Source organism: Nicotiana tomentosiformis, chromosome 8 (genome assembly GCF_000390325.3).
Source record: "Nicotiana tomentosiformis chromosome 8, ASM39032v3, whole genome shotgun sequence".
Lineage (NCBI taxonomy): Eukaryota > Viridiplantae > Streptophyta > Magnoliopsida > Solanales > Solanaceae > Nicotiana > Nicotiana tomentosiformis.
The window spans coordinates 100,751,741-100,823,829 of record NC_090819.1 but is presented as its reverse complement, the minus strand read 5'-3'; the positions used below and the strand labels follow the sequence as shown (position 1 = coordinate 100,823,829).

Below are 72,089 nucleotides of genomic sequence, written 5' to 3'. Positions count from 1 at the left end.
GACGATCTTTGGGAGCTCATTAGGAACCACCCACTTCATCCCCGTACAGTTAGATGCCTTCAGCAGACGGGGTTTTACCGGATTATAGAGATTGACCAGTTGTTGTTCGACTGGGCCCTGATCATAGCTATGATTGAGCGGTGGTGACCGGAGACGCACATATTTTATTTACCTATCGGAGAGGCTACCATCAAGCTAGAGGACGTGGAGGTTCTATTAGGGTTACACGTTGATGGTATGGCTGTCAGCTACCCGCATGCTCTTAGGGACTATACGGGAGAGGACTATCCACATATGTTGCAGAGGCTCACCGGTTTCCAACCTGCGGAGCCGACTGCTTTGAGTGGTGCCAGTCGATTGCAGTTGTCGCCTGTTAGGCAGCATCTAGTGGTGCTGCAATCGGAGATTACTGATCACTCACCGCCAGAGGCTATCGACAAGCAGACGAGGTTGTTGTTGTTGATGATATTTGGTGGTATTCTGTTCCCGAATACTTCGGGAAACCTAGTTAGCTTGCGATTTCTGCATCATATGGAGCAGCTAGATGAGTTACCTGATTACAGCTGGAGTGGAGCTGTTCTAGCCTACCTTTATAGGCAGCTATGTCGGTCGTCCATGGGCACCGTGAGAGACGTTGTCGGTTTTATACCGCTGCTGCAGGTGATAACATAATTAATTATTTTCATGATTATAACTAAGATAGTAAAAATGACTTAAATTTTACGTCCATAATCAATATTAGTTTTGGGCCTAGGAGTGGTTCCTGCATATCCAGCCACCTCTTCCACCGATAGCTCTAGATGTACCACCTTCATCGCTTCTACCACTAGCTAGGAGGTGGGTAGATAGGCGAGGCCATGCCCGCGAGGTCGAGGCTCGACATCATCTCCCTTATTACAGGGATCTGTTGGATTTACTTAAAGATGCTCAGGTATATATATAACTAAGTTTGTTTGATAATGCTTGATCTGTCTTACGTTTACTCATGATTCTTGTGTTTAATAAATAGGTTATATATAGGCCATACAACAACGAGCTCGTAGCTGGATCGCCAGATTATTGCTACCGCGATTGAGCTATATGGATGTCTTCAGTTCTCACTTATATGTCTCAATATAGTCGAGCATCATGCTATCAAGCGAGTCCTTCGACGGTTTGGTCGACTCCAGCTTATGCCTATTCTGCCCACTTGGCATTCCACACATTACCAGCGGGATGATCGCTGCAAGGTCGACCAGACATACTTGGACTGGCTAGAGGCCCACATGACCGTTTGGACCGATAGAGGATTGGGACCAGATGTATGGCCTGATTTCTCCATAAACTCCACATGATCGTTTGGACGGGGAGCATGAGTACATGGGTTGGTATAGTTGTGATGACCCAAAAGGTCATTTTTAAATTTAATAAATAATTCTGTGTTCTAAGACCTCAAAAAATACTATTTATCATTCCTCAACTTGCGTGCGCAGTCCGTATAATTTTTCGGAAAGTTTTTATATGAAAAATGGATTAAAATATGAAATAGAGCCTTAAAACTCAAATGGGTTGACATTGGTCAATATTTTGAGTAAACGGACTCGGATCAATGTTTTGATAGCTCTGGTAGGTCAGTATCGTGATTTGGGACTCGGGCGTATGCCCGAAATTTAATTTGGGGGTCCCTAGCTCAAGTTATGGCCATTTAACGGAAACTAGAAATTTAAAGGCTAAAGATTTCCAAAGTTGACCACGGATTTGACTTTTTGATATCGGGATCGGAATCCGATTCCAAAAATTAAAATAGCTCTGTTATGTCATTTATGACTTGTCTGCCAAATTTGAAGTCATTCCGAATTTATTTAACATGTTTCGGCACAAGTTTTGTAAATGGAAAAGTTTGAAACTCTTAAGTCTGGATCATGGTGTGAATTATAATTTTGATGTTAGTTGATGTGATTTGAGATCCGGAGTAGGTCCGTATTATGTTACCGGACTGATTGGTATAGGTGAACGGGATCCCGAGTGGCTCGGTGAGATTCAGGGTGAGTTTTAAGCGAATCCGGACATTTTGGTACTCTAATGTTGTTCTGGAACTTTTGAAAAAGTGCGGACCGCACAATTTTGAGTGCGGCCGCACTTCAGAGGAAAAGTGCAGACCGCAGAGGATAAGTGCGGACCGCACAATTTTGTGTGTGGCCGCACTTCAGAGGAAATGTGCGGACCGCACAATTTTGTGTGCGGCCGCACTTCAAGGGTTCTGCAGGTTCGATGGTCCAATTTCGGAGGCTTATATCTTTTAATCCACAACGAATTTGGAGATGCTTCAAAAATGAAAGTTGTAGCCCATTGAATCTAGTTTTCAGAAAGATATAGCATAAATCATTTGGACATTTATACAGAATGTTATGGCTAAATTACTGAAGCCTGGTAGTGCAGCCACTATTGAAGTGCGGCCGCACAATTTTGATCGCGGCCGCAGAACCCGGGATGTGCGGCCACACAAAAATATGTGCGGTCCGCACAATGAGGGGTCAGATTGTGTATTATAAAACTGAGGATTTGGGTATTATTTCACATTTGGACTTTGAGAGCTCAGTTTGTGACGATGTTTCGTGGGTTTTTCAAGAAATTCATTGGGGTAAGTGTTCCTTATCCTTTATTGGTTATATTTCATGATTTCATACTCATTTACATCATGAATCCGTGAATTTATGGAAGAAAAATCAGATTTTTATAAAATCTTCCAAAAATATAAAATTAAGATTTGAAAGTCAATCCGATGTCGGAATTCGATAATTGTTATATGGTTGAACTCGTATCGGAATGGGTGTTTGGATTTCGTAAGTTTTTCCGAGATTCGAGACGTGAGTCCCACTGTTGAATTTTGAGATAAATTTCGGATTTTAATCCGGAAAATTTTTAATTTCATACGAAATTAATTCCTACGATTGGTATTGAGTATATTAAATTGTTTATGACTAGATTTGAGGATTTCGGACACGAATTCACGAGGAAAAGGTTTATTGGAATCTTGAATTTGGTTGCAAGCGAGGTAAGTGTCGTGGTTAACCTTGACTTGAGAGAATAGAACCCTTAAATTATTTGTTATGTGAAATGCATGTGAACGACGTATAGGCGAGGTGACGAGTGTCTATACGTCGTCAAATTAATTATTTGCATAATTATTTGAAAAATTATAAATCATCTTAAATCATAAATTAATTATTATATTAATTGTTCTCTAGTGTTCTTTGCTCAATATCATGCCTTGAATCTGTGCTATAATTGCTACATGCTTATTTGATTTATGTGACTTATTTGCCACTTGACATTTAGCATACTAATTATTAAAATGCCTATTACATTCTTAATTTCCACAATTAATTGTTACTTGTCATCACTTATTTATAATAAATTATAATTATTGTATGCTTGTTGTCTTATAATTTCATATTAATGGTTGCATTTATTGGAGTAATCTTGTTATAAGAATTGATAAATGAATATATTGGAGGAACGGGTTGCACGCCGCAACGGAAATAAATATGAGTATATTGGAGGAATGGGTTGCACGCCGCAACAGAATTGATTGAAATGAATACATTGGAGGAGCGGGTTGTACGCCGCAACAGAATTAATTGGAATGAATATATTGGAGGAGCGGGTTGCACGCCGCAACAGAATTGATTTAAAAGATATATTGGGATCGGGTTACACGCCGTAACAGAAGTGAATATGAATATATTGTGGGATCAGGTTGCACATCGCAACGGAAATTGATTGAAATAATAATTGGTTATGACTGCCGAGTTGACTTCAACTGTTAAAATGAGTTACCTGATTTATTTCTATTATTGTTGTTATTATTATTAATGCGTACAGGTTAATGTAAGTGACCTGCCTTAGCCTCGTCACTACTTCGTCGAGGTTAGGCTCGGCACTTACCAATACATGGGGTCAGTTGTACTGATATTATACTCTGTACTTCTTATGCAGATTTTGGAGTTGGTCCCAGCCGCGTACTGTAGAGTTGCCCGGATACAGCTGCCAGTGGAGACTTGAGGTATAACTGCACAACGTTCGCAGTTCTGAAGTCCCCTTCTATCTTATCTCAGCTGTGTATTATATTTCAAACAGCTTGAATTTTATTCAGACCTTTATTTGTATTATTGTAGAAGCTCGTGCACTTGTGACACCAATTCTAGGATGGTATTTAGACATCGCTATTATTATGGATTATTCACTACATTTCAGACATTACTTCCGCATTTGTTTCTTTGTTATTAATTGGTTTAAAATTGTTTTAAAATGGATAAAATTATTCTAACGTTGGCTTGCCTAGCAAGTGAAATGTTAGGTGCCATCACGGTCCCGAAGGTGGAAATTTTGGGTCGTGACAGTTGGTATCAGAGCACTAGGTTACTTAGGTCTCACGAGTCACGAGCAACTTAGTAGAGTCTGAAGGATCGCTGCGGAGACATCTGTACTTATCTTTCAGAGGCTATAAAGTTTAGGAACAATATCACTTCTTTCTTATTCTGTCGTGCGATTTTATTCTATCATCGATGATTGAACCATTCTATTCTTATTCTCCCACAGATGGCGAGAACACGTAATACATCTACTGACGGACAAGGACCGGAGCCCCCAGTGGCAACTATGGCCAGGGGTAGAGGTCGAGGCCGAGGTCGTGCTAGAGGCCGAGGCAGAGGTAAAGCTCAGTCTAGAGCTCGAGCAGTAGCACCTATTGTAGAACCTCAGGTGGATCTTCAGGAGGAGGTTCCATTTCAGACTGTACTAGTTGGACTAGTCCAGGTCCCGGAAGGATTCATAGCTACTCTAGTGCATTAGGACGCTCTAGTTCGTTTGGTGAGTCTTATGGAGGGCGTGGCCCAGAATGGTACATTTCCAGTGGCACCATCCGTCTCACAGGTTGGGGAAGGAGCACAAACTCCCACTACTCCCACTACTCTTGCTCTGGAGCAGATGGCTCCCCAGAATCAGGCTCCAGCAGCCCCGCCAGTTGGGGTAGTTCAGCCAGTTGTTGCAGCACAGGCCGATGATAGGCCCGCCATATCTTCTGAGGCCTTATTGAGACTGGATAAGTTTACTAAGCTCTTTCCAATTCACTTCAGTGGTACACCTTCTGAGGACCCACAGGATTATCTTAACCGCTGCCATGAGGTGCTGCGGAACATGGGTATAGTTGAGACCAATGCGGTCGATTTTGTTGTATTTCAGATGACGGGTTCCGTCAAGAGGTGGTGGAGAGATTATACATTGACCAGACCAGTTGGATCACCTGCATTGACCTGGGAGTAGTTCTCACGACTATTTTTAGAGAAGTTTCTCCCTATCACATTGAGAGAGGATTACCGTAAGCAATTTGAGCATCTACAGCAGGGCAGTATGACTGTAACTCAGTATGAATCCCGTTTTGTGGATTTAGCCCGTCATGCTCTCCTTTTACTACCTACCGAGGGAGAGAGAGAGAGGAGGAGGTTTATTAAGGGACTCACTCACCCTATCAGGATTCAGATGGCCAAGGAGACCGGAAATGAGATTTCCTTTCAGGTAGCTGCTAATGTCGCGAGGAGGATCGAGATGGTCCTTGTACAGGAGAAAGGACAGAGGTCTGATAAGAGGCCTCGTCAGTTTGGTGGTTTCAGTTGTGCCTCATCTGGAGGCAGGGGTAATTTTGGTAGGGGTCATCCTCCCAAATCGTTTTATTCAGCACTTCAGGCATCTCCCGGTGCTTCAGGGAGTCACGGTCCTATTATGCCTTACTCTGGGCAGCCAGCATTTAGTGCACATTCAGCTCCTATCAGTGCACCACCACTCCAGAATCACTACAGCGGTTATCCGGCCTGTTCGTGTCAGCTTCAGCTTCAACAGCCACGGCAGCAGGATGGGTGTTATGAGTGTGGGAACATTGGTCACATCAGGAGGTATTACCCTAGGTTATCGAGTAACAGATCTCGACAGAATTCTCGTGCCATCATACCAGCACTGGTTGCTTCACTGCCTGCTCAGCCAGCCAGAGGTAGGGGTCAGGCAGCTAGAGGTGGAGGTCAGGCCATTAGAGGTGGAGGTCAGGCCGTTAAAGGTGGAGGCCAGCCAGTTAGAGGCCGTCCCAGAGACGCAGTTCAGAGTAGTGGGGCCCAACCCTGATTTTATGCTTTTCCAACTAAGACTAAGGCCGAGTCATCTGATCCTGTGATCACAGGTATTATTCCAGTTTGCCATAGAGATGCTTCAGTTCTATTTGATCCATGATCTACGTATTCCTACGTGTCCTCCTATTTTGCTTCATATTTGGTTGTGTCTCGTGATTCTCTGAGTGTTTTTGTATGTGTATCTACCCCGGTGGGAGACTCTGTTGTAGTAGACGATGTCTATCGGTCATGTGTGGTTACTATTGGTAGTCTTGAGACTAGTGTGGATCTTCTACTTCTTGATATGGTAGATTTTGATGTCATCTTGGGTATGGATTGGATATCACCTTATCATGCTATATTGGATTGTCATGCCAAGACGGTGACCCTAGCCATGCCGGGGTTACCTCGGTTAGAGTGGAAAAGAACTCCTGGTCATTCTACCAGTAGGGTTATTTCTTATATGAAGACTCGGCGTATGGTCGAGAAAGGGTGTCTAGCCTATTTGGCTTATATTCGCGATCCCAGTACGGATGTTCCTTCTATGGACTCAGTACCAATTGTTTGTGAATTTCCAGAAGTATTTCCTGCAGATTTACCGTGGATGCCACTCGACAGAGATATTGACTTCTGTATTGATTTAGCTCAGGGCACTCAGCCCATTTCTATCCCACCATACTGTATGGCCCCGCCGGAGTTGAAAGAATTGAAGGAGCAGTTACAAGACTTGCTTGATCAGGGATTCATTAGACCCAGTGTCTTGCTCTGGGTGTACCAGTATTATTTGTAAAGAAAAAAGATGGTTCTATGCGGATGTGTATAGATTATCGGTAGTTGAATAAGGCCACTATCAAAAACAAATATCTGTTGCCAATAATTGATGACTTATTCGATCAGCTTCAGGGTGCCAAGGTATTTTCGAAGATCGATTTGAGGTCTGGTTACCATCAGTTGAAGATTAGGGCATCTGATGTCCCTAAGATAGATTTTTGGACTCGGTATGGGCATTAAGAATTCCTAGTGATGTCATTTGGGCTGACAAATGCTCCAGCAGCATTTATGGATTTGATGGATCGGGTGTTCAAGCCCTATTTGGATTCTTTTATGGTTGTATTCATTGATGATATTTTGATTTACTCCAGCATTCGAGAGGAGCATGAGCAGCATCTTCGGATTGTGCTTCAGACTTTGAAGAATAATCAGTTATATGCTAAATTTTCAAAATGTGAATTTTGGTTAGGCTCGGTTGCCTTTTTGGGTCACGTTGTATCGGCAGAAGGCATAAAAGTAGATCCTAAGAAGATTGCGGTTGTTCATAATTGGCCTAGACCTACTTCAAATATAGAGATCCGGAGTTTCCTGGGTTTGGCAGGTTATTATCGTCGGTTCGTGGAAGGGTTTTCATCTATAGCAAGCCCACTGACCAGACTGACCCAAAAAGGTGTTCCATTCGGATGGTCAGATGAGTGTGTGTTGAGCTTTCAGAAGCTCAAGACTGCTTTGACTACGATACCAGTGTTGGTATTACCCACAGGTTCAGGATCTTATACGGTATATTGTGATACATCTCACATTGGGATTGGTGCAGTATTGATGCAAGATGGCAGGGTGATTGCATATGCGTCACGCCAATTGAAAGTTCATGAGAAGAATTATCCTGTTCATGACTTGGAATTGGCAGCCATTATGCGTTGAAGATTTGGAGGCATTACCTTTACGGTGTCTCGTGTGAGGTATGTACTGATCATCGTAGCTTACAATATCCGTTCAAACAAAAGGATCTCAATTTGAGGCAGAGAAGATGGTTGGAGTTGTTGAAGGACTATGATATCACTATTTTGTATCACCCCTAAAAGGCCAATGTGGTGGATGATGCTTTGAGTAAAAAAGATGTGAGTATGGGCAGTCTTGCATATATTCTGGTTGGTGAGAGGCTGTTAGCTGCAGATGTTCATACTTTGGCTAATCAGTTCGTAAGGTTAGATATTTTAGAACCCAGTCGAGTTCTAGCTTGCACAGTCGCTCGGTCTTCTTTATATGAGCGCATCAGAGAGCGACAGTATCATGATCCTTATTTACTTGTCCTTAAGGACACGGTGCAGCACGGTGATGCCAAACAGGTTGTTGTGGGGGAAGATGGAGTTCTGCAAATACAGGGTCGTATTTGTGTGCCTAATGTGGATGAGCTCCATGATTTAATTCTAAAAGAGGCCCACAGTTCCAGGTATTCTATTTATTCAGGTACCGCCAAAATGTATCAAGATTTGCGGCAACATTATTGGTGGAGGAGAATGAAGAATAATATAGTTGCATATGTAGCTCGGTGTCTAAATTGTCAGCAAGTTAAGTACGAGCATCAAAGACCTGGTGGTTTGCTTTAGAAAATAGAAATTCCTAAATGGAAGTGGGAGCATATCGCTATGGATTTTGTTGTTGGGCTCCCACTGACTCAGAGAAAATTCATCGCAGTTTGGATCATTGTGGACAGGTTGACCAAGTCGGTACATTTCATTCCAGTGGCAGTTACCTATTCTTCAAAGCGGTTAGCTGAAATTTACATTCGTGAGATTGTCCGCCTTCACGGTGTGCCCGTGTCTATCATTTCTGATCGAGGTACGCAGTTCACTTCGCACTTCTGGAGGGCTGTACATCGTGAGTTAGGCACGCGGGTTGAGTTGAGTACATCATTTCATCTACAGATAGACGGACAGACAAAACGCACTATTTAGATATTGGAAGATATGCTTCGCGCTTGTGTTATAGACTTTGGAGGTTCTTGGGATCAATTCTTGCCACTTGTGGAGTTTGTCTATAATAATACCTACCAGTCGAGCATTCAGATGGCTCCATATGAGGCATTATACGGAAGACGGTGTCATTCGCAAGTTGGTTGGTTTGAACCGGGAGAGGCTCGATTGTTGGGTACCGATTTGGTACAGGATGCCTTGGATAAGGTCAAAATAATTCAGGATCGACTTTACACAGCTCAGTCGAGGCAAAAGAGTTATGCCGACCGTAAAGTTCGTGACATTGCATTCATGGTTGGAGAGAGAGTATTGCTCCGGGCTTCAGCTATGAAGGGTGTAATGAGATTCGGAAAGAAGGGCAAGTTGAGCCCTGGGTATATTGGACCCTTTGAAATTCTTGAAAGGGTGGGTGAAGTAGCCTACCACCTAGTTTATCAGTAGTCCATCAAGTATTCCATGTGTCTATGCTCCGGAAATATCATGGTGATCCGTCCTATGTGTTAGATTTCAGCTCAGTCCAATTGGACAAAGATTTGACTTATGAAGAGGAGCCAGTAGCTATTCTAGCCAGCAGGTCCGATAGTTGAGGTCTAAGAGTTATACTTCAGTTCGGGTGCAATGGAGAGGTCAACCAATTGAGACAGCTACCTGGGAGTCCGATTTGGACATGCAGAGTAAATATCCACACCTTTTCACCAGCTCAGGTACTTTTCTAATTCCGTTCGGGGACGAACATTTGTTTTGGAGGTGGAGAATGTGATAACCCAAAAGGCCATCTTTAAATTTAATAAATAATTCTATGTTCTAAGACCTTGAAAAGCACTATTTATCATTCCTAGACTTGCGTGCGCAGTCCGTATAATTTTTCGGAAAGTTTTTAAGTGAAAAATAGATTAAAATATGAAATAAAGCCTTAAAACTAAATTGAGTTGACTTTGGTCAATATTTTGAGCAACCGAACTCGGATCAGTGTTTTGACAGCTCCGGTAGGTCCGTATCATGATTTAGGACTTGGGCGTATGCCCGGAATTTAATTTGGGGGTTCCTAGCTCAAGTTATGGCCATTTAACGAAAACTAGAAATTTAAAGGCTAAAGATTTCCAAAGTTCACCACGGATTTGACTTTTTGATATCGGGGTCAGAATCCAATTCCAAAAATTGGAATAGGTTATTTATGACTTGTATGCCAAATTTGAAGTCATTCCGGATTCATTTAACATGTTTCGGCACAAGTTTTGTAAATAGAAAAGTTTGAAACTCTTAAGTCTGAATCAAGGTGTGAATTATAATTTCGATGTTATTTGATGTGATTTGAGACCCCGAGTAGGTTTGTATTATGTTACAGGACTGGTTGATATAATTAAACGGGATCCCGAGTGGCTCGGTAAGTTTCGGGGTGAGTTTTGAGCGAATCCGAGCATTTCAGCACTCTAATGTTGTTCTAGAACTTTTGGAAAAGTGCGGACCGCAGAGGAAAAGTGCGGACCGTACAATTTTGAGTGTGGCCGCACTTCAGAGGAAAAGTACAGACTGCAAAGGACAAGTGCGGACTGCACAATTTTATGTGCGGCCCCACTTCAAAGGAAATGTGCGGACCGCACAATTTTGTGTGCGGCCGCACTTCAGGGGTTCTGCAGATTCGATGGTCCGACTTCGGAGGCTTATATCTTGTAATCCACAACGAATTTGGAGATGATTTAAAAACGAAAGTTGTAACCCATTGAACCTAGTTTTCACAAAGGTATAGTATTAATCATTTGGACATTTGTATGGAAAATTATGGCCAAATTACTGAAGCCTGGTAGTGCAGTCACTATTGAAGTACGACCGCACAATTTTGATCGCGGCCACAGAACCCGGGACGTGAGGCCGCACAAAAATATATGCGGTCAGCACAATGAGGGGTCAGATTGTGTATTATAAAATCGAGGGTTTGGGTATTATTTCACATTTGGACTTTGGGAGCTCGGTTTGTGACGCATTTTCGTGGACTTTTCAAGAAATTCATTGGGGTAAGTATTCCTTATCCTATATTGATTAAATTTCATGATTCCATACTCATTTATATCATGAATCCGTGAATTTATGGAAGAAAAATCAGTTTTTTATAAAATCTTCCAAAAATATAAAATTAAGTTTTGAAGGTCAATCCGATGTCGGAATTCGATAATTTTATATGGTTGAACTCGTATCAGAACGGGTTTTAAAATAATAATAATTGGTTATGACTACCGAGTTGACTTCAATTGTTAAAATGAGTTATCTTATTTATTTCTATTATTATTGTTATTATTATTATTGCGTACAGGTTAATGTAAGTGACCTGCCTTTGCCTCGTCATTACTTCGTCGAGGTTAGGCTTGGCACTTACCAGTACATGGGGTCGGTTGTACTGATACTACACTCTGCACTTCTTGTGCAGATTTCGGAGTTGGTCCCAGCGGCGTACTGTAGATTTGCCCGGATACAGCTATCAGTGGAGACTTGAGGTATAACTGCACAGCGTTCGCAGTTCTGAAGTCCCCTTCTATCTTATCTCAACTGTGTATTATAATTCAAACAACTTAAATTTTATTCAGACCTTTATTTGTATTATTCTAGAAGCTCGTGGACTTGTGACACCAATTCTGGGATGGTATTTAGACATCGCTATTATTATGGATTATTCACTACATTTCAGACTTTACTTCCGCATTTGTTTCTTTGTTATTAATTGGTTGAAAATTATTTTAAAATGGCTAATATTATTCTAACGCTGGCTTGTCTAGCAAGTGAAATATTAGGCTCCATCACGGTCCCAAAGGTGGAAATTTTGGGTTGTGACAATAGTAGTGTTACTCTCCTTCTCATCGGGAATTATGTTCATCGTGCTGGTGGTCGGTACGTTCCATATGTCGGGAGGCATGAGGCAGTGGTATGTTATTTGTTATACTTACTTATAATGTTACATTACTTTAACATCCTTCCTTAATTAATATTTTATATGCTATGCAGGCTATTGGCTTACACCGGTTCTACTAATTGGGACTATAGATGCTACAACATACAGACGGCAGAGCGGCAGTTGTGCACGGGCTTGGTCGTCAGGTTGCTGATCTTGCTGCTGACACATACGTGCCCGGAAGGATGCACGGTTAGGTTACGAGGCTGCTTATGTGCTGCCTTATGAGTACCATCATGAGCCACATGTGGCCCAGAACGTGGTAGATGTGGCAGGCGTGGCCAGAGAGGAAGGGGTGGCCCACGTGGTCGTGGTGGTTGGCGAGGAGGGGGTCCCCAGCAAGGGGGCGTTGAGGCACCCGTGGAGGATATTAGAGATGATCAGCCGGGTAACTACCCTGAGCCACACGACGCTCTTCATGATATGCCATCATTCAGCCTTCAGCTATCACCAAGGACTTCACAGTTGACCCTGTCAGATCCAGTGTTAATCTCGGGCACCACCATTACGCAGCATGATTAGGATCAGTATTTTCTTGATCATCTAGAGCCATCGAAGGTTGCTGAGGATCGTCCAATACGAGAGGTGCAAAGTGGGCGACGACTGAATTATGGCTCATTATCGAGGGCTGCTGAGGATCTTTCAAGCACAGATAGGGAGACATTACCTTGGGTCGAGACGTCACAACCTTCATCTAATCCAGTGCACCTCGAAGTTCCCATAGAGCATTGTGTGGCTACTCAGGCGCAGGTTTGTTTGTATTACTCTTATTTCAATTTATTTTTACCTTATAGATTAGTCAGTAATATCTAAAGTGTTTATATTTTTTTAAAGATTTCGTCATCACCCGTCACAGAGGCCACATTGTGCGATACTCGCTTTCCAGAGACGAATGATCTTATTCAGGAGCTTGTTGAGACCATGGTATGACCATTAATATTTTTTGCTAACACATATGTTAGTATTCTATATTTCATATGCTAAAATATCTTATTATTTTGTAGGTTACTAATGGCCTAACGGCCGCTTTTACTGAGCCTGCCAACCTTACTGACGATCATGTTGCAACACATCCTTCGATAAAGAGGAGATGTAATGAGGATGATCCTGATAGCATAACCGGGCGGGATGGTATGCGCCTCAGACCAACCAATGCTTTGAAGCATACAGGGTGTGAGACTCATTGATATGTATTTCGAGTTGTATATATGACATTAAATATCTAATAGTAAAAGTATAGATATTTTACATAATTTGCGCATGTGTTTTTATTTTTCGGGTTATTTATTAGTTTAAAACTATAACACAAAAAAATAAGACAGATTAACATAATTTAAATTCGTTACAAATTACAGATAATACATAACGCGTACAACATCAAATCAAAAAACTACACTTAACGCATCTAAGTACTTATTTAGTCCCAATCGCCCATTATTCTATGCTTCAACTAGTGAAATTTCTCTTCCACTCGATTATTTTCTTCTTCTGCCTTTTTTAGTTTCTTCTTTACTGTCGCAAGTTGTTCTTGTAGTTTCAAGATCTGGAGTTCGTACTCATCAGTTAGATTCCAAATGTTTAGCAAACATGATTTGTAGCATTCCTGGTTAATGGGTTCATCATATCATTCTTAAAAACCACATTGATTTTCGTCCTACAAATGAGGATGTCAACAAAAGACTATTAATTAACATGTTATAAATAATTTATTAACCAACATAACTTACAACTTGTTTACAAATCCAACGTTTGCGTCCTAGATTGCATTCTGACCAATATGGATTCAAAATTGCACGTTTGCCACAGTAACACCTTGGTACGTCATTGCGTCCAGACATGTCATAATGCTCGAACTTGAAAAATTTATGGAAAGTTGTTTTCTTCGTTTGGTTACGAAGCAAATAATAATGTAAAATGCGTGGGGTGTTATAGGCAGCTAAGAGTGATTTTAGGTTACATAACACATATTGGTGATGCGCTATGTTTCACGTGCTAATGATTCTTTATAGTACAAGTCGGTGCAGCTTTTTCAGATCGACAACTTTTTCAGATCGGCATAACAATACACATAACGCATATTGGTGATGCGCTACGTTTGGCGTGCTAATGATTCTTTACGGTACAAGTCGATGCAGCTTTTTCAGGTCGACATGACGATACACATAACATATATTGGTGATGTGCTACGTTTAACATACAAATTGGTGCAGTTTAGTTCTTTTTAAGTTGAACCAACATTCCAGTATTCAAAAACTATTTCAAGAACTATTACAACATCCATTTCAGAAATGCCACTAGCATTTAATAAGTGGTTTAATAAGAGGCAAAAAGGTGAAGGTAGTTCAACAGATCCACATGGAACACATCATAACACAATTGATCCCTACCTTGAAACAAATATTCTAGGTTGCTATACTGATTTGGTGGATGACAAGTGGTATGGTATTCTACGTCCCTTAGAAAATAAGCCTATCAATATACACATTGATCTCAAAGTTGCAGGGCACATTATTGAGGGGGAAGCGCACTCTACAAAACCTGAAGGTATGCGAATTTGGGGTAAAAAATACTACAATGGGTTCCCCTTTACTCAAAAAGGTGTGATTATGAAGTACTAGGCCATTGGCATGGGCTAGTTGTACCACAAGCATTGTTTGCAATATTCCAAACAAACATATAAAGATGAACTATAAGTGATTCGGCATTTGATGAAGGAGATTTTAGAGAAGAAAAAGGCACTAGCCGTTCATCATGCACTGGATGATCTTAACAACCTGCAAGGAATGGAGGATCAGTATTGGGATTTATTAGAAAATAAAAAATTACATAGAGACATTGATTATCTTGTATTTCCAACAGTTGTCTAGTGGGAGGGACTACCTAAATTTCTACCGCAGACGTTGGACGTAGGAGTCCCACATTGTTGTAGAAATCAAGCAAGTAGTCTTACTGATGATAGCGATAAAATATGAGAAATGTGTGCCAACTGGGGCCTAGATTATGATGCCCTCGGTCCGGACGGATGCGTAGAAGATGTTGACGAAGAAGATGAAGACAATGATAATGAAATAATATCAGACAGTGACGATAATGGCAAATGAAAATCATTATTTATTTGTTGAAGTTATTTTTAATTGTATTGAATCTTCAATGCTAAATGTCAATTAGATTTAAGCCTATTGGAAATTTAATTTTATTTCATAAATATTGCAAACAACATCATTACATACATTTATTACAACAAAAATATTGCAATAAAACACTAAGTTTATCCTTGAAATTTGGGCACATTGGATGAACTGTCACCGTGAGCTGAATTACAACCGTTTCCCAAACCAACTGAAGGACATTTACAGCGATCGTGTCCTGTTTGGGAACATATACCAATTTACGCGCATAAACAGTATCACCAACATCCATTTGGTTCTGTATCCGTATTCTTTTTTGCACTTGCCGGTGACGCACATAATCCTTGTTACACACCATTTTAGATGGATCTGGCGATCAATAATGCTCAGCACCCACTGGTTGCAAGTGGCCACTATAGGTGTTTACGTATGCAGCAACACTATATTCTTATCAACGTGCCTCGTCGCCGCAAAACTTATATGCAGAACTTTATGGCATGTGAGCATGGCAAGTGATAGATCGACCATTTTTCACATCACACGGACATAATCTTTTGAATTCATTGATAGTGTGGGTATTATTCCCGCTGATGCAGACCAGTACGAACTTCAAAAATATTTCGCTTGTTGCAATACTGCAAAAATGTATGCCATTGTGCTTGCTTCCTATATTTCTCAAATCATTTCATCGGTTGTGGCATAAATTGAACACCCCTTTGCAACAAGGACGATGCACTTTGGGATCTTTCAACAAACCTCTTCGCTATCTGCTTGAATGATATTCGCACCATGGCAGTGACAGGCAATCCATGGGCAGACTTCAACAACCCGTTGAAAGACTCCAACACGTTTGTAGTCAAAATTCCCCATCTTCTACCACCATCCTTATGCAAAGTCCACTTATCAAGCTCATGTCACATCAACCAATGATAAGCTTCTGGGTTTTTCTGCCTAATCAATTCCATTCGCCTCCTGAATTTACACTCTTAATGATCTGCTGCAGCCATCCATATTAAATCATGTAAGATCTTGTTCGGATGAGCTCGCTGGAAGTTGGCCTTCAAGTGCCTAACACAGTAACGGTGGTAAGCATATTGTTCCTGCCATGCATCCAAAGTCTATACAAAACTTAAAATACCACCATACCGATCAAATATTAGACAAATACCCGAACGCTGTCTAACAACGTGCTCCTTCAAGTAGTTCAAAAACCATATCCAAGCCTCTTGACTTTCATTGGCACAAATAACAAATGCGAGGGGAAATATACTTCCATTAGCATCTACTGAAATGACAATCAACATCTTAATATCATACTTTCCATAGACATGAGTGTCGTCTATGGAGATTACCGGCCGACAATGCAAAAAACCATTAATGGTTGGTTTAAATGCCTAGAACACATATCTGAATATGAATTCTTGTATTCCCGAACTCCGCTCAGGTTTCCATTCAACAACATTCCCAGGGTTAAAGTATTGCAAAGAAGCCATGTACCTGGATAGAGCAGCAAATGACTTATCACAATTACCATAAACAATCTCAAACGCACGTTTGCGTCCAAGAAATGCCTTTCTTTTGGTAATGGTACAACCATATACCTGGTGGACAAATGTTATACGCTCTTTAATCTTGTACCTTATGGACGATTCAATGTGTGGAATCAAGACAAGAGAAATCAAGTCAACATTCAAGTTAAAATGATTCCCACTGAATATATCCATATCATAAATGTGGGTACCAATGTATTTTCCCACAATCCACATATTTGTTTTCAATTTTCTCGCGCGCAACATCCATCTACAACTTTGAAACCATATACGACAAATAACCTTATATACTTCCGAAGATAACTCATGAACCTCGATCTTACGATACTCTTTCATGTTGTACATTCGCACCGTCCTGCTAAGGCGAGCTTTATCAGCAGAAAGCATATTTTTTTACAGCACTATTGGTCTAGATTCATCCCACATTTTTGTCTGAATGTCATCAAGATCCCTTGTGAGGATATCCACATCCGGCATACTGGTCAACTGATCAAGGTAGGGAATCGCCCTTGAATGAAAGGGCACATGGAACTCGTAATCTCTGGGTCTAACGGGAGGTGGAGTCTGCATATATTGAGCATGCTCATTGGTGGCATCATGGTCCCTTGGCAAATCAGGTTGCACATTCTCATTCTCATCAGCAAAGCGCGTTTCCTAATCATCGCCGCCCTCATCAGGGAATGGTGTATCATCTCCAGAGTCATCAGCATTGTTGTCATAATCACTATTATCTTTCTGACTCTGTGCATCTGCCAGGTCCTGATTAAATATATCGTCTTCGGGCAACTGAGTATTGATAGGACCTTAAGTTGTTCATTTTCACTGCACAACCAATAAAATAATGAGTTTCTCAAATTTATCCAAACATTATATATTAACTTTATCTCTTAACTTACAATTCATAATCTGTTGATATCCCATTATGAACATTATCGAGTTGTTGATGACTCCCGGATGGACCACCATGATCCAAAATACCATGATTGGCCATATTTTAACTGTCCGTTGGTTCATAACTTGTAAAATTCATATCTAGCCGGTACCCCATTTGGAATATATGAGTGTTAGTACGAATATGATACATAAAAAAAAAATTAAGACAGAGAAAAATTAAAATTTATCACTCGACCTGTGGATTATGTAAACTTGGGGAGAAATTATGTCATCACTCCTCATTCGCCCCTAGATAAGTTTAGATCTAGCCAAAATCTTTCAAACGGAACCTGTTCGGATAAAACTGCTCCAAAAATATTACCCGATGATTCAGGGTTATCCCTATTTTACGGAACCTCAATATTGCTAATGTCTTATGACTTGACGCACATTTCTAATATTTTTATCACAAGAAGTTCCTAGTGTTCATCCGGAGTCATCAAAAATTCTTTTAGAGTTTTATCGTTTTCGATGTTAAACTTAGCATAACAAGCAACCCCTTGCAGGGTAAGAGAATATGGTTATCTTTTAGTTACTTTAATATTAACCGAACGTGTCTTCACACTCATTCTTTTGCATATCAACGATATCAATCTATCGTACTCCAATGTAAGTGGCAACTTAATAATACACTGTGGAGAACAATTATAGTATACTGATTTATTCTCCACGATAACCTCACCCCTCACCCCCAATATAATGCAACCCTAATTTTTCGCTCTTCAGACATTATGGAAAAATACTGAAAAAGTTAAGTAAACAAATATTTCGGAATGGATTTTTGAAGAAATAATTAAGCTCCTTAAATAAGCAAAAAAGATGTGCGAGGGTACAATAATTGGAGATATAATGCATTAATTAAACGCGCTATATATATAGCGCAGTAAAACTATGCGCTATATATACCCACAAATTATTATGAATCAGTCAATTAAGAAATATAGCACACGGGTGCATGCAGCCAATGCGCTATACATAAAATGGTTACAAGTTATTTTTTCCATCTTATTTTGTGCTTTGAATCCAAAAAAATCACGGTTCTGGACTCGAGAAAATAGCTACTTTCTCTATATACTGCCAGAGCGTTTGAAAATTGTCCAAAAAGATATCTTGGTAGCTTCAGGCAATAATGGAGAGTTCCTTTTTTGTCCTGATAGCGTTGACGAAGACTTTCAATAATGACACAAGTCAAGAAGCACAAAAAAGTTGCTACGGAGTACTAAGCCTGATCCCTTGAAGGTGATTGCAAAAATCTTTAGAGACAAAAAGAAAGAGGGATTGAAGTTAGAAGATTTTTTTTTCTTTTATCAAAATTATACATAATTAAGTTGTGTGAAAGTGTCACGACCCAATTTCACCTATAGATTGTGATAGCGCCCAACACTACCGCTAGGCAAGCCAACCAGTAATTTAAAAATAACCAAGAAAATAAGCAACTCTTAATTCAACCAATGTGTATGCCAAGACCTGGTGTCACAAGTGTATGAGCATCTAGTAGATTATACAAAACTCCAAATACTGTCCGAAATGAAAATAGACAAAATAAAAATAATACTAGAAGAGGCATTAGTAGCTGCAGGACGGCTCAGAAAGGCAGCTCACCACTACGCCCCTGGATAATGAGGATATGCGATGATAAGTCCTCCACTAGTATCTGTCTCAGATCCTGCACAAAAAGTGCAGCAAGTGTAGCATGAGTACGTAAACAACGTGTACCGAGTAAGTATCAAGCCTAATCTCGAACTGGTAGAGACGAGATGACCGACTTTGATACTCACTATGGATCAACAATAATAAATGGAATAAATTATAATTATTCAAGTCAGCATGATTCACAGAATTTACAATAATTTATTTAACCAGTAGAAATAATTAAATTACTTCAAATGCAACAATTCTCAATATATTAATTAAATTCCTTCAATTCAAATAATTTTTAATTTATAAATTTGTCTCATTTACAAGAATAACAAATAATTCCTTAACAAACAGAAATAACAATTTCTTCAATATTCCAAAGATCTACAATTTATCAATTAGTTTCGCAAGCTGAAATAAACTATCAAAGTATCGTGTAATTATTATTATTAAGCACGATTTCTGCCGAGGTCGTACGACCCGATCCAGAGTTTCGTGTATACTGCCAAGGGACGAGCGGCACGATCCATAGATGCATCTATTCTGCCGAGGCGTTCGGCCCGATCCACAAGAAAGGATGACATTTTCTTATGTGCCTCCGAAATGAGAGTATTTATTGCAAGATTGATTCGGGAGAATAAATAATTTATTTCAACAATTAATTAATCTAAACAAAAATTAAGCATATGAAAATTTCATCTTTTACTACCTTTCATAATAATTCACAATATATACATCGAATAATTTAATTAATAAAGAATATAATTTACACAAGTAATTCATGCTTTGAGTCCTAAACTACCCAGACTTTTACATTAATAGTAGCTACGCATGAACTCTCGTCACCTCGTGCGTACGTAGCCCCCGCAATTAACAATAATTATTTAATTTAATCCCTATGGGGTAATTTTCCCCTCACAAGATTAGACAAGAGACTTACCTTGTCTCAAAATCCACTTTTCGATTACTGCATCACGTAAAATTTTCGATTCGACGCCGAAAAATCTGAAGCTATTCAAATATTATACAAAATAATTAATATATGCTCAATAATTCGAAATTCATCTATTAAATAATTACCCTATCCAAAATGATAAAAAATTTAAAATTCAACCCTAGCCCATGTGCCCAGATTTCGAAAATTTTTGGAGGAAAACGTTACTCATAATCTTAAGAACTCAAATATAAAATTTCTATCTAATTTCATAACCATTTTCGTGGTAAAAAGCTCATTTTTATAAAAATCTAGGTTTTTCACCTAAACCCTTGATTTCTAAGATTTACTAGTTAAAATCGACCCATAATCTATGTAAATAACTCAAGGGGTGTAGAATTAACTTACCTTCCAATTGCTAGTTGAAATCCCCCTCTCAAAAGCTCTGAAATCTCCCAAAAATGGAGAGAAAATGGGCTCAAAATGTCTGAGCCCCAACTTTTAATCATTCTGTCCAACAGTGTTTTCGCATCTGCGGCTCCGCATCTGCGGAAAACGCGTCGCAGATGCGGTTTTCCCTAGGCCGGCTTCTTCCGCTTCTGCGGCTTGTACATCGCATTTGCGATGCGCTTCTGCGGTTGTACCTGCGCACTTGCCTCTTATGTGATGCCCTTCACGCACCTGCGAGATTCGCACCTGCGGCTGGCCAAGCGCAGGTGCGGTTATAGCATAAGCTGAAAGCTTCAACTATGTCTCCAAGGTTCAAAATTGATCTGAGCCTTGTCCGGTTAACTCCCGAGGCCCCCAGGGGCCCGTCCGAACATACCAACAAGTTTGAAATCATAAAACGGACTCGCTCGAATACTCAAAACGTGTAAAAAAAATATCAAATCTAAAAATCATACCCCAAACCAAATTGATTCAAGCTTAAGAACTTCAAGTTCTTCAATTTACTTCCAACGCGCCGGAACGTACTTAAACTACTCGGAATGACACGAAATTTTGCGTGCAAGTCCTAATTCACTATACCGAACTATTCCCAAACTCGAAATTCTAAATGGATTTCAATTACTCAAAAACCTACACTAAGCCAAATTTAAAGAACTTTAAACCTTCAAATTGTTAATTTTCACTATTAAGCGCCAAAACGCTCCCGGATTTTCCAAAACCCGATTCGAACATACGTCCAAGTCCGAAATCATCACACGAACCTATTGAAATCGTCAAATTCCGATTCCGGGGTCGTTTTCTCAAAATGTTGACCGAAGTCAAACTTGGCCTTTTAAGGCTAACTTAAGGAATCAAGTGTTCCGATTTCAAACCAAACACTTCCAAATCCCGAACCAACCATCCCCGCAGGTCATAAATCAATAAAAGCACATACGAAAAATTTTATTTTTAGAGAACGGGATTTTAAAAGTCAAAATGACCGGTTAGGTCATTAAAAGAAACAAAAATGGAAAGACCTTCTTTCCGCTTTACTTTTGTAACATTGACCTCCATTATAATTGAAGATATTACGCAAAACTCTTACACTTTATTTTCTTCATAACAAAACCAAAATTGAAATGATAAAAATGTTTGAAATATTTCAGTATTTACCTTTTGTGATATCAATTGGATGCTAAATTTTGTAACACAACATCTTCTCAAAGTTCTTTTATTCTACTTAAGTAATTATGTCAGACTATTGACATCTTATATTACTAGGAGACGGCACGAGCCCAATCTCTCTCTATATATAGTATAAAGTATATCTATATATATATATATATATATATATATATATAAATGTTGAACGGTAAAAATATTCTTAAAATATTAATTAGTCATTTTTTATGCCCTTAAATAATTAAAACATTTGTTTAATGGAGCAAGTTAAAGGTGGATGTAACTGCAATATTCAAAATATTATCAATTTCGATTTAAAGTAAAAACTTTAGTTGTAAGTACAATACAGTAGTGCCGATCAAAAACTCCTACAAAGTTGGTTCAGTTCTGATTGTGATATGTGTCAAATATCACTCTAAATGTTGCAAAATAGCTGCCTTGCCAACATACTGAGATATCTAATACTCTTTGGGTTTTAGTTTGCATAGGATTTACATTTAATGCATGAATTCATGTAGAAAAAGAATAAGCCATTTGTTTTCTATAAAAAGAAGCTATTATTTCACATTATTTATCATAGATTTTTAGGGAAATATTTGACATAATTAAGTTGTGGTATTACAGTAGAAAGAAGGTTATAAAGCTCGGCAAAGTTTTCAAAAGGTATGATTAGTAGCAGTAACAATTTTATTATTATACGACATTAGATTAATCATCTCAATTTTTTTCCATAATTGTAATAAAACTTCCCTGTCCACAGTAACAGGTTATGCATAGGAATTGATGAGTTCTTAGGTCTCTTTGGACTTCGGGTGATATGGATTATTGGAAATTCTATCTTTATATCTTGTTTTGCTGTTAACTAGATAAATGATGATGTTATAGGTTTATCTTATCGTTATTGTATGGCATTCACATGTTGTATTATCTATATATGACTAGCTAGATTCAGATGCTTACTTACAACCATAACAATAATAACCCAGCATAATCTCACTAGTGGGGTCTGGAGAGGTTAGTGTGTATCAGACCTTACCACTACCGTGGGGTAGAGAGGCTGTTTCCGATAAACCCTCGGCTCCCTCCCTCCAAGAACTCCCCCCCTTGCTCTTGGGGTGACTCGAACTCACAACCTCTTGGTTGGAAGTGGAGGCTGCTTACCATTAGAGGAACACACTCTTGTCATCCAGATACTTGCTTATGATATAGATTTCTAGTGCAAATATATCCCAATGCATATCTATGTTGCAGGAGCATGAAGAGGATAGACTAGACAAAGGTATGCTAAAAATGCATTCTCGAAATTCTCTTACAAGTTACTCTTCTATTAAATGTTCTGATTTCTTTGAATATTTCAATTGTCTTGAGTATTATATTTATTGTCCACTTTCCCCGGAGCTTACAACTTTACTTCATAATATATAAGTATTTTTGAAAATTAAGAAAAATAACCTTTCCACCCCGTACAAATTATTTGCTTCATGAATATCAATATGTGTTCAAACTTTCAGTTCCCCTTGAATCCCAATGCTAGGTCTAATTTTTCGTATTTACCTTGTTCAGGTCTACGATGACAAAAATCAACTTTAAATTTATATCTTCTTTTAAGCAAACAACACGAGGGTCAGACTCTAAATTCGTATGAAAACTAAAGTTCAGAACCATTACAAAAGTATATCAAATTTATTAGGTACATTCATCTCTTAAAATTCATAGATTTTGTAGAATAAATTTCTATGTGCAAACTCTTTACTTATTAGATGAAAGTAAAAAAGAGGATTCAACGAATAATACGAAGAGATATAGGCATTAACCAACCAGGGGAACTAATCTTGGAAATTGAGAGGACGTTGGCGTAGTAGAATATTTAGTATTGGTTTTAGGATTCTAATTTCAGTAAAAGATCTACTATCAAGTATTATCCCTTTTCAAGATGATTTATTGTCACCACTCCCGTTGGCCTAGGGGAAAGCTTAGTGTATTTAGCTTCACAATTCTAATTATACAGTTGTAGTCAAATAGTAAATTTTAGCTGAAGTCGACGTCCTAAATATTAAACAAAATGTTAAATATCACATACAATTTTATCCAACTTTGAATTATTATCTTTTTTTTTGTTGAAATATCATAGCTTTCAAATCTTCCTATTTTAGATCAATAACATGTTTGTATCTTTTAATAAATAAAGGTAATGTAGCTAAAAATTAGATGTAACTATTTTAATGGTCATCCTTTGGTCTGGCTTTAAATATTAGTTCACCAATTATGGTAATTTATTATATATATTTTTGAAAAGATCCATTTTATTACTATGACAAATGTTATTATTTAAAAACATATGCAATTACAGGTTTGACTTAATTTTTCGTGCAATGCGCGAGTATTGAGACTAGTTATATTAAAAACACTAATGTTATTAGTGAAATATCATTTGTTTTTTTACCTTTTAAATATAGAGTTTCACATTTGATAAAATAATAATTTTATTATTTTTCTAAAATCTTAAAATTTTGGTTATTAAATCTTTCTTTGTTTGAATTATGTAAGAAGTTCTAATATTTAGGAACTAATATGTGAACCTTACCTTATATAAACTGTTAAAAAATAAAGAAAACCCCAAAATCGAATATTTAATGCAAAAGCATTTTAACAATGAACCAGAAGAATTTCTTAAAATTTATATCCAAATAATAAGGTTTAAAGCACATTGGCCGCCGTGACATGGTAATATTTTTTTTCCGACATTGACATGGTAATAGAATTCATCATTTTCTATTTCTGACATAGTCTTCTTTAAGCACAATTTCACAATTTTTAGAAATTAAATTGTTAAACAATTTAATCTAGATCTCTTCAAATACAATTCAGTATTTTTCTTCTATCAATATAATATATGACCAAATTAACATATTAAGTTATGTACGGGTCAGTATTACTATCAGAGGCGGATTTAGGGGCGGAAGGGTGTTCACCCGAACTCCCTTCGCCGAAAAATTACATTATATATGTAAGGCAAAATCTGTTTTTTATCTCTATATATTAAGTTTTGAACCCCCTTGACACACCCTAGAGGTGTAGCTTAGTGGTCAAGGGGTTTAAAACTTTTGTAAGGTTATTGGTTCAATTCTCACTCGTTACAATCTTTTTTAACTTTTTTCTTTTTGAACCCCTTTCACGGATATCCTTCCTCCGCCACTGATTACTATATCTATCAAACAATGTCTTTTAAAATGAATATATGTTATTGCTTAAATTTTAAAAGAAGTATAACTTGTGAAATTGAGTAATTAGATAATAACTGGAATCAATTTTAAGTTATATATTGAACACATATCGAATATAGTTTCTTTCTTTATTGAATAACTAAATAGGATCAACAATTATCATTTAATTAATTATATTTTTTCTTTTATTTTATTTATAACTAAATTACAAGTTTTAATATAATATTTTTATAATTTTTTATAAATAAAGTTTATTTGAATTGTGTAGGAAGTTTTAGCATTCATAGTACTTTAAATAAATTAAATTTTGATTACCTTATATAATTATTTTTTATTTGAACAATGTGACATAATTGTAATCCCTTTCATGTATTTTAAATTTGGGATGAGCTAATATTAAGAATTTGAATCAACAAAAATAAATTATTTCTTTTAATGTCAAGGCCAAATAATTAAGTCTAAAAATTCAATTCAATTCTTTGTCAAATTTAATTGTATAATTAAAATTATTTTTCAAGTAGACAAAACTCTTAGGATGCCTAAATTTGTTTGCACAAGAATAGTATTCGCGGTGAAAAAAAAATTAACATGGAAGCTTTTATAGATAAGCCTTTTCAACTAAAATTATATATATTTTAAGGAGCATAAAATAATTTTTATTTTATAGCACAAACATATTATTTTTTATAGTACTTCGACAATTGTCTAAAAGGTCGTATATTCATTAACTTAGGTATACACACAAATTGCATACCATAAGACTAGTATTATTATAAATAAAGAAATACAATTCGAACAGTGAAAGGTTAGTAAATTTATTAATTATATTTGGTATAGAAGGACAATTACAATTTATTCAGTTCAAATATAAGTACTCTAGTCCGTGGATGCTACTATTTTTATTTAATTTCGGATATGTGGGTTATTGGATTTGTTATGTTTTGCATCGTTTATATTGTTTCCCTTACTATGATATGTGTATGCAGTAAAAATCGGTTAGTCCTTCGTACGGACTGGTTTAAATGGTAATACATTGGATCAGAGAAGCGTCTTTGTAGTATCAGGTTGAGGTGCGAAGTCAGGTCACCAAGCTTCGAGCCCGATGGACCAATGTCGAGCTCAATGTTATTATCAAGATCGAGCCCAAGTCGAGCTATAATGCAAAGTAAAGTTATCGAGCTTATGATTCAGAGACGACCAAACACTGAGCCTGAATCAATACAGGGGTTCGAGTCAGAATCGAGCTCAAATCAGGATCGAGAGCTCGAGTCAAGACCGAAAACTCGAATCAATATCGAGCTCACAGACAAGAGCCGTTGCAATCCCACTAGAGGAGAGAATCCTAGCAGGAATTATGAAAAAGCTGATTTGTCATGAGTCTCCCCACTATATATTTTTAATTATATCTAAAAGTAGGATCCTCCACTATAAAAAGGATGGCTACATTTCTCTAAAGGACAGTTTTTTGCTTACATTGTAATTGAAGCACTATATTCTCCTATATTCGAGAGTTATTCTTTTAAGCTCCATAAATTTATTCATCTTGCTTAGTCCTAAAAATCATCGTCTTTCCAACCTTGTTTATTTTGCATTCTTTGCAATCCATATTTGATATTTCTATCTATCCTTACGATTTGTATTAAGGTATATCACATATCCTTAGAACCACGTACAAATTCAACTCTATCCGTTTTTTGGGTAAATAGTTTGGCGCCCACCGTGGGGCTAAGGATAACAGTGGTTATTTGATACGAATCTGTAAAAATACACCGTTTTGTGCTTGTTTCCGAAAGTATCTTGGATTCGGATTAGCAACGACCAACTATCAATCAAATAGCCTTACCTATCGACAACGAAGCTGGTCTTCAAGATGAGAATAACAACTTGATTCCCAGTACCGAAAGACCACTTGTCAAAGTCGTTGGAGCTCGAATTGATATGCCGATAGACATCAATTCGCATGTGGCCATTGAGGCGAACCTACATTCTGAACTTGAAAATAGCATTCATGGTGGCACTCGATCTGCAGCTCGAGATACCCATAACGTCGAGGAAAACGGCGTCAGCTTGCGTATGATTTTTGAAATGTTGCAAGCTCAACAGGCAGCAATAGCTCAGTTGCAGAGTCAAACCCAGATACCGAGTAGAACGGAGCCCAGTCAACCCCGAGAAATCGCCCATACAACGGAACCAGCTATAGTCAAATCAAATGAGCAGGAGTCGGGGACTAATTTCGAAATTGCTATGATGTTCGAAGAACTGACCAAACGAATAGAATCGGGAGAAAGGAGGATCGAAGCAAACGACAAAAGGTGAAAACATATAACTCTAGGGTCGATCAGATCCCGAGGGCACCACCAATATTGAAGGGCTTAGATTCCAAAAAATGCATACAAAAGCCTTTCCCCCCAAGCGCGGATCTTAAACCGATCCCAAAGAAATTCTGCATGCCCGAGATTCCTAAATATAAAAAACTACCGACCCCAATGAACATGTCACCTCATACACATGTGCCATCAAAGGGAACGACCTAGAGGATGATGAAATCGAATCCGTATTATTGAAGAAATTTGGTGAAACCCTATCAAAGGGAGCAATGATATGGTATCATAATTTACCATCTAATTTTATCGATTCTTTTGCTATGCTTGCAGATTCCTTCGTAAAAGCATATACCGGGGCCATAAAAGTCGAGACCAGGAAGTCGAACCTGTTCAAGGTAAGATAAAAGGATAACGAGATGTTAAGGGAATTCGTATCTCATTTTCAAATGGAACGAATGGATCTGCCACCAGTCACAGACGATTGGGCTGTTCAGGCTTTCACTCAAGGTTTGAACGAACGAAGTTCGACGGCTTCATGGCGGTTGAAGCATAACCTGATCGAGTACCCAGCTATCACTTGGGACGACGTGCATAATCGGTACCAATCAAAAATTAGAGTCGAAGATGATCAGTTGGGGTCTGAACCCGCTGCTCAAAGGAATATCAATCGAGAACAAGGTCCGATCAGGGACCGACACCGACCATAGTGGAAACCACAGAATTAATGAATCGAGACATAACCCCGGACAAAGCAACAAAAGAAATAATCGAGGTCAAGGGTCTTGGGGGCTGATGAACAAAAGTGGGTTCGACAGGCCTACCGGATCTAAGGAAGCACCACGGTTATCGGAGTATAATTTCAGCATTGATGCATCCGCCATCGTGTCGGCCACCGGACGCATCAAAGATACTAAATGGCCTCAACCCATGCAGACCGATCCTTCCTAGAGGAATCCCAATCAAATGTGCGAATATCATGGCACACATGGCCACATAACGGAAGATTGTAGGCAACTAAGAGAAGAGGTAGCCCGGTTATTCAATAAAGGGTACCTTCAAGAATATTTAAGTGACAGGGCGAAGAACCATTTCAAAAATAGGGATTTCGGCAAAAAAAACGAACCAGAAGAACTACAGCATATCATCCACATGATCATCGGTGGCATCAATACCCCTCAACGGCCTATTCTTAAACGTACTATGACATCGATTGTGAGGGAAAAGCGATCTCGAACTCAGGATTACGCACCCACAGGAGCTTTGTACTTCAATGATGAAGATGCAGAAGGAGTCATACAACCTCATAACGATGCACTGGTAATATCTGTACTTATGAATAAAACTAAAGTTAAGCGTGTGTTAATTGATCCAGGTAGCTCGGCCAACATCATTAGATCGAAGGTTGTAGAACAACTTGGTCTACAGGACCAGGTCGTACCCGCAATCCTGGTTCTAAACGGATTCAATATGGCATGTGAAACCACTAAAGGTGAGATAATTCTATCGATAAACGTGGTTGGTACCATCCAAGAAACGAAGTTCCATGTAATCGAAGGCGACATGAGGTATAACTCCCTTTTTGGAAGGCCATGGATCCACAACATGAGAGTTGTACCTTTGACCTTACACTAGGTTCTTAAATTCCCAACATCGGGGGGAGTCAAAACAGTGTATGGAGAACAACCGGTCGCGAGAGAAATGTTTGACGTTGAAGAAAGAATTCTGATATACTCACCCTCGTCAACAAAGGGATCGGACTCAAAAGGGGAACAAAATTCCAAATAACAATCACAGACGTCAGCTTCAACCCAACCAAAAAATCAGAAGATCGAGGTAGATGATGATCAAAGGATCCCTCCTTCGTGGTTCCCGATGATTCAGACGCTACCCAATCAATGATTGAAGAATTGGAGCAAGTCGTACTAATCGAGCATTTGCCCAAACGAAAGGTATACCTGGGAACGGGATTAACCCCCGAACTCAGGAAAAGGCTTATTCAATTTCTTATCGATAACATAGACTGTTTTGCTTGGTCCCACTTAGATATAACAGGGATCCCACCGGATATAACGATGTATCGGCTAAGCTTGGACGAGGTAAAACGCGTATTCATAAAGGACGAGGTAACTAAACTTCTCAAAATAGGGTCCATTCGGGAGGTAAAATATCCCGAATGGCTAGCCAATGTAGTTGTAGTTCCTAAAAAAGGGAACAAACTTAGAATGTGTGTATATTATAAGGATTTAAACAAGGCATGCCCCAAAGATTCTTTCCACTGCCTAACATTGATCGCATGATCGATGCCACGGCCGGCCACGAGGTCCTTACTTTTCTCGATGCATATTCGGGGTATAATCAAATCCAAATGAACCCGGAAGACCAGGAAAAGACTTTATTTGTCACCAAGTATGGAACATATTGTTATAATGTGATGCCCTTCGGGCTAAAAAATACAGGAGCCACTTAACAATGCCTAGTAAATAAAATATTCGAGGAACAAATAGGTAAATCAATGGAAGTTTATATTGATGACATGCTAGTTAAGCCCATGCGCGCAGAGGACCATTTGATTCATTTGCAGGAAACATTCGAGATTTTAAGGAAATACAACATGAAGCTCAACCCCCGAGAAATGTGCTGTCGGGGTCGGTTCGGGAAAGTTCCTCGGCTTCATGGTATCAAATCGGGGGATCGAGATTAACCCCGATAAAATCAAGGCCATCGAAGACATCACCATTGTGGACAGCGTAAAATCCGTGCAGAGGCTAACGGGACGGATTGCTGCCTTAGGCCGATTCATTTCAAGGACGTCAGATCGAAGTCACAAATTTTTCTCTCTACTCAAGAAGAAGAACGATTTCGCTTGGACCCCGGAATGCCAACATGCATTAGAGGAATTAAAATGATATCTATCGATCCCACCACTACTTCATACTCCAAAAACAGACGAAAAACTTTGCTTGTACTTGGCAGTATCGGAAGTGGTGTCCTAGTTCGAGAAGAGCAAGGTACACAATTTCTCGTTAATTATGTAAGTCGAACCTTAGGAGAAGCAGAAACTAGATATTCATACTTAGAAAGTTAAGACCGTACTTTCAATGTCACCTCATATGTGTATTGACTACTAACCCACTCTGTAATATTGTGCATAAGCCCGAACTATCAGGCCGATTGGCCAAATGGGTCGTCAAACTTAGTGGGTACAATATCAAATATCAAACCCGTACAACCATCAAGTCTCAAATTTTAGCGGACTTCGTGGCCGATTTCATGCCGACCCTCGTACCCGAAGTTGAAAAAGAACTCTTATTGAAATCGGGTACGTCATTGGGGGTATGGACCCTTTTTACGGACGGGGCTTCAAACATGAAAGGGTCCGGGCTAGGCATTGTTTTAAATCCACCCATGGATAACACTATCAGGCAATCTATCAAAACTACTAGGTTGACTAACAAAGAGGCCGAGTATGAGGCCATGATTGCATGTCTCGAGCTAGCTAAAAGCTTGGGAGCAGAAGTCATTAAAGCCAAGTGTGACTCTTTGCTGGTGGTAAATTAAGTAAAAAAAACCTTCGAAGTTCGAGAAGATAGAATGGAATGGTATTTGGATAAACTACACGTCACTTTGCACCATTTAAAAGAATGGACTTTACAGCATGTTCCACGAGAGCAAAACAGTGAGGCCGATGCACTTGCAAATTTGGGATCATCGATCGAGGAAGGCGAGATAAGCTCGGGGACTATCGTTCAACTCTCGAGATCCGTGATCGAAGAAGGTCATGCCGAGATAAATTCTACAAGCTTAACCTGGGATTGGAGGAATAAGTATATTGAATACTTAAAGAATGGAAAGCTCTCATCGGACCCTAAATATTCGAGGGCCCTACGAACCAAAGTTGCTCGATTCACATTAACTGCAGATGGAAAGTTATACCGAAGGACATTCGATGGACCATTGGAAGTATGCTTACGTCCAGGAGACACCGACTACGTCCTACGTGAGGTGCACGAGGGCACTTGTGGAAATCACTCGGGTGCCGATTCATTAGTCCGAAAAATAATCAGGGCAGGGTACTATTGGATCGATATGGACAAAGATGCAAAAGAGTTTGTTCGAAAATGTGACAAATGTTAATGGTTTGCACCAATGATCCATCAGCTCGGAGAGCAACTTCACTCAGTCTTATCCCCATGGCCATTCATAAAATGGGGAATGGATATCGTCGGCCCTCTCCCATCGGCCCCAGGTAAAGCTAAGTTCATTTTATTTATGATTGACTATTTCTCTAAATAGGTTAAAGCACAGGCGTTCGTGAAAGTAAGATAGAAAGAGGTTATAGACTTTATCTGGGATCATATCATATGTTGATTCGGGATACCCGCCGAAATAGTGTGTGACAATGGGAAACAGTTTGTCGGCAGCAAAGTGACAAAATTCCTTGAAGACCACAAAATAAAAAGGATATTATCAACACTGTATTACCCCAGTGGGAACGGACAGGCCGAATCAACGAACAAAACTATCATTCAAAACCTAAAGAAGAGGTTGAACGACGCTAAGGGAAAATGGAGAGAAATCCTACCCGAGGTTCTTTGGGCATATCGAACAATATCAAAATCTAGTACGGGGGCAACCCCGTTCTCCTTAGTATATGGCTCTGAAGCCTTGATTCCAGTCGAAGTCGGGAAACCCAGTGCTAGGTTCCGATATACAACAGAAGAGTCGAATAACGAGGCTATGAACACTAGCATCGAATTATCGGATGAAAAATGAGAAGCTGCTCTCGTCTAATTGGCCGCCCAAAAGCAGCGAATCGAAAGATACTATAATCGAAGAACCAAGCTTCGTCATTTTAAACTCGGGAACTTAGTGCTAAGGAAAGTCACCCTCAGTACCCGAAATCCAAACTAAGGAAAACTAGGACTGAATTGGGAAGGACCGTATCGGGTTCTCAAAAATGTCAGAAAAGGATCATACAAGCTCGGTATTATAAATGGCAAACAACTATCAAGCAATTGGAATGTATCGCACCTAAAATGATACTACTGCTAAGGTACGACCCTCCCATATTCATTTATATTTTGAGACTAACCCCTGCAAGAGTCTGATCAGGAGCTAGGATGGATCCTTCAATACGAAGCCCTAGTTCTGAAAGCGCGCGTTGCACTCTTTTTCCCTTAGACCGGTTTTATCCCAAATGGGTTTTTTGGCAAGTTTTTTAATGAGGCAACCATTGATCGTGCTAACTTAGAACAATTAAATAGTATCTGAGGCCTCTTCACAATTGACCTCGAATACTGGGTGGGCATTACCCCCTCAAATATATCAAGTTCAATGCAAGAAAGTTACTTCATAACAACAGGGTTCCAATAGGAAAAATTGTAAGAGCCAAATGGTCAAAACGCACCATGCTCATGTAGTTGACCCGAGCCCTGACACAAAACACGAATGCATGTATAATTACTTACAAAGAAAACTTTATTCTTTACTGATATCTTATATCCAAGAAAAATTCCTCTATTTTGAGATTTATTATGCAAACCGGCTTAAGGGTTGACCACTACCCCTTAAATCAGGGACTGCCAACCGAAAATCAACGAAGCCCAAAGGCTACACCGACTCGAGTTCGAGAAACTATTCTCACTCGGGGATTATCTATGAAGCCCTAGGGCTACCCTATTTCGAGTTCAAGCAATCACTCACTCGACCATCAAGCCTACGGGCTACATCATTTCAAGCTCGATTACTCACTCGACTACTAAGCCTACGGGCTACATTACTTCGAGTTCGAGCAAGCACTCACTCGACTACCAAGTCTACAGGCTACTCTTATTTTGAGTTCGAGAAATCACTCACTCAACCATTAAGCCTACGGGCTACATTACTTCGAGTTCGAAATCACTCACTCGACTATTAAGCCTACGGGCTACATTACTTCAAGTTCGAAATCACTCACTCGACTATTAAGCCTACGGGCTACATTACTCCGAGTTCGAGCAAGGAACTCACTTGAATACTAAGCCTACGGGCTACTCTTATCTTGAGTTCGATAAATCACTCACTCAATCATTAAGCCTACGGGCTACATTACTTCGAGTTCAAAATTACTCACTCGACTACTAAGCCTACGGGCTACATTATTTCGAGTTCTAAATCACTCACTCGACTATTAATCCTAAGGGCTACATTATTTCCAGTTTGAGCAAGGCACTCACTCGAATACTAAGCCTACGTGCTACTCTTATCTTGAGTTCGAGAAATCACTCACTCAATCATTAAGCCTACGGGCTACGTTACTTCGAGTTCGAGCGAGGAACTCACTCGAATACTAAGCCTACGGGCTACTCTTATCTTGAGTTCGAGAAATCACTCACTCAATCATTAAGCCTACGGTCTACATTACTTCGAGCTCGAAATCACTCACTCGACTATTAATCCTACAGGATACATTACTTCGAGTTCCAACTCACTCACTCGACTACTAAGCCTGCGGGCTACATTATTTCGAGTTCGAAAACCCACTCGACTATTAAGCCTACGGGATACATTACTTCAAGTTCAAAATCACTAAGCCTTCGGGCTACATTACTTCGAGTTCAAAAACGCTCACTCAGATATAAAGGCTGCAAAGTCCGAATTCGATCAAATTGCCTAAAGCCTTATGAAAACATTCATAAGGCACGAGTAAAACGAAATCTTCACAAGACAAAAAATAAAACAGAGGCAAGACGGGAAAAGAAAAGATATTTGTATATATTTAAAAGATTATTTACATGATTGTTTGCAACATCCGAAATAGAAACTAAGGGACTAAGTTTCTTGGTTATCCCCTGGGGCGGTCTCTTCTTCATCGGGCTCCTCCCCGTTCTCGGACCCGCTCTTGCTCCCATCATCGCCATCATCATCATCATCGGAAACCAAGGCTTCAGCATCGGCTTCGAGCTCTTTAGCCCTCTTTATCTCTTCAGTGAGGTCAAAACCTCGGGCATGGATCTCCTCGAGGGTCTCCCTCCGAGATCGGCACTTAACAAGCTCAACAACCTAATGCGCTCGAGTATTGGTGATCTCGGCTGCCTCTCTTGCTTGTATTTGAGCAGCTTCAGCATCAGCCCGATAAACGGCCACGAATGCATCCGCATCGGCCTTTGCCTTTTCGGCGTCAGATTCGGCCTTAGCAAGTTCAGAGGACAACCGAGCCTCGAGCTCCTCTATTCTTCTTACTTGAACCGAGCTTTTCTCCTTCATACTTTGAAGCTGGTTTTCAACCGATGATAATTGGGCTCAAGCAACCTCTTTCTCTGCAGCAAAGCGGTCCATACCATCTTTCCACTTCAAAGACTCCGCTTGTATCATATCGACCTCCTCACGGAGTTTCCCGATCATCTCATTTTTTGATGTAGCTGTGAGACTGAAAAATTAACCATCGTTCTGGTATCAAGCCCATAGGCTTTTAAAAATATCATTACCTGCTCTGACAGATCGGTCTGATCTTGGTGAGCCTTGGCTAACTCAGCTTGGAGATCTTTGATCTCCTCTCCCCTTTGCCCTAAGAGGATTTTAAGGGAGTTCCTCTCCTCCGTGACCCGTTGAAGATCAGTCTCGAACCGATGCAGCTCAGCTCGAGACCGAGAACATGCTTCTCGATGAACCATCATGGCCTGCGAAGAAAGAAGAAAAGAAGTTAGGAAAGAATAGCATAACATAAAAAATAAAGAGAGTTAAGAGCTTACCTGATTCAGAGCTAGCTGCGCTTCACAGAGAAAGCCCGACACATCACTAGGGCAGCAGCGTCCTCGGCCCCTGTAAACAGATCACGGAAAGGGTCCACCCCTTCGTGAGACCGGCTCATCTCGAAGGCCCCCAAAGCTTGGGCTTCCCGAATAGCCCCTTCGGAAATGGTAGGGAGAGTGGGCGAATCTTCGATTACTATTGCCCCAGGTGACTCGCTTGGGGCGTTCTCCTCAGTTTGGAGAGCTTCGGGACCGGCCCCTTCCGATGTAACCACCGTTTGTTGACTTCGGTAGGAAGAATCCTTGATCTCTAATGACTTGAGGACTTTTCCTGAACCTTCCATTGATATATCCTCGGTCCGAGGCAGAGCCTTATGAATCACCATCGATTCAGCCGCCTTTGGGGCATCAGTGCTTTTCTTTCGGGCCGCCAGTGCGGACCCGTAGTTTTCTTCTTCTTCTTCGTCTTCATCCCTTAGACGCAGAACTGATTCTATTGTCAAAGGAATGGTATTCTTCTTCGGCTTACGAGCCGTCCTCTTCTTCGATTTTGGATCTTTGGGAACAGCTTTTTCCTCTTTTTTTCCTTCACCGGCTTTGGAACAGAGGCTGAAGCCTCTTTCTCGACGGACGAGGGCCTCAAAACCGCATCTTTTCCCACACCTACATACGGGAAAATTTATTAAAAGTATATGGAAAGCATCTCATTCGAACTACCAAAAAATATGAAAAAAGGGCTTACCATGATTATTGGCCTCCCATCGGCCATTTGACAAGTCACGCCATGAGCGCTCGGCATATGTGGAGGTCAAAGCCAGATCCCGTACCCAGTTCTTGAGATCGAGAACTGCGCCGGGCATCCAGGGAACTGCTGCATCATAAAAAGAGGGATATCGGTGAGAAAAGAAATGAAAAGGCAAAATAGTAGGAGATAACAGTAAAATTACACTTACGCTTCATGTTCCACTCCTCGGGAAAAGGCATCTTTTCAGTCGGAATCAGGTCCGAAGTCCTTACTCGGACGAACCTGCCCATCCAGCCTCGATCCCTGTCCTTGTCTATGCTCGAGAATAGAGCCTTGATAGCTCGACACTGAAGCTTTATTAACCCTTCTCGAAAAAGGTGAGGACGGTACAATCGGATCAGATGATCGAGGGTGAAAGGCATCCCCTCGATTTTGTTCACGAAGTATCGGATCAAAATAACAATCCGCCAAAAAGAAGGATGAATTTGGCCTAGGGTTATTAGGTATTTATGACAAAAATTTATGATAACAGGGTCGAGGAGACCTAATTTGAAAGGGTAAGTGTACACACTTAAGAACCCTTTCACGTGAGTAGTTATATCCTCTTCAGGAGACGGTATTATCACTTCTTTGTTCCCCCGATTACAATCTTTTTTTATCTACTCGATATACCCCCGGGTTATCGAACAAATATATCTCGATACGGGCTCACATCGGCCGGGAACCGGCAAACCTTTATCGAGTTTGAAATCGAAAGTAAGAACACACGCCGCCGGAACGCACTCCTCAGACCGTGGATCCACCGGTGTTTTATCGACGGCGGATTGGGAAGAAGAAGCTTTTTCTTTTTGGGGGACTGTTTTTGATGTTTTCACCATTTTTGGATTTAAAGAAGGTGATAAAGATTTGGTGGTTTTTAAGGAAAGAATCACAAATCTACGAATGAACTCAGAAAAGACGAAAAAGAACTTAGAAAATTTGAAAGATTGAAGACATAAAAGTGATAAATGGTGAAAGGAAGGGCTATTTATAGATTGAAGCAATGGCGATTCAATAACAGCGGTGGCCGACCACCTTCTGACACGCATTAAATTCCTTGGGAAGCTAAACCGACGGGATATCTATCACGTGTGTCATGATCGAGCCCAATGTGAACGTCAACTTATATATGATCGAACCGTTGTGAAATCATGTCGTTCCTCGCTACATCCTTCTCGAGAAACGAGTGGACTATCTGTATGCGGTAAAAACCGGTTAGTCCTTCGTACGAACTGGTTTAAATAGAAATACATTGGATCAGAGACGCGTCTTTGTAGTATCAGGTTGAGATCTGAAATCAGGTCACCAAGCTTCGAGCCCGAAGGACCAATGTCGAGCTCAATGTTATTATCAAGATCGAGCCTAAGTCGAGCTATGATGCAAAGTAAAGTTATCGAGCTTATGATTCAGAGACCGACCAAACACTGAGCCCGAATCAATACGGGGGTCCGAGTCATAATCGAGCTCGAATCAGGATCGAGAGCTCGAGTCAAGACCGAAAACTCGAATCAATATCGAGCTCACAGACAAGAGCCGTTGCAATCCCACTAGAGGAGAGAATCCTAGTAGGAATTATGAAAAAGATGATTTGTCATGGGTCTCTCACTATATATTTTTAATTATATCTAAAAGTAGGATCCTCCACTATAAAAAGAATGGCTACATTTCTCTAAAGGACAGTTTTTTGCTTACATTGTAATTCAAGTACCATATTCTCCTATATTCAAGAGTTATTCTTTTAAGCTCCATAAATTGATTCGTCTTGCTTAGTCCTAAAAATCATCTTCTTTCCAACCTTGTTTATTTTGCATTCTTTGCAATCCATATTTGGTATTTCTATCTATGCTTACGATTTGTATTAAGGTATATCACATATCCTTAGAACCACGTACAAATTCAACTCTATCCATTTTTCGGGTAAACAATATGAAAGATGCTACTTTATGATTTTTTTGGTTTGCTAAATATTGCCCTTGGAAGTTTCTTTGCTTTGTGGGTAGTTGCTCGCTAAGTATCACAGTCACAAATTATGAAGTTTGGATCTTGACATTACCCTTTCAACTCAATTAAAAATTTTAAATACTTATTTTACTCTCTAAATTATCAACCTTTTATCTCATTTGACTCCACTTGTCATCCATCCCAATTTCTTTTATAGTTCTTGGGATATTGAGTAGGTTGGAAGGGCTTTCGATATAGATTAATGACACCCATTGTGAGGTTCTACCCCAAATCTAAAGACGGGAAGAACAATGAAAAAGAAAAAGAAATGAAGAATAATGGAAATTAAGGAAGAGAAGGTAGTCCAGTGCATTAAGTTTTCGCTATGCGTGGGGTCCAGGAAAGAGGCGGACCACAAGAATTTATTGTACGCAGCCTTACCCTGTATTTCTGCAAGAGGTTGTTTCGACGGCTTGAACCCGTGACCTCCTTGTCACATGACAACAACTTTACCCGTTACGCCAAGACTCCCTATCAAATTAAGGAAGATAAAGAAACAACAACAACAACAACAACAACAACAACAACAACCCAGTATAATCCCACTAGTAGGGTCTGGGGAGGGTAGTGTGTACGCAGACCTTACCCCTACCCTGAGGTAGAGAGGCTGTTTCCGATAGACCCTCGGCTCCCTCCCTCCAAGAACTCCCCTACCTTGCTCTTGGGGTGACTCGAACTCACAACCTCTTGGTTGGAAGTGGAGGGTGCTTACCATCAGAGCAACCCACCTTGTCACTAACGAAGATAAAGAAAAAGAAAAAGAAATAATAAATTGTAACCGCTTTAATTTTCCGATCACTGGATTTATTTGCCGGTGACCTGACATATTTTTTTGGGGGTGAAAATCATATTTCTCTACCAACTTTGCTTTAAAATCAAATACCTTTCCCATTTTGAACAATAGACAAGCGAAAAAAAAAGTAAGAAAAGAAAAAGTAAAAAAAATAAGAAAACAAAAATTAATACTAGAAAATTTAAAAAGTGGAACAAGTTCAAAAGAAAAAAAATGCTGAAAAATAAAATTTTAACCTTTTTTTTCCATCTCACTCTAAAGTGTAACAACTCTCTAGCGTCAAGGTTTTAGGGTGACACGATTCTGGATAGCTTGAGCAAAGTAGACGTTGGATGTGCGAATAAAGTCCCACATTGATAGCTGAAAAATTGGGGATTTCTTAATGGTGTGAGGCCTTTTGGGGAAAACCGTGCATCCTTGGCTCAAAACGGACAATATCGCACAATGTTAAGAGTGTCATTAGGCCGTTTTAGCCCAAACATTGTGGATGATCTTGAATTATTTGTAAACGTGTTTGGAGGCTTGAAGATTGTCCAAGGAATGCACGTTAGGGAGCAACATGATTTTAACAATTGATTAAAAGGTAGTCACCTTGAGGATTTATACAAACAACACCATATTTGTAGGCTTGAAGATTGTGAAGAACAAGCACGGGAGAGCGCTGAAAATTGCGTACCCCAATGGAGCACGCTAGGGCTGGTAAGTGGGCCAGTTCCGGTCCCGGTCCTGGGCCGGTCCCAAATTAAACGGGCCAAACGGGCCTAAACGGGCTTTTTGTAGGGACCGTCCCGGTCTCGGGCCGGTCCCAAAGTGGGCCGGTCCCGGGCCTAAACGGGCTTTTTGTAGGGACCGGCCCGGGACCGGGCTAAATGGTCCCGGCCCGCGGGCTAAGTGGGCTAAGTGGGCCCAACATATTTTGAAAAAACAAAAAAAATTAAATAGATATTAGAGACAAAAGGATGTTAAAAAAAATATCTAAGACAATGCTTTGTAAATTTTATTATAGAATTGTGACCTAAATTTTAATATTCAATATTTAATATCGAATATATATAGTATATAAGATGTATATATAGTATATCGATATAAGATGTATATATAGTATATATATATAAGTAATATATATATACGTCTTATATACTATATATAATATGTATATATTGTATAGTATATATATTAAATATATATATAGTATATATATATATATATCGATATAAGATGTATATATAGTATATATATATATAAGTAATAAGCTATATTCGATAAGCTATATATACATCTTATATACTATATATAAGATGTATATATAGTATAGTATATATATTATATATATATATATATAGTAATAAACTATATTCGATAAGCTATATATACATCTTATATATAGTATATAAGCCGTTGGGACCGTTTGGCCCGCTAAGGGACCGGTCCCTGGCGGGCTAAATGGTCCCGGGCCTGGCGGGCCCAAATTATAGGACCGGCCTAGGCCCACTAAAACCGGGCCAAACGGTCCTGACCCGCGGTCCCGGACTGGTCCCGGGCCTAGACCGGCCCACTTGCCACCCTTAGAGCACGCACATGAGGCGGACTCGCTGGAGTTACTGTGCCCTCAAGAGCACGTTCAAAGATCCCGGTGCACGATCACACCTTTCCACGATAGTGTTTTTTGGAGAATTAAGTTAAAACTTTTTCTATTTTGTCCATTGGATCTTTTTATAGTCTAGGTTTATATTTTCGGCAAAGGGCCAAATATACCCTTCTATTTTCGAAAATGGTCTAAGAATACTTCTCGTTATACTATTGGGTTATCTATACCTCTGCAGTCATACTTTGGGCTCAAATATACCCCTCATTTAAACGGAGGGACACGTGTCATCGTCCTATTGATCAATTATAAATATCTCATAATTAATTAAAAAGATCCACTACCCATACCTGAAAAATAATTATTTTTTTTGTAAAAACTGAAAAAAAACTAAAGAACAATTTTTACTAAAAACTGAAAAAAACGAAAATAAATTTTTTCTAGTTTTTACAAAAATACTGCTTTAAAAAAACTGAAAAATAATTTTCTAAAGCAATTTAAAACTGGAAAAAACTAAAATATTTTTAACTAAAAACTGAAAAAAAAATATTTGTTTTTTCAGTTTTTACAAAAATATTATTTTAGAAAATATTTTTCAAAATTTCTTTTAAAGCAGTGGTTTTGAAAAAAACTGGAAAAAAAATATTTTTATTTTTTTCAATTTTTAATACAAAAATATTTCACTTTTTTCCAGTTTTTACAAATAATATTCTTTAGAAAATTGATTTTCAGCTTTTTGTTTTCCAGTTTTTTCAAAAATATTGTTTTAGAAAATAATTTTTAGTTTTTTTTAAGGCAGTTTTTTTGTAAAAAATGAAAAACAAAATATTTTCGTTTTTTCAGTTTTTAGTAAAAATAATTTCAGTTTTTTCCAGTTTTTACAAAAAATAAAAATATATATTTTTCGTGTATGGGTAATGAGTCTTTTTAATTAATTAGGAGATATTTATAATTGATCAACAGGACGATGACACGTGTCCCTCCGTTTAAATGAGGGGTGTATTTGAACCCAAAGTATGACTGCAAAGGTATAGATAACCCAAGAGTATAACGAGGGGTATTCTTAGACTATTTTCGAAAGTAGAGGGCTATATTTGGCCCTTTACCATTATATTTTTTATAGCACTGTGGCCTTAGGGGTGTACATGAGTCGGGTTGGTTTGGATTTTCTAATTATCAAAATCAAATCAATGGTATCGGGTTATTAAATCTAAATACCAAACCAAACCAATAAAAGTCGGGTTTTTTAATCTCGGGTTTTTAATTTTTTTCGATTTTTTTTTATATAGTCTTCATAGCACAAAACGTAAAATTTGTGCTCTAAATATTTCTTTAATCCTAGTAAGACAAAACTATATAAGGTATTTTTTAATAAAATAACATAAATATGAGATGAGTCATGACATTGTACTAAAATTAAATATTCAATAATAAAGATAATAAAATCGCATAAAATTAATATTTTTAATAAGCCATAATGAAACAAACATAATTTAAAATTATGACTAATAAGTACTATTATTTACATGACTAACATAAGTTATACATTTTATCTAAACCATGGAAAAACTAAAAGAATAGATATCCAACACTATTTTCATTCATAGTACAATTGAATTGAATGTGTTTTATTAGCATTAGTATTGATTTGATTTTGGTTTAGGATTTATTTGAGTTACTAACATTTATGGACTATCTAAAACTTATTGGAGCATTATAAGCCCAAGCTTGAAATAATACGTTAAAAGATAAAACTATAAAAAAACTTAAAAAATATTTATAAACTACACTACCATAAATATTTTTATGTATTAAATATATTTAAAACTTCTATACATATAATGTCGGGTTAGTTTGGTTTCGATCTGACTTTTTTTAGTTAAAATCAAACCAAACCAAATATGATCGGGTTTTTTTTCCAACACCAAACCAAACCATAGTCAGATTTTTTTTTTCGATTTGACTCGAATTATAAGTTTGTACGATTTGTCGGTTTAATTGTACACCCCTACCTGACTTATTTTGAGATAAGAAAATTCTTTGGAGAGATTTGGGCCCACTTGGTTCATATTCGACTTGAATTACATGTTTTCGAGAATTGCATTCTTGAGTGTTATCTTCTTTTCATTTACTTTGCATCCAGGGTTCTACTTCATCGTTCTTGGCGGGCGATTAGACTAGTATCATTGTTTCTGAGACGTTTGCCTAGAGTTTTGGATTTTCTTCTATTTTTGTATATTCAGGCTGTTTCAATTTTTTTTAATTGCAAACCTATTTTTATTTTGCTTCCATTATTGTTTTCTAATATTTCCGCTGCTTGTTTATCTTGATGTGAAGGTCCTTTTAACTTTTAAGTGGCTTTGTCTAGTTGTTGAAAGTTAGTCGACGACTTGTTCTTGATATTTTCAGGCAATTAAAAGTTGTTTTGTCCTGATAGCCTTGACCAAGACTTCCACAAACAACCGCAATTATGAAAGAAGTACGTCTCAAGAAGCACAGAAAAGTTAACTAATACTCCTATAAGTTAACTTGATTTCTTTTAAGGTATTGTAAAAAATCTATAGAGGGAGATGGAAATGGAGAAGAGACTCAATGAACCTGCAGTCGACATTGAACTTGAAGACATTGAAAGTGGAGAATCCCTTCGAGTTAGGGGGGCATGTCGTAAGAAAGACAATCATACTTCCAAGAAAAAGAGTTCAGAGAAATTACAAAGAGATGATTGGATAGAAAGGAAGAGGAATACACTAATGATTGTGGCTTCGCTAATTGCAACCATGGCTTTTCAAGCTGGTCTCAACCCTGCTAGTGGTGTTTGGCAAGATGATTTACCAGGTATATATAATAGCTGTAATAATGATTTTTTTTTCCGCACCAAGTTAATCCAACATTTTCATGAAAGTTTATAGAAGTATGACTGCTTAATTCTTTTGTATTATAACCAGTACGTGATAAGAGGGAGTTACTCATATGTTCGGTACCCCACTTACATCGTTCAAAGGAGCAATAGCTCCAATAAAGGAGTCAAAAAGAAAATCAAAGGGGAGGGGTATCAAAAAAATTTAAAACAAAAAAAACTAGTACGTACTTATATTACAAGTACTTCCTCCAGCTTTATATATTCGCTTCTCTTACTTCTCACTTATAATTAGTTCTATTTTAATGAGCTTTCTTTGAACATGTATATATATATATATATATATACACGAAGTGAACTACAGCGCATGCTCTGCATACCACAGGTAAGCTTTCTTATTCTTACTAGGTTTAATTTATCAATGAAATTGACGCATGATAATATTTTTTTACAGGTATTAATGTATCACCTCAACATACAGTAAGCTCTTCAGTGACGACAGATAATTATCCAGCAGGTAGGTAATCATTTGTTTTTAGAGATAATACATAATTATTCGTTGGGGTTGTCATTCTTTATCAAATGGACCCTCATATGTTGTGGGATCCTATGATCCCTGATCTTGTTTGAACTGAAATAAATAACCCCTTTTGAACCCACGTGGCAACTGTCGTGTTTGCACCCAAAATAACACATTTGACCATTTTTCATTATTGTTTTCAATTTTTATTTTCCTTTTCCTTTTTGTTTTCTCTTTCTTCTTATTTTCTTCACCATGCCAGAGAACTATTCACCCATTTTCCTACCTCCACGCTTCACAACACACCTTCTCCCCACTTCAAGTACCTCCCTTCGTTTTTCTTTCTCTATTCTTTCATTTCTTTTTCTGTTCTTTTCTCTTTCCTCTCCCATCACCTCCTCAACCACTTCCCATTTGAAGCACTGCCATTTTAAATTTTGGTTTTTAGATTTTGATTAGTGACAATTTGAAGTGGAAGTGGTTGGTTGTCTTCGTAGATGTGGTTTAAGGTCCTTTCTCTCAGTTTTTTTGGTTTGATTGTGTTTAACTGATGGTATTGATAGATGAAAGGAGAGATTTTTCTATTGGGGGGTCGCCGGAGATTTTAGGCAGAGGGGTAGCCGAAGATTTTCTGGCCATTTCGATGGTTTTCCTTTTAGCACTTTAGAAATCGCTGCCAAATCACACTTTATGGAAGGTGAATAATTTCTATTCAATTGCCGGATTCCTCATTTTTACCGATAAAAAAGATGGATATTAGTCGGGAAGAAGAAAAGAGAAGATGAGCAATAAAAATAGAAAAATAAAAAGATATATTTAATAAAAGAAATATTGTAAAAACTAAAAAAGAAAATATAATAAACATAGTATTTAAAAAATTACGTGCCAGAAGATGATTGGTGTGTGCTGTACACTGTTTCTTCCCGGACTGGTATCGGTTAAACTTATAACACTTCAAACAAATATAAAGGGGTCATAGGAACCGCTCTAAATATAAGAGTGCAGTTGGTAAAATGTGATAACTTGGGGTAATTATGTATTATCCCTTTTTATGCCCTTTTAATGCAGCACATTAGACAGGTTTTATAGTTTTTGCACAAAAGTTAAAGCCAACCAGATTTTGTAAACCCATCCCTTGTGAGGTGGAGTTAGGGATTTAACCGTGTGAGTTCTAAATTTTAAAATAAAATATTAGTTTCAGTGGGAATCGAATCTCCATCTTTTCCAGCGAACCCACAACCCTTATCATTGAACCAAAACCCCTTTTGTTACTGGGGTTCGGCAGTATATATTTATATAGATTTAGTAAATATTTCAATACAAATATATGATTCCGGAAAAAGTCACTGGGTTCGCCGGAACCCGCACCCACTATTGTAGCTCCGCCCCTGATCCCTCTCTCCCCCCTCACTCCCTTCAGATCTCTCCTTCTCCCTCCTCTCCTCCAACACCATAGAAAAAACTAAGAAAACATCATAAAACAGAGAGGGGTCATTTGGTTTAGAAAAAAATTATGGAAAGATTGTTATACAGTAATTAGTAATGTAGCGATTAGTTATCCAAAAATTATTTTCGTCGAACGTTTGATTCTTTAATTTATACTAAATTAAAATGGGATATGCAGGGCATATTTAAATATGAATTTATTTTTTAAAGCTTAATAAAATAAAAAAGGTGATAAACGATGGGGTTGAGGAAAAGATAAAGGGTAATTTTGTATTTTGATATTTGATACATGTATTAATTAATCCATGTATTGTTATTCCATTCTATGATAGGTGTTACACCAATTGGTGTATTAAATTACACAAAAATTAGTTATAGATAATTTAAAATACTAACCAAACATTTGTTATGAAGCAATACTTTTTTTAGACCATGATAATTTCACCTAATAAATCAAACCAAACCACCTCATATTGTTTCAGAGTAATTTGCATTTACAAACTAATAAGCGTGCTCTCTCTTCTCCTTCTCTTATTCGTGCAATGTTCACACATGAATTAGTAGAATTTGGGCAAGTGAAAATAATTTGTCACCCAGGAGAATCCAAAATACATACTCTCTCCCAACTAATGTCACTCTTTCCTTTCTTGTCAGCGTCTAAAAGAATTGCATTTTTTTATATTTAGTAACAACTTAACTTTAAAATATCAACTTTATCTTTAATAAAATGATTTACAATCACATAAATATCTTCTCATTTTAAACAACAAATTTCAAAAGCATTTCTTTTTAAAAGTTTTGTATTGTCGAACGTCATCACATAAGTTGGGTTCATTTTCTGAACCCATCTTAGTATCAACATGCAGATGCGTATTGATCACGCCCAATTATGCCTTATAAAAAGGACTAAGCGATCGTTGCAAATATAATCCGGTTTACAAGTCCGGAGTCGAATCCCACAGAGAACTAAGGCTTAGCTACAGTTGTTCAATATCGCTAAGAAACACAAGTCCAAATAATTTTCTAATTATAAAGATTATAATGTTTATTTTTTTTACCTAATTAAATAACAAATACTAGAAAGCAGTAAAACTATCAATTAACAAGGATAAGGATTGGAGACAAGATTAAGGAAGTCTAGAGTTATGATTTTTCTAATTGTCGGAATCCTTTTCGCTACGTTTCCTATAAATTTGCCTAAGTCTTCTCTACCGATCATGAGCACTCTAACTGTCGTAACTCTCTCCCGAGTAATTATCACAATTTACTAGACATATTCTCCTGAATTACGCTAGCTGGCATTAAGTGCAGCTCACTCAGATCGCACCAAGGTTTCGTTATCCTTAATCCCGCCTTTAAACCTCCGTATTGATCCCTCATATACGTTTAGGAGTGATGTTGTTCAACAACTACCTAAATATATACTCTCTCCCGAGTAATACATACTAAATAGGCATAGCTAATTGAGGGCCCTTCAATCAACCACAAGAATAATATAGTTGAACAAACAGAGAAAATACTACGGTAAATCTATATTAACATAACAAGAAAATCATCCTTCAATAGATTCCATCAAAATCCTAGATTAGGAATTTAGTTACTCATACTCAGTAACAATATCCCAAATATTTTGCATAATTAAAATACATAGTAAAGATGAAAAGATATAGAAATAGATGATTCTAACTCCCAAGAGGTGATTCCACCAGCTCTCCTTGCCTCTAGCTGCCCAAAAACGTGGCTGCTGAAAAACGCTCTTCCAAGTGGTGTTTTTAGGTCTATTTATATGTGTAGAAGAAACCCTAAACATGTGGGCCCAGTCTTAGTCAAAACCGGAACGAATTAAGTCTTCAAAACTCGGATTGGACTTGGCCTCAGCCCTGGCGTCGCCAGCCTAACGCTTAGAATTTGGTTGGCCTCGCCAGGTCTCTCCTTTTCGCTGTTTTCGAGCACACTTTCAACGTTTAAGTATCCATTTTACTCTACTTTCATCTCCAATTCACCTACACATAAAATAGACTCCATTGTGCATAAATAAAGTGTAATTTATCATTAAAGCATGTAAAATGCAAGGCACATAATGTACGAAATTATGGAATTATAGCCACACATCAATACCCCACACTTAAACATTGCTCATCCTCGAGCAATCAAACTACACTTATTGATACGGCCTTATTAAGCAATTCTCCTAACTCATTACACCAAGAATTTTTAAAATAGTTTAAGCACACAAGTGTGACATCCTCGCCTCAAGATTCGACTCACAAATACCATGCCTTATTCACAATTCACTTACTTACTCTGACATGGATGTCAACAACATTACCTTTTCTTTATGAATCATGTTCCCTCACCCAATCAAAGAGATTAGTTCCACACACAATAAATTTTAAGACCGTAGGAACTCAAGATAGGAAGAATTCACTCACTCTCAGAAATAACATTCATATACTACAAAAGATGCACCATAGGCTTGCCCGTAGTGTAATACTCTACTAATCGAGTTCATTCAGTCTAAGATCAAGTAGGACTTTCATGGGTTGTAATGTAGGCTGCAGGTCGGGTATGATACATTTGGATATGAGTGACTACACCTCCCTTAAGCACTTTAATACATATACTTTAACACACATCACATACTTATGTCAAACCATAACTCCACCTTCACCTCAATATATATTAACTCCATATTTCTTTAAGCACAATAACATCAAGAGTCATCACTATCAAGGGATATTTTTCACAGCAATGCAACTAATTTTTTGTTTCTTTCTTTTTCAATTCAAGTGGCTCTTACTTTTTCAAAACAGTGCACATTTCTCCTTATTTCATTAGTTCCACACCAAAGCCGAACCAACCACCCCACACTTTAACTTTTACAAAGTTCATAACAATTCAAGTACTCATGAGAGGTGAAAAGATTCAAATATATGGTCGATTAAAACAAAGGGGTACGACTTGTAATGTGGTTACCAAAGAAACAAGATTATAGGCTCAACGGGGTTAACTACGGTACATAACATTTAGGTGGGTAAAATTTATATATCTGGCTTAACAAAGAAACGCCTATATCACTTCCTAGACTGAATAATACTACTATTTCGCTTTGCAAACACACGGGTCAAGTTCTAGACCTCAAATGCAATGCATAGAATACATACAAAACCTCACACAGACATGGCACATAACTCACTCAGGATTGGTTTCATCGCGACACTCCAGTCAGAGCAGTTAAGCAAAATTAGGAATATACGATTTAAGGTACTTATGTGAGAGTCAAAAACTGACCCTAAGCGTCACAACCATAGTACTGACTATTCTCAAGGCATAACAAAGCTAAGAGATATTGCTTTAATTCAATTCATGGCCCAATGGTTCCTATTCCTAAAAACAAATAAAACTAACTACACCCGGTTCAAACAAAACTCTTGGAAAAGAACCGCGGTACAAAGAAAAATCAAGGGGGAATTGCTACACTACCTAACAAAAGAAAACCTTTTTGTTTTTTTTCTTTCGACTTAAATCCCTCAAGAAAATTGTCTAATAGATCCATCGTCGGAAAAAGTCCAATCTTTTCTATTTCTGCTCTCTAAAAAAAAATTCAATTAAACTAACACAATTAAAATATCATAGAAAGTCACCTAGACAATCTCCTCACCCCATACTTAAAATTGTGCATTGTCCCCAATGCATACCATAACCAATAAGAGGGTAAAAGAAACTCCTTGGTAGGCCAAAGGCCGAAGCACTAGCAACTCATGGGGTACTCAGACTTCTCCTAGGCTTGGTCCTTCGTGTGGGTACCTCACACTTAGTTCCAACCATCTAGTTTGCTATTACATCCTTCCAATAGCTTTGTTTTCATGCTCCTAGAAAAGAAAAAATCGACACTACAAAAATAATAATAAAATAAAATAAAATAAAATAAAACAGTAAAGCTGGGTTTCCTCCCAACAAGCGTTTGATTTAACATTGCGGCACGACACGAATCACTTTCTGCCTCCACTTTGAACTTATGAATTGGACCCCAAGTTTTGATTCTGCTCTATGATCATGCTCCTGGGGTGGTGGAACGAATCTAACTGGCCCAAGGAAACAATGTAGTATTCTGCACTTTTTGGCCTTTAGATGAGGTGTGTAATTCCGACTTTCTGGCAAGAAGAATTTCAGAATATAGGGACCTTGTTCCTCATTCCGTGACTCCTCAAGTGGCCCGGATGACTCTATTTTCATATCATCATCTACGCACAGTGTGGAAAAGTACTTGGAGTAAGGACAAATGCGCTCAAACTGAAAATGCACAGTCTTATCCACATCCTTTTCATGGCAAAACCTAGAATCAATTAAAATTGTATCCGTAAGGTCCTCAGTTGACTCCAGTACCAATTCTTCAACATCGACATCATCAAATTCTAGTTGGTTGGTTTGGTCAAATTCTACTCCCAACTCCTCCATTATAATAGCAATTTCTGCAGCCCATTCATGCTCTTCTTGGCTATTATCCATAATGTAAGCTTATTGCACTTTACAAGGTTCACTTAGTTTATTAGCTTGAGCCTCCAAATTGTGAATAGTTGCCTCTTGCCTTCGTATCTGCAGTAATTTCTCATCATATTGTTCCATGAGGACCTTTAACATATCTTTGATTTCCTTCAGGTCAGCTTCCCAAGATTCTTTGTTCTTATTCACTTCACATGAAAATATAGAACCGTCAAAGTAAGGGGTTAGGGGAGGATAAGACATATAAGCACAACCATGAATGTGACCATCTTGACCACCACACATATCACACATATTCCACACATAAGATTGAGTTGGTGCACATAACTCGCTCTCAGGAATATTTTGATAATTTTTTCATGGGTGGTTTTCTCTACAATATGCATAAGGAGGATCAATAGTAGAATTACCAACATCAAAACTGTCATAATTCCAAGATGCCATGTTTCTAAAATCAACAAGTAAAACAAAAATAAAAAATATTCAAATACAAGAAAAAAAAAAGTTTAAACTTGCAACCTAGCAATATGTACACCTACATATACACCGTTAGTTCCCCGGCAACGACGCCAAAATTTGATCACGTCCAACTATGCGTTATAAAAAGGACTAAGGTGTCGTTGCAAATATAATCCGGTTTACAAGTCCGGAGTCGAATCCCACAGAGAACTAAGGCTTATCTACAGTTGTTCAATATCGCTAAGAACCACAAGTTCAAATAATTTCCTAATTATAAGGATTATAATGTTTATTTTTTTACCTAATTAAATAACAAATACTAGAAAGCAGTAAAACTATCAATTAACAAGGATAAGGATTGGAGACAAGATTAAGAAAGTCTAGAGTTATGATTTTCCCAATTGTCGGAATCCTTTTCGCTACGTTTCCTATAAATTTGCCTAAGTCTTCTCTACCGATCATGAGCACTCTAACTGTCGTAACTCTCTCCCGAGTAATTACTACAATTTACTAGACATATTCTCCCAAATTACGCTAGCTGACATTAAGTGCAGTTCACTCAGATCGCACCAAGGTTTCGTTATCCCAATCACACCTTTAAACCTCCGTATTGATCCCTCATATACGTTTAGGAGTGATATTGTTCAACAACTACCTAAATATGTACTCTCTCCCGAGTAATACATACTAAATAGGCACAGCTAATTGAGGGCCCTTCAATCAACCACAAGAATAATATAGTTGAACAAATAGAGAAAATACTACAACAAATCTATATTAACATAACAAGAAAATCATCCTTCAATAGATTCCATCAAAACCCTAGATTAGGAATTTAGCTACTCATACTCAGTAACAATATCCCAAATATTTTGCATAATTAAAATACAGAGTAAAAACTCCCATGAGGTGATTCCGCCAGCTCTCCTTGCCTCTAGCTGCCCAAAAACGTGGCTGCTGAAAAACCCTCTTCCAAGTGGTTTTTTTAGGTCTATTTATATGTGTAGAAGAAACCCTAAACGTGTGGGCCGAGTCTTAGTCAAACCCGGAATGAATTAAGTCTTCAAAACTCGGATTGGACTTGGCCTCAGGCTTGGCGTCGTCAGTCTAACGCCTAGAATTTGGCTGGCCTTGCCAGGCTAAAGCCTGGTCCAGCCTGGCCTTTGGCTGGCCTCGCCAGGTCTCTCCTTTTCACTGTTCTCAAGCACACTTTCAACGTTTAAGTATCCATTTTGCTCTACTTTCATCTCCAATTCACCTACACATAAAATAGACTCCATTATGCACAAATAAAGTATAATTTATCATTAAAGCATGTAAAATGCAAGGCACATAATGTACGAAACTATGGAATTATAGCCACACATCACGTATCCATAATTTTAGGAAGATGGGTGCACTATTGCGAAGAGGTATATGCACGATAAAAATTTTACGAGTACAATCTTTAGTACGTTATTACTATTACACCCATTATACATTTGGAATTATATATATATTTTTAAAACAGTAATATTTTTATATCCATATCTATACTCCGTGTGAAAAATATTGGATCAGTTGCATCGATTAACTATATGCTACAATATCATCCACTGCTACTAGTTTTAATATACGCATTTCATTTAATCGTGTAGTAAGATTTTACGGTGACAAAAAATGAGTAGGAATTCCAATGGGTAAAATTTTTGAAAGAATAAACCAAACAAAGAAAGAAAGAAAAAAAACACTTTATTAATATGAAGAAAGTGACATGTCCATCTCCCATAGGCACCTAGTTCTAGAAAAAAAAAAAAGAAAAAACTACAAAATTGACATAAAATTTAAGCTCATAATCTCACTTGGAGAGGTGCACCTAATAACTATGGTATCATATATACTTTAAATTTTGGTGCACACGCGTGCGCGCGCACGCGCGCGCGCGCATACACATATATATATATATATAAGTATTTTTTTAAAAAAATATATAATATTACTGACATGATATAAGGAGGGAAACACAGATTCACGTGATCCGTGGAACCTCTTGGATACGCTTGTCAGCAGGGTTTTCTTTCTCGGGTATTGTTTTCATTAATTGGAGATCACATAAATTGCTCTTGGAGGTAAATACAAGAAGAAAGTGGTTAAGACAGAGCTGCGCAGGTGTAATTTGGAAAAGCAAAAAATGTGTAGGATGCTAAATTAAATATGTACTCCCTCCGTTTCAATTTAGATGAGGCAGATTGATTTGGCAAGAGTTTTAAGAAGAAAAAAAAAAAGACTTTTGAAACTTGTGGTCTTAAAAGCTTAAAGGGTAAAATTTGACATTTGTGTGATTATAAAAGCTTTTTATTAATGATAAAATGGGTAAAATAAATAATTTAAAATTAAACTATTTATTTTGAAACGGAGTAAAAAGGAAAGTATCTCGGGATTTGTATGCATTTTAGCACATGATCATGATAGAGAATACTTACTATATATTAGACAAAGATATGAAGTTAAAATCTGTCAATGTTGTTGACACATGATTATTTACAGGTCATGAAGCAAAACATACAGCAGGTTCATCAGTGATGGCAGATAAATACCCAATTGGTTATCAACGATATCTAATCGCAAACACAATTGGGTTTATGGCATCAATGAGCGTCATATTACTGTTGATCAGTGGCTTACCTTTAAGGAAGAAAGGATTAATGTGGATATTGATGTTTATCATGTGGATCGCCATTTCTGCAACCGCATACACTTATGGTATGTCTATCTCTGTCTTTACACCAGAAAGCCAAGAGGAACAACTCGCCAATGTGTTAGCAATCTCAGTTTTCATATGGATAGGACTCATGGCCCTCCTCTTCCTTATCCATACAATACGCTTGATGGCCAAGGCTGTTAGAAAGCTGAGATAATCTGCCGTCAACAAAAGTTAAAGATTTCCAGCATATATATATACTAGTGTACTAGCTACTGTTTAGTTGGAGGGGAACCTTGAAGAAACAATAAAGAGAGTTCGAGCCGTGAAAACAGTCACTAATGTTTGCATCAAGTAGGGTAGGCTGTCTATATCACATCTCTTGGGGTACGACTCATTCCCGAGCCTTGCGTGAACGCGAGATGCATTGTACACCCGCGGGCTGCCCTTTACTAGCTACTGTTTAGTTAACAACTAGCAAAACTCTTTATCTATTTTCATCTGGGCATTTATGATATCTCATGATTGTATTAGTACTCTTACAATCTAGTACTTTAATTTAAAATATTTAAGTTTCAGACCTTCTTGAAAACTAATACTTCATTTAAGTTATAATACACGAATACAGCTTGAAGATTTTTTATATCATTTCGGTAAACACATAATCATCATGTCATAGTGTATTATAAGTGTGAAACTCCAAAGTCAAAAGTGAATTACTAAAATATTCTACAAAAATTGAAAGACCATTGTATCCTTTCCTTGAATGCTACTTTTATGTTATCTTTCTATTCCTATATAAAACTATACTACTTTACAGCTTTTCAATTCCTAATTAGAATTATTTATCTTCTCTCTTTCACTGGTCACCATCTCCTACGTACAGAAATCTACAAATGTCAAATAAGGTATATCTTTTTCTTTCATGTTACTTTTTATAAGTGTTTTGCTAATGCCATACCTTTCTCTTCTTTCGTTCCTTCCAACTATTTCTTTGTATAGGGTAGTTGGATTATGTTTTGAAATTCTAATGTAGTTGTCAAATCCGAACAATATTTATGATACTAAAAACTAGAAGGTGGACTAAATTTTTAGGACCGAATTAGCTAGGATAGAATATTAATTAATTGTTAGTTTCATCATAGCTCCTAACTGGTGTAGTTAATAGTTTTTATAATTTTTCTTGATTTATTTTCGTGTAAAGAATATCATTGTTTATGCAGAACTTTTGCTACGATGCAGTTTTTCCATGAGAAATAAATTTATTTTCTATATTACACTTGAAAATTAGATTATGTGTTCCACATCCCTTTGGTCTTGTATATTGACGTCTTAAATATATGAAACAAAATTATCTTCAGAACTTTGTATTTGTATCTCCCGTATGACACTTATTGTAAATATTTTTGACGTGTGATATACTTATGGATGAGCCAAAGAGTGGAAGTGCTACATAATTAAGTTTATGTTGGTTTGTGCTTGTATGTACACATCGATCGTATCTATATCTAACTAAATTTAGCTAATCATTTGTATTCGGCAATTAAGTTTGAGCTTGTATTGTTTCTTTTAAAATTATCTATTAATATTATTTATATTATTTTAAAAATTTGTAGCAGTTGACATAGGATACACGTGCATCAAAAAGTTGTCTGTATATTAATAATAAGAAATATTCTAGTCCAAAATTGTCCAATAGTACCGTCCCTAATCACATCATGCATTGTCGTTTATTTTTTCTTTCTTTAATACATACATTACACTATTAATGTAGGGTCGTAATGACAAAGACTTTCAATTATAAGTTGTGTTAGAATTATGTCCAATCTTTAAAATGAAAATTATCTATTTACATAAATAAATATTGTATTCCACCAAAGCAGATCCACATGCTTTGAATCTCTTAGTAGAGAACACTTTTGTTTGACAAAAAAATATAACCCTTGATTCAATAATTAAATTTCTGTGATAACGGATTAAACCTAGTTAACAATAATATTTTTAGATGCGATTTCCGAAAACGTGATTAGCGTCGAACAGATCTTGCAGAGATGTAACAACAATGTGCAATAACTATTCCAAATAGTATGAGCAATAATAGAGCATTTAATAACAATGAATGACAATAAATGACATTTAAGTAAATAGGAGGAGTGATTCACCCAATAAAGGATGAACTAGGTAGTTGATCCTCCTGACAATGATGAATGACAACCAGATCCTTGAATGTTCGAATTATTCTCGGATCTGATGGAAAGTAGGGAATAATTTCGACAAGAATCTCAATGAAAAGGTGATGCTTGTATCTTAGCCAGAGAGCTAATATTTAGCCAAAAGTTTGTTCTTACAGATGAATCTCACGTGCCTCACATCATTCCCTCCTTTTTCGTATTTATATGAGACATATTTCTAATAAACCATAATAGTACAAGTGCAGAGAATATTTACTAGAATATACCCTTCAATTTTTTATTTCGAAAACTAGCTGTTACAGCTTCATCAACGATGCTCGATCTCGACTGTTATCGACATATCGACCACGGCTCACATCGATTCTTTTTTAATGGTGGGCCAGTAGTATCCTGCCCATATGAGGCAGCTGACCAGAGCCCGATTGCCGTAGTGAGCTCCACAATGATCCTCGTGGACCTCTTCAAGGACGCGTCGAGTTTGGTTTGGGCCCAAGCATTTTGCCATAGGGCTGTCATAAGTTCTCTTATACAGGTCGTGGTGGATGATACTATATTTGGCCGCTTGCATTCTCAGTTTCTTGGCCTATTTTTTATCATCTAGAGTATGCCGTTCTGCAAGTATGTAATAATGCGATTGCGCAAGTCCGAAGTTAAGTTTATGGTTCTTACCTCGACTTGGTCTAGCGACGAGTTGAGGAGGTAGGCCACATTTCTGTCTCTGTTTGTAATATTTTTGGTGGTTGCGGCTAGCTTAGCGAGGCCATCTGCCTCAGCATTCTATGCTCGTGGAATTTGGTCGAGCTGGTATTCGTCGAACTCGGGTAGCAGCTTGCAAATTTCGGTCTGATACTTTTGCAATCCTTGTTCCTTGATTTGGAAAGTCACTATGACCTAGTTGACTACGAGTTAGGAATCACAACATAGTTTTAACCGTTTCTCCCCATACTTGAGTTCTTGCCTTAAACCTGCAATTACGACCTCATACTTAACCTCGTTGTTAATCATATTCAGGCACCTTATGGACTGGAGAATTACTTCACCGGTTGGGACTTCTAGTACGAGTCCCAGTCTAGACCCTGATGTGTTGGACGCGCCATCGGTGTACAGGACCTAGAGGTCTTATGTTTGGGGGAAAGTTTGAGAGGCTTCTCTTTCAACTTCGGGCATTACTTTTGCGCTGAAGTCGGCGATGAAGTCAGCGAGCACTTGTGACTTTATCATTGTTTGCGGCTAGTACGTGATATCGTGCTCGTTTAGCTCGATGGCCCATTTGGCCAGCCTTCCTGATAGCTCGGGTTTATGCAAAATGCTTCTCATGGGGAAAGTCATGACGACCGAGATAGGGTGACATTGGAAATACAGTCTAAGCTTTCGCGAAGCTACGACTAAGGCCAGGGCCAATTGTTCGAGGTGAAGATACCTCGTCTCGACGTCGACTAACGTTTTGCTAATATAATAGATAAGGAATTGTGTACCTATATTTTCTCGATCCAGGACTGCGCTCACAACTACTTCGAATAGAGCAAGGTAAACAAGGAAGCGTTCCCCTGGCTCTGGTTTTGAAAGCAATGGTGGAGACGACAAGTAAAATTTTAAATCCTTCGGTCCTGGACGCACTCAGAAGTCCATTGGAGGTTGTTATCTTTCTTAAGTATGACAAAGAATTTGTGACACCTATCCGATGATTGTGAAATAAACCTTGATAGGGCGGCGATATGGCCAGTTAACCTTTGAACCTGCTTTTTAGTGGTTAAGTGTTCCGGTATCCCCTCGATGGCTTTGATTTGGTCAAGGTTGACCTCAATCCCTCTGTGTGATACCAGGAAACCTAGAAACTTTCCTAAGTCCACGTCGAACGCACACTTTTTGGGGTTCTGCTTCATTCCGTATCGTCTAAGTATGTCGAAAGTTTCTCTCAAATGGTCTAAGTGATCTTCTTTCCTTTTGGACTTGACCAGCATGTTGTCTATATAGACTTCTATCATTTTGCCTAGATGGTCCTTGAAATTACTCGTCACCAACCTTTGGTAAGTTGTCCCCGCGTTCTTTAGCCCGAAGGGCATGACCCTATAGCAGTACGTCCCCTGATAGGTGATGAATGTGGGTTTTTCCTAATCTTCTTCTTCCATTAGGATTTCATTATAATCTGAATGGGTGTCCAAGAAGCTCAGTAGTTTGTGCCCGGTTGTTGCATCGATGAGTTGGTCGATATGGGGTAATGAAAACGAATCCTTGGGGCATGCTTTATTCAAATCTATGAAATCCACACACATCCGCCATTTCCCATTCTTCTTTATTACCATGACCATGTTGGCGACCTACTGGGGTATTTCGACTCCCTGATGGAGCCATTCTCCAATAGTTTTTCCACCTCTTCACGTACCGCGTCATTAATTACGGAGTTGAAATTACGTCTGACCTGTCTTACTTGGGTGGAATGGGTCGACATTTAGTTTGTGCGTGGTGATTTCATTTGGGATACCTGTCATAAATCTACAGTAGTTGCTAGGAATTGATGGAATTTACCTGGTTCCTGAAGTTTGCAGCCGATGTAAGCTTTTTTGTTATGGTCGTTGGGGTATAATTGAATGGAGTTGAGGTCTTCTATGGTCGATCCTGCAGCTTCGACCATATCTGGGTGTCTGATGTCGTCTTCACTGTCGTCATGGCCGAGCTGTCTAATGAGTGGTGATTTTACAACTTATTTTAGTCTCTTTTCTTTAGATTTTACGTCCTTTAATTATAATATGAGGTTATTTATGGTGCGTATTGTTAAATTTTCAGGTAAATGATTCCATGAAGAGAGTTAAATTCAATTGAAGTGGAATTGAGCAAAAAAGAGTTGAAAGAATGCAAAAGCCTTCAGATATCTCGCATCTGTGAAAGGCAAGTCGCTTATTAGGTCTCGCATCTGTGAGAAAGGACCCACATCTGCGGGACAAGACATAGCTGGCAGAAATCACTTCTGCGATCGACCAACCGCATTTGCGGGCAACACTTCTACGCTTAATGATCGTATCTGCGATCGCGCGTCTGCACGTACAAGTCCGCTTCTGCGGAGCAAGAGTTTCCCATATAATTTCGCTTATGCGATAATCTATCTGCATATGTGGAGCCGTACCTGCGAAGATTCTTCTGCAGGTGCGGTCAAAAGGCTTCAGACCTAGACAGGATTGACAATTCACATTTTCTCAACTCCAAACCCACAAATCCACGACCTAGCTTATTGGAAAGAGATCTTTGGCTTATTGTTCAGTCTCTCAGACTAGAGAACACAAGTTTTGGAGCTAGGGTTCTTGCACACACACTTGGATCTTGAAGATTTGAAGCTTTTGGTTGAGAATTTCTTACTCATTTATGCTCATTTCTTCATTTCCTTGCTTTGTATTGAATATTTAAGTGTGTAGTATTTTTTCCAACACTTGAATCTTGTTTATGAGAATATTCATGTTTAAAGTGTGGATTAAATACCTTATTGTGCTTATGTATTGAATGATTTTTATTTATTATGACGTGAGTTATTGTTTCTTTAATTATTCTTGTTCTTTAATGTTTCTAAAGGGATTAGCCAACCCTAGGACTCGCCCATTCACTTCGGATTAATTTTGAGAAAAATAACTCGGGGTTGGAAAATATTAATTAACAAGAACTTGAGGCGTTAACCCTCACTTTATAGATTCTACCTAGGGATAGGAATGAACTACTTGTAGCCATATTCGGGTGTGCTTAATCTCTTAATTATTTTAGAGATAATTCCATTAGGAAGTCTTGTTAGTCTTCGAGAGAAGCTAATATAGAATTATTATCCGAAGCTAATTAACATAAACTTATTCATATTTATAAAATTGTGAAATATATTGGATCGTTACTTGAGTGTAATTCCCGATGCATCCATGCTTGTAGCCATTGATCATATTACTTGCTTTCTAGGTTAGTTTACATTTTCGCATTTAGCTATAATAGTTTCTCAACAACCATCTTAAGTGTTTGGCATTGCATAATAAGTGATAATTCTCTTACATTCCTAATCGCCTACATGTTGTTCTCTGTGGGATTTGACCCTGACTCATAGTTGGGTAAATTATATTGCATACGACCGTGTCCATTTACTTGTTAGTAGTAGATTTGGACGTCATTCAAATTGGCGTCGTTGTCGGGGAACAATTTGTTGTATTTAGGTTGTTTGAGAAATAAGCGTAAGTGCTTTGGTCCAAACTTGTAAATATTTGTATAATTATTTTCTTATCTTTGTTTATTCTTCTTATTTATTTTTCTTGTTTATTTTCTTAGTTTTTGAAAAATAGCATCATATAATAAAAATTGGTCGGATGGTAATTGTTTATACTTTGATGACCCTTGTCCTTATTGTAGAGGACCACACTCGTGGCAAAATTGTTTAAATTTTCCCGGGGGCGGATTGTGCGCACAATCTCAAACCCATGAGTGGAGTATTGGTGATAAGTGTGGTTGTCAAAATGGTCATTGGAATAATTGTGCTTATATGTACTTCCCTTCCCCAAGCCCCCGCTATGATGATTATACTTTTTGTGATGAAAATTATAGGGATATGGAGGTGGAAGAAATTGAGCATGGTCAAAATGGAGAGTTTAAGCTCAGGTTAGAATGCCTACTTGAAGGAGAAAACAAAGAGAAAAATGCCTTGGAGGAGATTTTGGGAAATAGTCTCCAAAATGATTTGGTGCTTGAAAAGTTGAACTTGCAAATGGGAGAAATGCTTGAAGCTTTAGAGGTCCAAAAATCCTCGGAAATGGATGATAGCCAAGAACCTTCCTTAGATGTGGAAGTCGAAAATCCTTCCTTGGCACTTGATCAAAACCAAGAAGAACTCTCAAATGCTCAAAATGAGAGGATGATGCTCATGTGGGAGGCCATTATTGAAATTGAGGAGAAGCAAAGCTTGGCACTCGAGGACTTAAAGCAAACACTAACTCAAAATGATGATGGTATCCGCACCTTGGAAAATCAAATAAAAATATTGGTTGAGGCTCACTATGCCCACCAACTTGAGAGTGTGGAAATGATTAAGAAGAGTCCGACATCAAGGAAGAAAGTGAGCTTTATTTTGAGGAATCAAGTATTGAACATCCACCAACCGACTCCATGAGTATTAATGATGCCAAGAAAAATATGGAATTAGAGTCAACTGGTGTGAGTGAAAATATGGTTGAAGTTGACTCTAGTTCAAGGAAAAAAGAGAATGTCAAAATTTGGGAAGACTTGCAATTTAAGGGATTGAGGGTGCATTCCAAGCATTTTTCAACCTTGGAATTGTATGGTGATATAGAAATTGAGCCGTGCAAATCCATATAGAAGTTCAAAGAAGAAAAGCAATAGCCATACATTTTGCAATTTGCATATTCAAAAAGGCAAAATGACATTCCTCACATGAAATCCAAGAAACGCCAAATGAAGAAATTAAAGTTTGGCTTGATCATTTACTTACTATCCCCCTTTGCTCGTGGTCACAAGCTTGATTCCAAGTTAGGTGCCCAATTCATATCGTCCAAGTGGCAATAAAAGTGGTAAAGTTGATCTGTGTCGTGCCACGACGTTAAATGCAGCGCTTGGTAGGAGGCAACCCATTGTTTTCAAAATTTTCGGTCATTTTTGAAATTTTTATTTTTTAGGATAGCTTAGTATATTATTTTTGACTAATCTGTCAAGTTTTAGAATTTTTGGAGTTGCATTAAGAAGTTTGGGGTGTTGGAACAAACCAAAGCAGTAGCTGCCCAGAATTGGCATGCTAAATCCTGGCATAACCGCACCTGAGGACATAGGCACACGGGTGCGCTCACGCAGAAGTGGAAACAAAGGAGCAGATGCGCAACCTCTCGCAGGTGCGACGTAAAACTCGCAGAAGCGTCATCGCAGAAGCGCTTCTGGAGTCGCAGGTGCGGATATCGAACTGGTTTAATGAAATAAACCCTCATTTCATCAGGTACTTTGAGCTAAAATGGACCCAAACATGAACGAAAATGCCTCGCTTGGTCATGAAATTGAAGATGGAAGCTGTGGAAGAACAATTTGACCAGTCACACTTCATGTCGGCTGATTGTCAATGCCGATAGTATGACAACCTCCTCACCAAGAAGATAGTGCTTGAAAAGGGGATTTCCGAGGAGAAATTGGCCGAACTACTCCCAGAATTCTATGGCCGTCTTCAAGCCTCCGACTAGTCGTGCTTCATGCCCACCCGTGCAAAGCCAATGAGGAGTAGGTTCATGAGTTTTACGCGAATCTTAAGCGTACAAACTTCGACGACCCATAAGTAACCATAAGGGGTAAGACAGTGAGGTTTGGAATTATGTAGATTAATGACATACTCAGGATTCCTGACCATCCACTCGAGTCAGTGCTAGAAAAAGATCATTGCAACAACGCAGAATGGCTTGTGTCTAAACTCTATCCAGCAAGCATGAGAGCAAAATGGGCCAACAAAAGAAGGGGTTTGAAGTCGATTGACTTCACAGCTGAAGCTAAAATATGGCTCTACATCCTCTGCAACAGGGTATCACCCTGTGGAAATGTTTCTGATGTATCATACACTAGAGCCCTGATCATTGCATTCCTTCTTGACGGCATTCCTGTGAATGTCAGCCATTATATCTTACGTGAGATGAGAGAGTACTTGCATGATGACAACCCAGGGTTGATGTTTCCTTCACTGATCACAGAGTTGTGTAGGCGGGCAGAGGTTGAGGTGCACAACACCGATCATTGGTTGCCGTCCGAAAAACCCTTTCATCTGTTAAGAGTAACGGGTGAGGGTAGTGCAGTCAAGAGCAAGAAGAGAAAAGTCACCACTGTTGGCAGATCAGAGTCATCCTCACATGTAGTAGTGCCTGAGGGACCATTTGGGATGTTGAACGCGCAGCTTGGCGTCATCCATGACTTAGTGTCACAGCTCCCCAGTGAACCCTCACACTCCCAGCCTATGCCCAAGTACTTCACTAGGGATGACATGAAGACCTACTTAGATGCACAGAAAAAGCAGGCAGAGTCTCAGGAGAAGATAGCAGCATCAGTTGGCAGACTTGAGGCTACCTATGGCAACTTGGCCGAGGCACATGTAGATCTTTAATCAGACTTTGAAAAGGATAAAGCGAGCAACAAGAAGAAGGGCAAGTTTATGATCAAAATGTGGAGAGGCATCAAAGCCATCTTCAAATTAGGGCAGCTGAACAAGAAGATACATATTGCTGATGTTGAGGATAGTGAGGAGTACTCTTTCATGTCGAGTGCTGCTGATGATGATAGTGATGACACTGAGGATGATGAGGCCGAGAGTTCTCAACGGCAGTGATTAGCCCTTTTCCCACAGTCTACTAGTCTGATGCAGACCTCAGGGAGACCCTCAAACTACTCTTATTTTATTTTGATATTGTGCAGTGAGGATACTGCAATATTTTAGTTGGGGGTGGCTTTATGGAATATACTTTATTCATACATTGATGCTATATATTTTCCCTTGCCGATTTTATGTTGTTGTATGGATATTGTGTGCCCTTGCCGGGCTTGTTTTGTTATTGATTATCATGTGCTCTTGCCGAGCGTAGTTGTGATTGGTTTTACATAGTCAAGATTAGTCACTTTTGTTATTCTATTTTATTTTTTTTCTTTCTTTACTTATTTTCTTTAGTAGTTTTTAGTTTATGTTATTTTTGTTCGTTTAGTATTAGTTGCTTTTGTTATTTTAGTTTCTTTTAGTAGTTTTGTTCTTTTATTTTTATTTTTGTAGTGTTTATTTTATCTTGTTCAGTAGTTTTAGTTTATATTATTTTTATCTCTTTTAATAGTAATATACTTTTCAATAAATGTCCTTGGGTTTTCTTTATGCTACGGTTCTTTCCCAAGGAATATTTATTTGTTGAACCGGGTGACTTTTCCCTATGACGGATGGCGTGACGACTTTCTTAAGGGAATTAGTCTTGTTTTGTTATGTGAATATTTTTGGATTATTTGGGACTAACAAAATTAATCTCTTGTATGTGAAGTGTGAATTAAGAATACCCCTCCGATTTTTGGCTTTAAATTGAAAAAATAAGTTGCATGGGGAAGAATAATTTTTGAGATAATCTTTTGGCTCATTTGGTGACTCTTTGCCCACTAGTTGGCATGATATTGCTCTAAATGCTCTTGTTAAGAAGTTAAATTGATCCGGCTTGATTAGTTCATGTGCCATGTGTGCTAGTTTTTGTTATAAATAATTTTTGTGTTTACTTCTATCATCTAGAACTTGCCTGGTTGGTATTTCAATGCTAATGTTAATTATGTTTGGTTGGAAGGATGACCTTAGGCATTCTTTGTAATCTTTGAAAAAGCCTCTTTAGCCTTTCAAGCCTACCATTGCATAAATATTATCACTAGTTTACCCTATTTGAGCCTTTAACTTTTTCTTTGGCCACCTCATTACAAACCTTTACCCTTTTGTGAAATAATCCCCTCTTTTGAACCCATACCTCCTTGAATATTGAGAATGATGCTAAAAGCCTAAGTTGGGGGTGTTGGTGTCAAGTTGGAAATTGGTAAGGTTATACATTGAGGGTAGAAACATATACCTCAAAGTTGTTCATATGAAGTTACTCAAGCTCCAAAAGAAAATAGTATAAAAGAGAGAGAGAGAGAGAGAGAGAGAGAGAGAGAGAGAGAGAGAGAGAGAGAGAGAGAGAAATATGTATATATATAAATATGGATTCTTGAGAAAATTAGAGAGTTACTTTAAGGTGGTTCTATGTTGGTAACTAGATGCCAATAAGGGCGATGTGGTTTAAAAAGAAGAAAAGTGCAAAAAGAAAGACAAATGTGAGTAGTGTTCAAGGAGGGTGTAGTCACTTGTATCCCTAATGCTTATCCTACCCTTCCCTAAACCTACATTACAAGCTTAAAAAGTCCTTATGGGATCTCCAACCGAATGTTCTTGAATAGGCGGAGAATTAAAATAAGGGCAAGCTTATGGCATAATATTTTGTAACACTTGAAATTCTTTTTTGAGAGTGAGTGTTTTTGTGCATTTGTCCCTTGTGTTGTTATTGTAAATATGGTGATTTTGGGACTTTCTTTCTTGTGAGTGCACATGAATTAGGATGGATTGGTGACATTGATTTATCCCGAAATGAGTAAATTGAGCATATGTAGTAGACTAGTACTTTTGAATCACTTCTCGAGGCTTTTTGTTGTCACTTGATTATTTTGAAACTCCTTTGCATTTCTTAAAGTGGATTTTAAATGAGGGAGTTATTTGGTTGAGATTCACATGCTTGAGCCTAATTATTAGTACAAACCAAATCCATAAGTATGGTGCTTAATTGGATAATGGGATTTGTTTATGATAGCAATGCCACTTGTGCTTTAAATGGTAGAACCTCATTGAATTGTTGATCTTGATTTGCTTGAGGACAAGTAAAAGCTTTAAGTTGGGGGTGTTGATGAGTGGTAATTTTACCACTTATTTTAGTCTCTTTTCTTTAGATTTTGCGTCCTTTAATTATAATATGAGGTTATTTATGGTGCGTATTGTTAAATTTTTAGGTAAATGATGCCATGAAGAGAGTTAAATTCAATTGAAGTGGAATTGAGCAAAAAAGAGTTGAAATAATGCAAAAGCATTCAGCTATCTCGCATCTGCGGAAGGCAGGTCACTTATGCGATCTCGCATCTGCGAGAAAGGACCTGCATCTACGGGACAAGACATAGTTGGTAGAAATCGCTTCTGCGATTGTCCAACCGCATCTGCGGGCAACACTTCTGTGCTTAATGATCGCATCTGCGATCGCGCGTCTGCGCGTACAAATCCGCTTCTACGGAGCCAGAGTTTCCCATCTAATTTCGCTTCTGCGATAATCTATCCGCATCTGCGGTGCCGCACCTGCGAGGATTCTTTTGCAGGTGCGGTCAACATGCTTCATACCTGGACATGATTGACAATTCACGTTATCTCAACTCCAAACCCACAAATACCCGACCTAGCTTATTGGAAAGCGATCTTTGGCTTATTTTTCAGTCTCTCAGACTAGAGAAGACAAGTTTTGGAGCTAGGGTTCTTGCACACACACTTGGGTTTTGAAGATTTGAAGCTTTTGGTTGAGAATTTCTTACTCATTTATGCTCATTTTTTCATTTCCTTGCTTTATATTGAATATTTAAGTGTGTAGTATTTTTTCCAACACTTGAATCTTGTTTATGAGAATATTCATGTTTAAAGTGTGGATTAAATACCTTGTTGTGCTTATGTATTGAACGATTTTTATTTATTATGAAGTGAGTTATTATTTCTTTAATTATTCTTGTTCTTTAATGTTTCCAAAGGGATTAGCTAACCCTCGGACTCGCCCATTCACTTCGGATTAAATTTGAGAAAAATAACTCGGGGTTGAGAAAGATTAATTAACAAGAACTTGAGGCGTTAACCCTCACTTTATAGATTCTACCTAGAGATAGGAATGAACTACTTGTAGCCATATTCGGGTGTGCTTAATCTCTTAATTGTTTTAGAGATAATTCAATTAGGAAGTCTTGTTAGTCTTTGAGAGAAGCTAATATAGAATTATTATCCGAAGCTAATTAACATAAACTTGCTCATATTTATAAAATTGTGAAATATATTGGATCGTTACTTGAGTGTAATTCCCGATGCATCCATGCTTGTAGCCATTGATTATTTTACTTGCTTTCTAGGTTAGTTTACATTTTCGCATTTAGCTATAATAGTTTCTCAACAACCATCTTAAGTGTTTGGCATTGCATAATAAGTGATAATTCTCTTACATTCCTAATCGCCTACATGTTGTTCTATGTGGGATTCGACCCAACTCATAGTTAGATAAATTATATTGCATGCGACCATGTCCATTTACCTTTTAGTAGTGGATTTGGACGTCATCACTGTCTAGGGCGATGCAGTAGCATTCCCGAGATGTGCGTTGTTCCCCCGTATACTGAATATTCCCTATGGAGTTAGGAATTTGATGACTTGGTACAAGATGGAGGGGACGACCTTTCTGGGGTGTATCCACGGCATCCCACTATGGAATTGTATGCGGTGTCTTGATCCATGATGTGGAATGTTGTTTCCAGAGTTACACCACCGACTAAAATAGGGAGAGTAATTTCTCTGGAAGTTCGCTCAACTGCATTGTTAAAACCAGTTAGTGTGATACATCACGTCACTATCCTATCCTCAAGTTTCATTTGGGTAAGTACTCGGGGATGGATAATGCACGCGCCACTTCCGTCATCAATCATAGTACGTTTAACATCAGTATCCAAATTTTGCAGAGTAATAATGACAATGTCATGATGAGGAAAGACCAAACCGTCGGCGTTCGACTTATCGAATATGATACTTTCTTCGAGTTCTTCGTACCGTTTGCGGGTGACAGACCGCTTGAGTTTTTTGTGTAGTGGTGAATTTCACGATATTGATTGAGACGTCGTCTCCGATGATCATGTTGATGGTACGGGCTAATGAGGATGGTTTGGGTGGTCCTTAATGTTTGTATCCTCTGGCGAAGTTGGTTCTTCCCTTATCTCTTAGAAGTTCTTTAAGATGTCCTTGTCGTAGCATATTCACGACTTCCTGCCTTAAGGCGATGCACTCTTCCGTTTGATGCCCTCGTTCCTAGTAGAACTCACAAAGGGCGTCAGACTTTCTGGTGTTAGGGTCTGGCCTCATCTTTGGCGGCCACTTCACCTTTGGTTCGAGCTTCTCCGGGCGTAGACTATCTCTGTTGGTGACATACAAATATTATGAGTAGATAACAGGGGGGCCATACCTCTATCGTTCCGATGAGTTATCGTCCTTGGCCTGGATGGACCTTCTTCACAGCGATGAGAGGGGGGAGGCCACTCTGATATATGGTTGGTGTCGTTCCCTGTTAGGTTATGGAGTCGGGTGATCTCTTCTGGCATTATCTCTTCGATCCTTTCTTGACTCTGTTTGTACTAAAGTTAGCCGATGGGTTGGCCCGTTAAGGCCGTCCTCATCTGTGTGGACTTCGGCACAATAAGCATTGTGGATTTCGTCCCAAGTGGTTGGGGGATATTTCATTAACCGACTTAATAGTTTCCTCATTGATCTCGAACCATCCCTGCTCAGCCCGTTCTAAAAAACGGCGACCGCCATCCCTTCGGATACGTTTGGTAAAGTCATCCTTACTCGGTTGAACCGGGCTAGGAAGTCCTTCAATCCTTCTCCCAGAGATTGTTTGACAGCAAATATGTCGTTCACTCTTGCCTCGACTTACTTAGCTCCGGTGTGGGCTGTTACGAACTTGTCACCCATTTCTTCAAAGGTTTCAATGGAACATGCTGATAGCTGCGAATACCATGTTAATGCTCATACGGTGGGGGGTTTTGCCGAATGTTTTTAACAAAATAGAAGACACGCCTTCCTTGGCGAGGTCGTTGCATTTTACGGCGGTGACATAATGAGTCACATGATCTTCAGGGTCACTTGTGTTGTCATATATCCTGAGGTAGGGCGGCATTTTAATGGTTTTTGGTATAGCATGTGGGGCTGTGTCATCACTATGCGGCTGTTCGACAAACCGCCAGGCGTCCCTCTTTGGCAACAGTTTAGGGACGCCCGATATTTTATCGACCCTTTCCTGGTGCTCTTTCATTTGATCTCCGAGTGCCCTGTTCTCATTCTCTATTTCCTCTATCCTTTTCAGAATGACCGCGAGAGCGTTGTCACCTATACTATTAATGACATTGTGAGAATACATGTCATCGTCGGAGGAGGGGTTTGGTTGTACTGCTCGTCTGCTGGTTGTATAACGCAACTCCTTACATTTTCTGTGGCCATATCCTGAGCGGGGTTGGGAGGATGCTGGTTAGCGTGTCAGTTAGCTATGATTTAAGGAGCTTTTTTATAGCTGGGGGCTGTGAGCACCTATGTTTTGACCATGCTTGAATATGTTTTTCACTCATCTCACCAATACCTCACTTCTGTAATGACCCAACTAGTCATTTTGAATTTTAGAACACCGTTCCCCTAAATAAGACTCCCCGTATTTGCTTTTATTAGTTTATGACTTGCGGTGATGGTTGGTTCAGGGTTTGGAAGTGTTCAGATTGAAATCGGAACACTTGGTTCCTTAAGTTGGCCTTAAAATGCTAAGTTTGACTTCGGTCAACATTTTGAGTAAACGACCTCGGAGTCGGGATTTGACGGTTTTAATAGGTTTATATGATGATTTTGGACTTATGCGTATGTTTGAATCGGGTTTTGTATAACCTGGGAGCGTTTCGACGCATAATACAACAACAACAACAACAACAACCCATTAAAATCCCACTAATGGGGTCTTGGGAGGGTAGTGTGTACGCAAACCTTACCCCTACCCCGAAGGAGGAGAAAGGCTGTTTCCGAAAGACCCTCGGCTCAAAAAAACAAAAATACAAAAGGACAAAAAGGGAGACAATATTAGTATCACAACAACAATCATAGGATAAATAGGAACACCATGAAATCCAAAAGAAAGATGCAAAGCAAAGGGAGACAATATTAGTAAATATTAGTATCGCCACAACAATCATAAAAAAAATAGGAACACCGTAAAATCTAGAGGAAAGATGCAAAGCAAAAGCGATAGCTAGTAAATAGGACATGCACTAAAAAGTAAAATAGTAAGCCACAACATTGCCACTAGCTATCTTAGACAAAAACCCTACATGGCTAGTCCCACAATGGTACGAAGTAAGGCACGACTCAACTACCTCCTAACCTACAACCCTAATACTCGACCTCCACATCTTCCTATCAAGTGTCATGTCCTCAGAAATCTGGAGCCTCGCCATATCCTGCCTGATCACCTCTCCCCAATACTTCTTAGGCCGCCCTCTACCTCTTCTCGTGCCCTCCACAACCAGCTGCTCACACCTCCGTACTGGAGCATCTGGGCTTCTCCTCTGAACATGTCCGAACCATCTAAGCCTCGCTTCCCGCATCTTATCATCAATGGGAGCCACATGCACCTTCTCCCGAATATCATCATTCCTAATCTTATCTATCCTAGTGTGCCCGCACATCCACCGCAACATCCTCATTTCTGCTACTTTCATCTTCTGGATATGTGAGTTCTTAACGGGCCAATACTCAACCCCATACATCATGGCCGGTCTAACCACCGCTTTATAAAACTTACCTTTCGACGCATAATAGTGAAAACTAACTATTTGAAGGTTTAATATTCTTTAAATTTGGTTTTGGATTAGTTGTTGGAGTAATTGAAGTCTGTTTGAAATTTCGAGACCGGGAATAGTTCCGTAATGTCATTTAAGACTTGCATGCAAAATTTGGTATCATTTCGAGTAGTTTAAGTACGTTTCGGCGCATTGGGAGTAAATTGAAGAACTTGAAGTTCATAAGTTTGATTCAATTGGTTTTGGGGTGTGATTTTTAGTTTCAATGTTGTTTCAGGAGTTCCGATAGTTTGAGAAAGTCCGTTTTATGATTTCAAACTTGTTGGTATGTTCGGGCGGGGCCCCGGGGCTTCGGATGTCAATCGGACGAGGCTCGGATCAAGTTGGAAATTGGAAGCCAAAGTTGAAGCTCCCAGCTGCTGTTAGAATCGCACCTGCGCTTGGCCAGCCGCAGGTGCGAGAGATGAGTCACAGAAACGAGCAGACCAAGGCTGTCCAGGACCGCAGGAGCGAACAATTTTCTGCACCAGCGAAGGCGCAGGTGCGGGGGCAATGGGCAATGGGCGCAGAAGCGGCTTGAGCCGCATGAGCGGCATGAAGTTAATTGATAAATTAAAAATTATTGAAATGTAAGAAATTAATTATTCCTGCTTATTAAGAAAATTATTGTTGTTCACCTAAAAATCATGTTTAATTAATTATATTATATTGTAATATTATTGACCCATAGTGAGTGTCAAATTCGACCTCTCGTCAGATTAGGCTTGATACTTATTGGGTACACGTTGTTTACGTGCTCATGCTACGCTTGCTGCACCTTTTGTGCAGGACTTGAGACAGGTACTATCGGAGGACCAATCGGCGCACACCCATGTTATCTAGAGGCTTAGTGGTGAGTTGCCTTTCTGAGCTGTTTTGCAGCAACTAGTGCCTCTTCTTGTATTTGTATTCTCTATTTTATTTCAGACAGTATTTAGAATTTTGTATAATCTACTAGATGCTCATACACTCATGACACCAGGTCTTGGCACACACTAGTAGAATGTGTGGATTTAATTATTTTACTTGGTTTTAATTTATCTTATTTTCTCATATCGTTCTTAATTTTTTTGATATTTCGAAGAGTTTGATTACTCGGATAATTTTTAAAAGAATTGAATATATTTCTTAAATCATTAGTTGGCTTGCCTAGCTGGGATGTTGGGCGCCATCCGACCTATAGATGAATTTGGGTCGTGACAACATGGTATCAGAGCACTAGGTTCATGTAGGTCTCACAAGTTATGAGCAGTCCTAATAGAGTCTTGTGGATCGGTACAGAGACGTCTGTATCTATCTTCGAGAGGCTATATGGTGTTAGGAAAACTACCTTTCTTCATCTCCCATCGTGCAAATAATGTAGTACTAAATATATTTCTCTTATTTTCTTATAGATGGTGAGAACGCGCTCTAATGAGGTTCCAGACCAAGGAAGAGCTACTTCCCCTATTGTTAGAGACCGAGGCAAAGGCCGAGGGAGGGCTCCAGCCCGTGGTAGGGGACGAGGACGTCCCAGAGTTGTTCCAGTTATGCCACTAGTAGGTCTAGCAAAGGATCCTATTATTGAGGAACAGGGCGAGGTGCCCGTAGCAGAGCCAGCTCCGGTGGATTTCACGTCTGCACCAAGATTCTAGGAGGTCATGGGCCATATGCTGCGGTTCATGGACACTATGACTCAGGCCAGTTTATTTCCGGCAGACCCAGCCACATCTCAGGCGGGCGGGGGAGCACAGACCCCTACCGCAGAGGCTCATGGGCAGGCAGTTATTGTATATCAGACCCGGGGTGCACTACCCGCGGGTGGAGTCCAACCAATCGTAGCAGCTACACCTGAGCCCAGACCAGCTGCGGCTGCTGAACCACAAAAGTTATTGGACATATGGACCAGACTATATCATCCTGTCTTTGTGGGTGAGCGACATGAGGATCCCCAGGACTTTATTGATCGCTGCAGGGACAGACTGCACAACATGAGGATATTAGAGTCTTAGAGGGTGTATACTTTGCTACTTTTTACCTGGAGGGCAGAGCCCGTAGATGGTGGAAGTCTTATCTTCTTGGCAGACCAGCAGATTCTCCTCCCATGACTTAGGACATGTTAACCCATATTTTCCCGGACAGGTACATTTCACCCTCCTAGAGGGAAGAGTTGCGGTTTCAGTTTGAGTAGCTCCAGCAAGGTCAGATGTCCGTGACCGATGATAAGACGAGGTTCTCTGAGTTATCTCGCCATGCACCTATGGTACTCCCTACTGAGGCGGAGAGAGTACGAAGGTTTGTTGCAGGTTTACATACTGGCATTCAGGCCACCATGGCCCGAGAAGTCTAGATGGAGACTTCTTATGAGTTGGTTGCGAGATAGCCCGAAGGATTGAAGGTGTGCGTCATCGTAGCCGAGAGCAGGTTATGAGGGATAAGCGGTTTAGATATTCTGGAGAGTTCATAGGTACTCCGTCTGGGGGTAGAGGTCAGTTCGTGAGAGGGCAGTCCAGCAGGCCCCCATATCCAGCACTACCGCCTCCTCGGGGTGCCCCAGCGCGACCTTATTTCAGTGCTATGCCAGAACGTTCTTATCGCTTACCAGCTATTCAGGGTTCTTCCATTGGGTATTCAGGTCACCGGGTCCAAACTTCTAGTCAGCATCCCATCATACCGAGAAGTTGTTGTGAGTGCAAGAATTTCAGTCACATGCGGAGATTCAGCTCCAGGCTTTGGGGTAGACCAGTGCAGCAGGGTCAACAACCTATCATTATCGCATCAGTTGCTCAACCAGCCGTCCGACTACCCAGAGGTGGAGAGCAGGTGGGTAGAGGCCGTCCTAGAGGTGGAGGCCAACCAGTTGGCGCTCCAGCCTGATTCTATGCTTTTTCGGCCAGATCAGATGCAGAGGCCTCAGATGCAGTGATTACAGGTGTTATTTCTATTTACGGCAAGGATTCTTTCGTATTATTTGATACAGGATCTACGTATTCATATGTGTCATCTCTATTTACTCATTTCCTAGGTGTTTCTCGAGAGTCCTTGGGTACTCCTATTTATGTGTCCACTCCTGTGGGAGATTCTGTTGTTGTGGATTAGATCTATCGATCTTCTGTCGTTACATTCTGTGGTTATGAGACTAGATCAGATCTTCTGCTGCTTGATATGACCAACTTCAAGATTACCCT

The 72,089-nt window shown here is 38.8% G+C and overlaps 1 protein-coding gene across 1 annotated transcript; it reads left to right on the top strand.

Moving 5' to 3' along the window:
* The first annotated feature begins 42,538 nt into the window (after positions 1-42,538).
* On the top strand, positions 42,539-53,061 carry LOC104099375 (uncharacterized). The gene is made up of 2 exons (XM_018771838.3): positions 42,539-42,895; positions 52,372-53,061. Exons 1-2 carry the CDS (start codon positions 42,631-42,633, stop codon positions 52,740-52,742), a joined length of 636 nt encoding a protein of 211 aa, XP_018627354.1. The 5' UTR covers positions 42,539-42,630; the 3' UTR covers positions 52,743-53,061.
* The last annotated feature ends 19,028 nt before the right edge of the window (positions 53,062-72,089 follow it).

What these genes read in the sequence shown, in the direction of transcription:
- LOC104099375 (XM_018771838.3), top strand. Translation starts at nt 42,631, where the DNA reads ATGGAAATGGAGAAGAGACTCAATGAACCTGCAGTCGACATTGAACTT. An exon ending in TTGGCAAGATGATTTACCAG is followed by an intron (nt 42,896 to 52,371) that starts GTATATATAATA and finishes GATTATTTACAG; the next exon opens with GTCATGAAGCAAAACATACA.